This window comes from Lotus japonicus, chromosome 1, assembly GCF_012489685.1.
Source record: "Lotus japonicus ecotype B-129 chromosome 1, LjGifu_v1.2".
In the NCBI taxonomy this organism is placed as follows: domain Eukaryota; kingdom Viridiplantae; phylum Streptophyta; class Magnoliopsida; order Fabales; family Fabaceae; genus Lotus; species Lotus japonicus.
In genome coordinates, this window is record NC_080041.1 from 102,145,312 (window position 1) to 102,207,474 (window position 62,163).

The 62,163-nt window shown below is 35.9% G+C and overlaps 8 protein-coding genes across 9 annotated transcripts; 2 read left to right on the forward strand and 6 right to left on the reverse strand.

Moving 5' to 3' along the window:
• Positions 1-5,564: 5,564 nt before the first annotated feature.
• LOC130715494 (F-box/FBD/LRR-repeat protein At5g53840-like) lies at positions 5,565-9,128 on the reverse strand. The gene is made up of 4 exons (XM_057565605.1): positions 8,958-9,128; positions 6,482-7,444; positions 6,234-6,392; positions 5,565-6,028 (listed from the first exon to the last, which is right to left on the reverse strand). Exons 1-4 carry the CDS (start codon positions 9,126-9,128, stop codon positions 5,729-5,731), a joined length of 1,593 nt encoding a protein of 530 aa, XP_057421588.1. The 3' UTR covers positions 5,565-5,728.
• Positions 9,129-20,763: 11,635 nt separating this feature from the next.
• Positions 20,764-25,495, forward strand: LOC130728523 (protein NRT1/ PTR FAMILY 7.3-like). The gene is made up of 6 exons (XM_057580021.1): positions 20,764-20,918; positions 21,082-21,199; positions 21,456-21,673; positions 22,229-22,788; positions 23,590-24,009; positions 24,613-25,495. The coding sequence occupies exons 2-6, from the start codon at positions 21,088-21,090 to the stop codon at positions 25,049-25,051; spliced, it is 1,749 nt and encodes a 582-aa protein (XP_057436004.1). The 5' UTR covers positions 20,764-20,918; positions 21,082-21,087; the 3' UTR covers positions 25,052-25,495.
• Positions 25,496-26,350: 855 nt separating this feature from the next.
• On the reverse strand, positions 26,351-27,272 carry LOC130728525 (protein DMP9-like). The gene has a single exon (XM_057580024.1). It carries the CDS (start codon positions 27,123-27,125, stop codon positions 26,472-26,474), a length of 654 nt encoding a protein of 217 aa, XP_057436007.1. The 5' UTR covers positions 27,126-27,272; the 3' UTR covers positions 26,351-26,471.
• A 150-nt stretch (positions 27,273-27,422) lies between these two features.
• On the reverse strand, positions 27,423-36,265 carry LOC130728524 (defective in cullin neddylation protein AAR3). 2 transcript variants are annotated; one of them, XM_057580023.1, is made up of 10 exons: positions 36,090-36,265; positions 35,630-35,762; positions 33,586-33,637; positions 33,276-33,351; positions 33,073-33,155; positions 32,469-32,565; positions 31,984-32,029; positions 29,006-29,097; positions 28,042-28,383; positions 27,423-27,560 (listed from the first exon to the last, which is right to left on the reverse strand). In XM_057580023.1, the coding sequence occupies exons 1-9, from the start codon at positions 36,139-36,141 to the stop codon at positions 28,061-28,063; spliced, it is 954 nt and encodes a 317-aa protein (XP_057436006.1). In that variant the 5' UTR covers positions 36,142-36,265; the 3' UTR covers positions 27,423-27,560; positions 28,042-28,060. The 2 variants fall into 2 exon arrangements, with proteins under 2 accessions (XP_057436006.1, XP_057436005.1); XM_057580022.1 differs by lacking the exon at positions 27,423-27,560 and having other exon boundaries at positions 27,883-28,383; positions 36,090-36,264.
• Positions 36,266-39,451: 3,186 nt separating this feature from the next.
• On the reverse strand, positions 39,452-47,048 carry LOC130728526 (granule-bound starch synthase 2, chloroplastic/amyloplastic-like). The gene is made up of 9 exons (XM_057580025.1): positions 46,521-47,048; positions 43,784-44,456; positions 42,994-43,058; positions 42,746-42,823; positions 42,533-42,643; positions 42,175-42,219; positions 41,519-41,692; positions 40,292-40,907; positions 39,452-40,084 (listed from the first exon to the last, which is right to left on the reverse strand). The coding sequence occupies exons 1-9, from the start codon at positions 46,788-46,790 to the stop codon at positions 39,744-39,746; spliced, it is 2,373 nt and encodes a 790-aa protein (XP_057436008.1). The 5' UTR covers positions 46,791-47,048; the 3' UTR covers positions 39,452-39,743.
• A 96-nt stretch (positions 47,049-47,144) lies between these two features.
• On the forward strand, positions 47,145-48,321 carry LOC130728527 (protein DMP9-like). The gene has a single exon (XM_057580026.1). It carries the CDS (start codon positions 47,453-47,455, stop codon positions 48,176-48,178), a length of 726 nt encoding a protein of 241 aa, XP_057436009.1. The 5' UTR covers positions 47,145-47,452; the 3' UTR covers positions 48,179-48,321.
• A 2,966-nt stretch (positions 48,322-51,287) lies between these two features.
• Positions 51,288-53,825, reverse strand: LOC130728528 (pentatricopeptide repeat-containing protein At5g50390, chloroplastic-like). Its single transcript, XM_057580028.1, has one exon. It carries the CDS (start codon positions 53,617-53,619, stop codon positions 51,529-51,531), a length of 2,091 nt encoding a protein of 696 aa, XP_057436011.1. The 5' UTR covers positions 53,620-53,825; the 3' UTR covers positions 51,288-51,528.
• Positions 53,826-57,373: 3,548 nt separating this feature from the next.
• LOC130728529 (uncharacterized protein At5g19025-like) lies at positions 57,374-58,629 on the reverse strand. Its single transcript, XM_057580029.1, has one exon. It carries the CDS (start codon positions 58,254-58,256, stop codon positions 57,594-57,596), a length of 663 nt encoding a protein of 220 aa, XP_057436012.1. The 5' UTR covers positions 58,257-58,629; the 3' UTR covers positions 57,374-57,593.
• Between the last annotated feature and the right edge of the window lie 3,534 nt (positions 58,630-62,163).

Consider the following 62,163-nt stretch of genomic DNA (forward strand, 5'->3'; position numbering starts at 1 on the left):
AGTATGTTTGTCATTGATGGCTTCTTTCAAAGACTTGGTCTTTTGAAGAAGCAGGTCCGAAGCCGCCAAGTCATCAGTTAACTTAGCACACTTCTCCTCAGCAGATTTCAGCTTTTTGTGGGCAGTCTCAGCATCAGTCTTAGCTCGCTCATATGCAGTCTTGTAATCGGCTGCCTTCTTCTCAAGACGGTTCTTGGCTGAAATCAACTCCTTTACACACTGAGTCATCCCCGCCACAGTGCTGGCGGTAGAAAGGGCGTGATGGATCGCCACAGAAGCAATGTTGGGGGGGCCTTGACCGGAAACATCCTTATGGATCCGGATGTCAAAAGTACGAGTCATAAAGTCCAACCCGTTGAAGTGAGGATCTGATAAGCTCAACAAAGGGGGAGGAGCCTCGCCACCAGTGGCTGAACTAGGGCCAGCTTGGCCAAACGGAGTTGGCGGGCGGTTGATAATGCTTGAGTCTTGGTGGGGTGGCGGGACGTTGTCGTTCCCTTTCTTTTTTTCCGCCGGATTACTTTTAGAAGCTAAACCGGCTGGATCGAGTGTGGATTGATGAAGAGGTCTGCTGCCAGCAGCGCCTGAAGTCTTTTGGCGCTTTGGGTCCCTGACGTTGTCAAAGCCCGAAGCGCCGTCATTCTTCTTCTTTTGCTCAGCTTCGGCGGCCCTCTTCTTCGCCGCCGCAGTAGACTGGGCGAGGTACTCCTTCATCTTGAGGGGGTTCGCGTCAACCTTGCTTTTTCCCATCGTGGCTGCATGGAAAGCATCAATTAGGCGAGGTACATGAACAAAAAGAAAAACAAGTTATGTGCAAAAATTATAAACTTACTAAAAAATTGATTTAAAGTGCCGGATTTCGACGCCTCAATCAAGTCATGACCAGAGATTACTGGTAATGTGCGAAGGTAATCGGCGATGCCCTGCTCAGATTCATCCAAGGCGTCGTATGAAACGGATATTTTTCGGCGAGGGTTTTTTGTCCAGTAAAAGGGGAAGAGAGGGTTATTATCGGAATCTCGAAATAAGTTATTCATTTCAGGTGACTCCATAACTTTGAAGTATTTTTTCTGCCACACTTTGTAATGGCTTTTAAGGGCGGTGAATCGGCTCATGTTCTTGCGGGCCAAAAGGGGAACCCACTTGACAGATGTAGGTTTTGTGGTGACTGTCTTATAGAAAAGGAAAAACAAGGGATAGGTGGGAGTGCAACTCAAATGTTCACAGAGAATTTCAAAGCAGCGAATAAAACCCCAGGCGTTGGGTTGGAGTTGACAAGGCGCCACGTTCAAAAAGGTAAGAACGTGACATATAAAGGGCGAGAAAGGGAGTTTGATATTCAAATCCAAGAAGAAATAACCATAAACAAAAAAGAAATCGGGCGATTCATCAAAAGGTTCCTTGCGTAAAAGAACACAATCATCCTCGCCACATGGAAGAACATTCAACAGGTGATCTTCGTTATTAGAGGTGGCGGGATTTATCTTTGTAAACCCTTGGGAAGATATTCGAAGCAAGTTGATGCTCCCAATACTGCCCCAGATGGAGCGCCAGAGACATTTATCTTCAACCAAATGCGCGTTTGAACGCCATTCGGGTGAAGACAAGTCTCCATTGGAGGAGAGAATAGAATCTACGGAGCCGGCGAGACCGGAATCCTCGTGGGTGGAAGGCGAGGAATGAATTTCAATAACAGTGGGGGCAGAAACTTCCCCAATGGGGGTAGAAACTTCCCCCTCCGTAGAGGGTGAAGAGAGTTCTAAGGAAGAAAGGCTGAAATTTTGGGTGGACATACTGGGAAATTTCATAAAAAATAAAAAGAAGATGAACAGATGCAGAAAGAAAAAAGAAGAAGACGAACAGTGTCAGGAAAGAAGAAAGAGAAAGGACTCACCGGAGGACGAAGTGGAGGATTGAGTAAAGAGGATGTCGGCTATGGGAGAGCACCGCGCAATGACGACGGCCGGGGTGACGGAGGTTCGCCGGAGTTCAAAGAGGAGAAGATGAAAATCGCAGAGGAAGTCTGAGGGAAAGGGTTTTCAGAAAAGTGAAAAAGTGAAAAGTGAAAAGGGTTTTTATAGAAGAAAAGGGAAGAGAGAGAACGAGTGGGAAAGATCGTGAAGAGTCGTGGGATTTGAAATTTGAAAAGGTGCGAAGCGAAAAGACATAATTCTTCGAGACGCACAATTAGAAACTGCATTCATGGCCAATGATGACAAAATCCCGGAAAACAAGGATACGTGCGTCAGTTGAAAAGACGTGACTGACGGTTATGATGATGGCGATATATCAACATAATAAGGGACGCGAAAACGGCGCCATATTGGCGAACAGCAAAATGGCGATTAATTCATAAGCAAGAATGCGGCAACAGGTCCACGACTACAAAGAATGGCGATATACTATAAGGCAGCGCGTTAAAGACATCTCGACTCAAGGAACCTAAGCCTCATGTCTTGGGGGCATGTGGAATGGGCCGGACATAAAGGATACTTATGCCCGCCCAAATCGAGTAATCTGATGAACGAAAGACACCTTGGCGGGATTCACGGAACAACATCGAATCCCGCCCTTCCTTTAGTCAGGCCCACACGCCAGCTGGAAGATTCCTTTAGATTTGTCTTATATGCATAGAGACTTGGGCCCCGGTTGTCAGGCCCAAGTACAGTGAAAGTCCACATCATGATCACTTCCTCTATAAAAGGAGAGGTCAACACCTTGTAAAAAGTACCTTTTGAACATTTAATGAGAATATTCCGGGTGAATGGTCACTTTGGTCCCTAAAGTTGTAGGTGTCGGGCATATTAGTCCCTATTCTAAGGAAATGTCGCCCGTAGTCCCTGAAGTTGGCAAACGTCGATCACGTTGGTCCCTGCCTCTGCTCCCGTTAGTAAACGTTAACGGAGACGATGATTTGGCACGTTACGTGTGCATCTCTCCTAGCCACGTGGATTGGAACATTGGGGGGAAACATTGAAACTTCAATTTAGTCCTTTTTTTCCTTCTTCTTCGTTCCCTTTTCTTTTTCCTGCAGAACAAAACCAACATCACCCACATTCCCTTCTCCCTTTCAATGAGCAGCACCTCACAATCCTCACCATAATTCCTTCTTCATCCTTAACAACAAAAGACCATCATCCTCACCTCCTCAACGTTGCAGCAGCCACGCATACTCCCTCTCACCACCATCATTTTCTTCTACTTCCATCCACAACGTACCAGCCATCACCACCGTGACGCCTCTTCCTTGTCCAGTCCAGAGCCGCGAGCACCGCCACCTTCAGGAGCGGCGAGAAGCTACATAGAACAGAGGAGAAACAAAACCCTAGCCGCCACCGGTGTCTTCTCCGGCGAGCTTCGTTCTGAAAATCAAGGGCAATTTCTTGAAGCTTTCGACCTCCTCTTCTCAAATCCGAGGCCAAACCACTGCTAAGAGGTGTTTCCTCTTGTCAATTTTGGATCTAATAGTCTAGGGTTTTTATGTTTTCTGATTTGGGTAAAAAGAATTTAATGGAGTTAAATTGATACTGATTTTTCTTTCTTGAATATGGTTGGTTTTATTCCAATTTGTTTTCTGATTCTGGGTAGGTGTGGGATTTATTGATTGGGTTTTCTGGAGTAGGAAGTTTTGATCTTGATTTTGGAGGTGAATGTATTGGGTTTGCTAGGCTTCCCAAACAAAATTGCATATACACTAGCATCCAGTTCCCTTTGCATATACACTAGCATCCATCATAACAAAATTGATGTTTCAATGTTCTAGGGTTCTAGGGTTCTTGTTCTTATAAGGAAGAAAGGGACTAAATTGATGTTTCAATGTTTCCCCCAACGTTCAGATCCACGTGGCAACGCCATTAGGGCACTTAACGTGCCAAATCATTATCTCTGTTAATGTTCACTAACGGGAAAACGGCCAAGGACCAACGTGGTCGACGTTTGCAAACATTAGGGACTACGGGAGACATTTATGAAGAATATGGACTAATATGCCCGACACCTACAACTTTAGGGACCAAAGTGACCATTCACCCGAATATTCCTTTTATGATATTTTTAGTACTCTGCTAGGGTTTACTTTCTGTCAGTCTTCTACGTCAGATCTCCCTAGTACATAACAAATTATATTGCTGATATAATTAAACTCGACTTTATAATAATGTAACTTATTGTAATCTAACTATTCTAGGTTATATACATAGTGTATCAATAAAAACAATTGACCTTCACTCCAAATTTTGTCACATGGACCCATTAAAGAAATAAAATAAATGAGGCCAAAGCAGAAATTATGGAGTACAAATGGTTGTGTATTTCAAGGCTTGACGTATATGTCCCAAATGTTCCTATTGCTATAGCTACAATTTTTTTTTTTTTAAAGAATAGCTACAAATATTATCACCACTATCGCCATCATCTCACACCCAAGAGTCATATGTGCTTGAAATCTCTAAGTAGCACAAGCATAGAATTAGTGTAGATGAAGATAACATTCAACAATACCCAAGCTAGGTCCAAGAATATTCAAAGAATAAGAATGGGATAGTTAAGGCGACAACAACGTTGATTAGTAGTAGATTGCTTAGTTCTTGTATCTGCTTGAAAGCAACCTTTTAATGCATTGATGATAGTGTTATCAACAAATGTATCTGCTTGCCTATAGGATTTACCAAGGCAGAATAGATTGTGACTTTTGTATTTAATATATTTTGTGGGTAGTTTAATGTTTTTTTTTTTTTGAGAACAAAAGTTTTATTCAAGATTTGAATCAAAAGATGAGGACAATCCCCCTCATCTGGGAAAGTTTACACTGTAACGGTAGAATTGAAATAGAAAAAATCTTTTACAAAAGCAGCACCACGTTTAGCCAGTTTATAGTTTAATGTTACTTGTGATTCAACACCTGAACCGAACATTAGATAACCAATTATCGTCATGGGTGTGTAACCAGCCGTGGCTAATGAAAAGTCAGTAACTGCATTCACATAGACTCGAACTCGAGATCTCTGCTTAAGTTAGAACTGTCTCGTACCAGTTGATCTACGCATTTGATGGTTCTTTTAGTTCTTATTGACCTCATTTAATTTATCAAACTTTGTACAATTGGGTTAGGAAGTTAAAGACCTTATTTGCATTGTTCATTCTAATTCTGTTATCTTCTTCTCTTTTAATATGTTAAATTTTTCAACTACTAAAAAATTAAACACCTTCTTTGCATTGTTCATTCTCATTCTGTGATAAAATAGACTATTACTTCATACAGTCAGAGCAATACACAAATTTTGCAGACTTAGAAGTTCACCAATCTCTCAGACTCAGTGCACAAAATAAACACAATACAAAATTTGCAGCAAACTCGAACCAACTGTCATCAATCCAAAACTTAACTTCACAACCTAAACAAGTCTCCTGCAATATTTTAAGATGGTGGAGCATAATTTACTTTTTTTCAAGATTAATTGAACATCCGAAATAATAAAATGGACATATTTTTTAAATAAATAAGCTGTTATATTTTAAAAAAGAAAACAAAAATGAATCCGAATAATCTAGAAATCTGTTCACATCACACTTTAGAAGCTGTCACCTTACATATAATTGTACATATTAGTCAAATGAACATAATTGGGATAAATAACAAGAAATGAAATTATCAGCAATGTTAATCATACTAGTCTATCAAATAACAAAACAAATGATAAAACATAAAAGATGCAGAAGTTATAAACTCTTATATGCGTATAACTTCTGCCCATCCAACTTCTTGACTAAGCTTCTCACGAGTTCTTTCACGCCCATTCTGAAACCACTTTGGATGAGATTTCCAACCATGCATGTCTCCGTCTTTCCAATAAGGACTCAAAACTATTTGCTCAAGTTTGTTGGTATATTTTAAAATATTCTTAGCGAGCTCAATTTCATACCAGTTACCCACACAGCCCCTCATTTCAACTACTTTGATCTCATTGTGATAGGACATTCCATGATCTTGAATATCTCTGTGTTCTGTAAAAAACTTCGGACCTATAAACTGCAAAGTAGTATAATTTTACTATAAATAATTTGAATGATGGTGAAAATGCACAATCTGAGAAACTTGGATGAGGAGTTGCAACTTGCAACTGCTCTTTCGAATCATGTCCATGGATAGATTTGGAAAGAAGAAGGTACACTAGTCTCTAAGAATTTTGGAGTAAGAAACAAAATAAGACATGTGTACAACCTTATTGACTCACCATGACTGAAAGTTTCTGCAGAACAGGACAAGCTTGAAGGATGGTTAAAATCCACCCAATATGAATCTCGCTATCTTCATACAAATGTGCCATATAAAGGGACAGGTTCAATTGTCTGACATTTTCCAGGGCCGAAGTATCTTTTAGTGAAATGTTTGCCTGAACAAAGACATTTAAAATTTTCAATAAAATAAAAATGTAAAAAGACAACAAAATTTTCACTGTTTCTAACAGTTTATCAAGCTAACCTGAGGAGAGTAGCAGACATGCAAAGTCAGAATCTCAAGCTGAGGAAGAGATGGAAAGCGGGCAATTGAATTAGGTATTAGACGCAGGTAACTAGCGTAGTAAATGCTCTTAAGTAGAGGTGCATTAATTGATATGCGCTTCAGCAAACTAAACATGTCAAACTCAAAGGAAGTGAGTTTCAGGCAATCCAAAGAAAGAAAAGGCCAAGTCTCAGGTGCAAATCTGCACCCCTTAAGATTGAGATGGCATAACGATGAACTCACTATTTTCAAGGTCGATGATTTAAATGTGCATGAAAATAAGCTGAGCTCTTTGAGTAGCAGACAATTAGAAACCAGGCTTGTGATCAAGATTTGATCCACATGTGATTCTTCAAGTACTAAACTTCTCAAATTTGTCAACGGAAAAAGGTCAGAGTTTTCTGGATGACAAACGAGACAATGTAGCAGATGCAAATGCTTGAGTGCTGAATTATTAGACTCAGAAAATAAGCCAAAGGGAAACTTGTAACAATTGCTGGAACTATAACACCGCCTTGGTAGAAAGAGCACATCAATTCTTCCCGCCCCCTTTGAAATTGCAAACCGGATCCATTGATCAATGATGTTACTCTCTGCAAGGTTTAAATTGAACTGCACCACGATAGAATCAATTATGTCACCTTTAAAATTCTTCACAAACTGATCAACACGTCTCACAAATTCATCCCTAAGCACGTCCAAATGAAGATGTTCACATTGATTACCATTTTTCAGAACATCAACATAATATCCAGCTCGTCGCAATTCTTCATCACTTCCAAGCACATTGAGCTGATCAAATTTGAGATCTCTCCTGAGATGCCAGAGGTTGCACAACCTTTTAGATAGTAAGCAAGTGTTTAACATATCTTTCATGGATAACATTGATAGGATATCAGCCAGGATGCAATCAGGCAACTCACTAATATAATCCATTTTCTGCTGTGAAAAATTTCAGCAACAAGAAAAAAGGTAGAATTAAAATGACTTGAAATTGTAGAATTGATAACTGCGTACAGGGACGGAACAAAGCCGGTTCAAAAGGGTGACTGCCCCCATTGATCAAAAAAATTCTTTTACCCTACGTATAAATATGGCCCCTGCCCCCTCTATGCCAGCAAAGGTAATAAATACTATAAGTGAAAGTGTTTGTGCTCCACTTTGCGCCTTGTGTCCCTAGAACTTTTCAAATGAATGAAAAATGTTTGTGCCCTTTGTAATATCCACAAGTCAACCCTTGTACAAAATGTTTTATTCTTAGTATCTTTTAGAGCTTTTCAAAAAACAATATTATTCACTTTCAGAGTTTTATACTCTTCTTCATTTGTGTCTTCCAAGTTCCATGCCTAGGCTTTTCCCCTTCCAAACTCATCTCCTCCACCTTCCCCTTATGATTGTTGCTTGGACTTATGAGGTTGTGATTCGGCAAGGAAGCCAAGTCATTCTTCTTCATTGCGTAAGCAAAAATTTTTACTTTCATTTCAAAGCTATCTATTTCTATTTACGGCTTTTGATGCTAAGTTTTTTTAGAGAAAACAATAATATACAGATTGTGCCTTATGTGCTGTCTGCTGATGGGTTTCTTTGGGAGAGGAAAAGTTAGTTATTGAATGAGTTATTTTGTGTAAGGAATTTCAGGAGATATAAGGAATGGGTTTTTGTTCATTCAATCAATAAAACAGGGAAGAGGCTGGGGGCTTTGAACTAATGCTAAGAGAAGCCAAACTACTTTAAGTAGTTACAATCCAGTGTGAGTAACATAAGTATATACTGCAACAATGACACAATTCATGCTTGAACTTTCTCTTCGGTTTCATTATGATAATTTTTAATCTCCATTTGTTTACTTCCTCCCTTACGTATTATATTTCTTATTCCAAAAAAGGAACCATTTCGATGATTGTAATGAAGTGCACATTTTTTAGGTGATTCTTTATGTCAAAATTTGTCTTGTTTGGTTTTATGAAATACATGACACTTTGTATGAAAAAAATTTCATATTTAATAGTAAAAGCTAGACATTGAAAATTTTGTTTAGAATGTGTTTAATTTTCACTCCCCTACTGAATTTTCCTGGTTCCAACCAACCCTGACTGTGTACATGCAAATGCAAATGGTGAACCCTAAACACACAAATTTGGGGGAGACAGACACACAAAAATTTGGTACATCGGAAAGATAAATTATACCCTCCGGTAATTGATCTATGACCCTTCTCCTTCCGAACTCATATGTCCCTCAGCTCTTACTACTTAAGTTATTCTTTGGAGACCGCCGGACACAAATTGAATGTATAACATTATTATATTATTTAGTGGTGAAAGTAACAAGTGTAGTAAAGAAACATATATAAAGGGGATTGCAAGATAGATAAGTAAGAATAACATGTTAAATGATTTGAAAGCAAAGCAGCAAGATAAGAAGTATATATGTAGCAAAATAAAGATTAATTGACCTCGGCATTGGTGTCTGCAGGAGAAGGAGCGTGATGAAACTGAAACTTGATAGTGGCGGCTCCGCCTCCATGTTTGGCTAGAAATTCAGCTTCACGAAGAGGATGATGAAACTTGACCTTCCAATGTCTAGAAAACCGGTTCTTGATACTGCTAAGGAGGTGCATGTCCATGGTAATGGCAAATCAGAGCTTGTCTTGTTCGGAGAAGAAGAACAAGAAGAAGAAGGAGAAGAAGAGTGTGCAGCAACAAGGAAAGAAACGTGGTGTGCAGCAAGGAAAAAGAGGAATCAAGTGCTAATATGTGAAGGAAAACACTATTTGGCACTTTGTTTGTGCTTTAAAAAAGAAATCATGTTTTTGAAATGGCTTAATTGCACTTTTCATCCCTGATGTATTATGTATGTGCGATTTGGATCCCTGATTTTTAAAACGAGCAATTTGAATCCTTAAATCATTTTTTCGTGCCAATTAGGACCCTCCGTCAATTAACCGTCAAATTCAAAACGGAAATTGGTGAGTTGGCACATCTATTATTATTATTACCACTTAAGCACTAATTTTCCTTTTTTCTTTACCATATTCTTCCATTCCCATCCCTCTTCATCTTCAATCCCCATCAAAACATAACGAACCGACCCCAAACATAAAAACAATTTCCCAGAAGTTAAGAGAAAAAATGCTTAAACCATTTTCTTCTTCATCATTGGTGAAACTATTTGCTGTCTTCTTGATAGAATTGCCAACAAAATTTTGAGCTCTTTTTTCTTGAATCAAATTTCCTTGTAGTTTCATCTGATATCATAATCCAAATCCTCCAACATTAACTCCTTTCCCCCAAAAAATAAAAAATAAAAATCCCAGAAAATTGATTCTGTACAACACTTTCACAGTTCCTGCACCTACGCACCACATACTCAATCAAACACACAAGAATCAAAAAATAAATTTTCAAATTAATAACAAAAAGAACCCATATACAAATAAAACACAAGAATCAAAAACTGAATATATTCAGATGAAATCTCTAGATCTGCCATTTACAGATCTCCAAATCAAAAAATAAACAGATCCGGTGCACGGTGACTGCGAACACGATCTGCGACAGCCCTCGCCGGATCTCCTCAAACGACCACGTACAACACAGGACCCTAATGGATCGGAGAGGCGAGACTGGAATGAGAGAGGGAGAATCCATGGTGGTTGTAGTGAAGGTAGACCGAGGGAAGAGAGAGTAGTGGTCTGTGTTCTTTGGAGTTGTGCTTTGGGTTTTGTTGCTGGAGAAAGGTAGCTGATAGAGTGGCGGTTTGGGTGGATCATGTTAAAGAGAGGGGCTGGGGAAGAAGATGAAGAGAGAGGGGATGGGGATTCCAGATTTTTTTTTTTTTAGGTTTAGATTCCAGATCTTATTTTAGTATGAATTAGTTTAATTTATTTTTTTATTAAGTGAGTTGGCAGTCCCCGTGGCATTCCAGTGGCGAAAGTGTCAAAGCCACATCATTAAATGGCGCCACATATGCAAACTCCGTTATTAATTAAAATCTCTAATAAAAAAGTCTTTCGCTAAAAATCTCTTTGACAAGGTTCTTAAGCTTTGTTAAAACTTATTTTATTAGTTTAAAATCTCTTTTAAAATATTTAGTAAATAAACTGATTGCAGTAGTTTATAACTTGCTACACTACCAGAAATTTGCTGTTTAGCGACCGAAATATTTCAGTCACAAATAGCGATTGAGTTTGCAACGGAATCCATGATATTTTGGTCATACTCCAAGTTTGACTTATTAGCTACCGATTTAGCGACGGAAAATTTAGTGACTGACATTTCTGTCGCTAAAGTCGTAGAATAAAAATAATAAAGCGACGGATTGTGTTAGCGACCGAAAATTATGTCGCTATTAGCGATTGATTTAGCGACGGTTATATTAGCGACTGACATTTCCGTCGCTATGCCATGCCATGGATTCGAACCAAGGATCCATAGCAATAATAGCTATAACTTGCTAGTTGAGCTTTTTAACTTCCTTCGTTTTGTTTTAGTTTATTATATATATTAATTTATAAAACGTAACCCTAATTTTATCAAAATTAACTCTGTCAATCTACCAAATCAGAACCTCTGCTTCTCGACTCTCTCTCTCTCTCACTCTCTTCTCTACGCCGCGCTCACTGCTCTCACACCTCTACTTGAACCTCCGTCGTTAGGGCTGTTTCATCTTGGTATGATTTTTTTTTCTTGCTCTCCTTACTCTCGCATCCTGCTTCTTGACTCTAAGGACGGGTGTTTCTGATCTTATAGGTACACGAATAGAAAGAGGAAAAGGTGAAGGAGGATGAGGAATCCAATGATGTAAGTTTTGAGGTAGATTATAACTTAAAGCTTATTGAGTTTCTTATCAATTTTTATATCTATATCATTTTATTAAAATGTCATCACCATCATTTTTATAATTTAAAAATACCAAATCCTAACTATGATATTTTTCTATCAGATTTGTCTCGATGTGCCCACCTTAAATATTTTAACTATTTATACTATCCTATTTAATCTAATAAGAATATTGTAACCAAAAATCTAATAAGAATATGAAAAGCGAAAAAAATTAAAAAATAATCTGATGTTAACAATTTGAAATAAAATTAAAATATTCAAAGTTATAATTTTTTAGGCTTAAATATGTTTTTAGTCCCTATAAAATTAGAAATTTTTTTCTCTAGTCGCTTATTTCCATTTCATTGGTTTTAGTTCTTAAATGTAAAATGGCTTAAAGCAAAATAATAATATAGTCGATGATTTTGGTCTCTACCGTCAAGCTTAGTTAAGAAAAACTTGACTCGTTTTGATTCTTTTATTTTTTCGTTTGTTCATCGTTCTAGTAATACTGTTGATTCTTTTGGTTTATGATCTCTCTTTTCGTGTAGTTGTTTAAGATTGATTACTTCAGCTGTTTGAGGCCTCAAGACATCCTTCTCGGGGTATCTCAAGTTATTTGTCACTGTTGTAGTTTAGTGACTCTGATACTTTTATTTTTTTCGTTTGCTCATCTAGCTCGTAATACTGTTACTGATGGCTTAAATTTTCATTTTCTTTAAAATCTGTAGTTTGGATGGAGGAGTCCCCAGTTACAGTACTTCATTTAATCCATTACAATATAATGGCCTGGGTGCCTATTTCTCCTTCTTTCTAATGAGTGCATTTGGTTTTTAAAAAAAAAAGGATTCCATATCTTGAAATCAAGCCAATTAAATGGTCAACCTAGACTGAAGAAGATATTAAATCAGAATCAACAAGCATCATCATAAACATATGATGGCACCTGCGGCGGATTCAAATCTAGGGTCAGGAATTTAAATTTTTCAAATGAACACATCAGTAAAAGCTTATAAAAAAACATCGATAAAAATATAATTAAAAACAACTTTAATACGTTTATACATCAGAAATTATACAAGTCATAGTTGTCATTTACGTGATTTCATATTCTGAAATAATTTAACAATAAGCTCAGGGTCAATGTTATTAAATACATCATTCTCAACGTAACTAAATAATTGTGTGTGAGAGAGAAAGTGAGAGGAGTAAGTGAATGTGAATCTTTATTGGATATTGGGGCAAAACTTTGTCTACTACTCCCTCCGTTCCAGAAAGTTTGTTGTTTTGCACCATTTTTCAATATCCCAAAATGTTTGTTGTTTTAGAAAACCAATGCATTTTTTGCTAATTGTTTCCACATCTATCCTCATTTAATACATTTTCTCTCACTTATCACCTTCCATATTAACCAACCACAACTCTTCTCTATTAATTACATTCTTCTCTATCTAAATATAATTTAATAGTGGCACATCATACTAGTAAAAGTAAATAAGGGCAATCTAGTCAAATTGTGCTATTAATAATTGTTTTCTTAATCTTTGTGTCACAATCTTAAACTACAAATTTTCTGGAACGGTGGGAGTAATATAATTTAAAATTTTTAAGGTTAAAAGAAATTTTTTTTTAAATTAAGAGAAAATTATATAAGAGTAAGTGCAAATTTTTTTTTCAGGGGTGCAATTTGAGCTGTGTACGGCCACCACGTAAACAAAACTATTGCCTAACTTTTGGGCAACATATGAATATGACCGACAAATACTTTTGCATCAGCAAAATTTGACTTTTCTTATGCACGTCATTAAATTATGATGAATTTAAAAGGATTTTTTTTTTTTTTTGAAAGTAATGAATTTAAAAGGAATTAACACAAGCGTTTTTCGTATTTCATCTTATTGGCGTTTAATATTAGAAAATCGTATAAAATATAGCTTTTGTTATAATGAAATATACTTTTGTTATTTTATTTTATTTCATGATTTTTATTTAAATAATTTCATGATCAAGGTTAACTACTTATAGATACTAATTGCTGCACATAGGGGTGGAAATAGGCCATGCGGCACGTCAAGGGCCTACGGCCTAACCTACCAAAAGTCGGGCGGCTAGACTTATTTGCTAAAAAAAGTCAGGCCTAAACTTTTTAAAAAGCTTAATTAGCTAAAAAGGTCAGACCTAGGATTACAAAAAGCCTATTAGGCATGATAGATGACCTATTTATCTAAATTTTTTTATAATTTAATAAAGATATTATACCAATATATTAATAAATTTAATATCATGTATAAAAAGTAAAAAAAAAAACTAAAAGAGAAGAAATACTAAGATGAAAACCTAAATTAAAAACATTATATACTTAGAAGAAATCATTTTAATATTGTTGAAGATGCGTTTTTTAACTGGATTTTCCAATATTCAAAATAGAAATTCAATGATAGTTGTGAAGGTTTATAAGTCTGCTGACATATTACCTCGCGACCTATTAGACACAAGGTCTATTAGGCTCTTTAGGAGGTTATTTTTAGGTAAGTAAACTTTCGAACAGGCTCGTAGACCAGATCATGCCTCCTTAAAATTTGGTTTATGAAAGACACAGGCAAGACTTGGCCCGTGAATTCCAAATGTAGGCTAGACCTAGGCTTTGCAAAGCCTAGCCCAACCCAGCCAATTTCCACCCCTAGTTGCACATAAAACATTTCTTGAAAAGGATGTATCAACAATATTTTTATTTTCTTTACCTTTAAAAATTGATACGCTCATATTTTCCTTCATGTTTATTTTTAAAATATAATTATTTTGTAGAAGCAATTTCAATTGCAATCAGTTAATCACACACAATAGGTTGTTTATGGATTTCAAAAAAGAATTTAATTGTTGTGCACTAATAGTCTAAAATTATTTTACACTATTAGTCAATCAGAATCTATCATATTGTCATGTCATTATAAAGTTTGAGTTTAAAAATATTTAAAAATGAAAATTGAAGAGATGTGATTTAATGCATGTGGGAAAAAAAATTCAAAAAGATATATATATATATATATATATATATATAATATAAAAGAAATGTTGAGAAACAATCTCTTTTAATATGAGTACAGTAACCCGACCAACTAAAATGCTGAAAAAAACTTTAAGGCAAAAGCAAAGACCCTCCTAAAAACATCAAAGAAACCCCCCCACAAACACCCACCTAAAGAAGCATACGCCTACACCAATCAGAGAGGTCCTCGGGCGAGATCTAACCCATCTGTGCAAACCAAAAACCCACCATCACACCAAGTGCCGCCGAAAGCTGAGAAACAACCCCTGAAAAGAAAGCAAAAACAAAAAATAACAAAAAGAAAAGAAAAAAAAACTTAAGAGAACCATCCCAAACCAGGGTCTGAGAAGAAGAGGCGACACAATCGACCAAAACGGGAGCGGGGGGCAACAAAAATCCTAGACCAAAGATCCAAGAGTACGAAGAAGCAAGGAGGAGCATCAATGAACCAAGATCTGCCTAACCAGACAACAAAATCTACCTGATCTAGCCCAAAAACCACGATCCATGCCAAAAGAAAGCTTGATTCGACCACTCAAAGACGTTGCACCTAGCCAAGAGCCACGCGGCGAGGTAGGAAGGAGGACACCACACGACTATAACCATTAACAGGAAGGATCATCGTAACTCACTGAAAAAACAAACCCCACAATCGTCGTCAATCTGAAGAGCAACCCTCAAAACCTCTAACCCCCGACCCCAGGGAAAAGCTTTGCGTTGTCGGTGGGACACACGCCGCGCAGGGAGAAACCCTTCAAGAAGATTCGCGAACATGGTAAGGAACGATCAGGGGAGTGAATGAAGGAAGCAAAAGAAGAAAGGAAGAAAACGCAACAAAACCCTAGACGAGAATCTTTTGAGAAACCAGAAAGAAAAGGATGGAGAGAGAAGTTAGAGGATATTTTTAAAAAATTATGACTATAAAGTATAAGCCTCTTTGATGCGTGAACATGTGTAAAACTTTTTATACTGTCAGTGCATATAAATTAAATCCTTCAAAATATGATTATATTTAGTATATGTTTTAAATTAAGATTATATTTTTTAAATATAATAGTATCATTTTAAATATACATGTAAAATGTTTTTGAGAAATTTAAATATCTTTATATCATTTAATCTATAAATAATTTTGAATAAATAGTGTTTTTATTTTTATCTCCTTTCCATTAACTAAGATATAACCAAAAGAGATGCATGATCATAGATGAAATTATGAGGTGATGATCTACAAATGAGAAAATTAATTATAGTGAGGGTGAAATTTTCTGAAATAATTATAATGTGGTATATTTCAAATATAAAAAAATGAAGAAAAAAATTAAAGTGGTATTTAAAGAAAAAAAAACTAAATTTTAAAATTACACTCACTATATTTAAAAGTCACACTTCATTTAATTTTAGTATTCTACAGTTCAGCTTTTAATCCTTTAATTAGTTTCTTCAGAGCCACCTTGCTTGACTAATAATGTGTTGATTTAGTGATAAGCAAGCTAGATTCTCGTAAGGATGCGAGCAGATGCTTGAATCTTGGGGAAAAACATTTGTTGGAAGAAATATACAATCGTATTCTGAATGGGTGACGACACCTGTCAAGAAAAAAAAAACCGCCTTGCTTGAAACTTCTCAAAATGCTGATTTGAAAATGTGCAAAGTGATAAGCAGAAGATAAAGAAGATAACAGCTTCTGCTTATTCATATCTATAGTTACTTCCTCCAAGTTGCATCATCTTCATAAGCAATTTGATAACCAGCTGTTAAATGGATAAAGACATACAACACGTAAGCCAATTTTGAATAAAGAAGTGCTTTCATCATTTCATGTACAAGTTAAAAGCGAATTTGGATACTAAAAACTTACCTAACATGTTGAAAGTTTTAAGCGAAAAAGGGCATGCGCATAACTTGGTTGAAGCTTTGATTTCAGTTTTCAGGCTTACACTGACTTCTTTCTACTCTGTACGTCACATTAATGTCAAACCTAAAGCACACTTTCGGGACAAAGAGTATAAGCTAGAAATTAAAGAAATAGAAAAAATAACAGGTGGACAAGAAAAAGAAAAACATATTGTCATGTTGACAAGAATAACTCATACAATATTAGAGAATTAAGGGTATTTCTTAAAGGAAATTAAGAAGCTAAGGCACCGACCGGCCGGGACCATTACATCACGTTGATAAAAGAGTGAAGCCTTAATTTGGTTTAAGGATGTTAACGGGTACACAGGTGGGCATGAGTAGTATACATCTATCACCCGCTTCGCAGTTAAAAGTTCATACCCGTACCCGCTGAAGGTATGAAAAACGGTAGAAAGGGGGGGTTTGAATAACGTTTTCAGAACAAAACTTCCACCTTAAAGATTTTGACAAATCTTTCGAGAAGTGCTAAAGATAAGAGATAGAAAAGCACACAAGGATTTTATCCTGGTTCACTTGATAAATCACTCAAGCTACTCCAGTCCACCCGTTAAGGTGATTTCTTCCTTCTTAGAATGAAGGCAATCCACTAATCAGGTAAGAGTTACAACTGCACTTGAAACCTACAAGTGACTAACAATTACACTGACTTAGCTCACACTAAGATTCACTCTCTTAGTCTTCTCTAGGATCCGATCAACCTTGATCTCCTAAAGGAACTAAACAAACTGTTTATCAAAGAATTGTTTACAAGAGATTTGCTTCTAAAAAGCTAATAGTAAACACAATGAATTTCAGATGAAAGAAGGCTTAGAATATTTTGAATATGTCTTGCGCGTATATGTGTTTCTTTCTAGCCGCTTCTTTCAATCTTCAGCCTCTATATATACTCCAAGGATTAGGGTTGAGCGTTGCATGGGAAATGCTACCGTTGGAGGGCAGTTCTGGAAAATCCAGCTTCTGCTGTGGCTGAGAACGTTAGGTAGGTCGTCAGGAAGGTACACTTGCTTTTGTACTTGGATAGCGACTTGACCTTTTAACCTAGGAGACTTCTGATCAGGGGAATACTTCATATTGGAACTTGTGAAGCCGGTTGATCAGAGTCAGAGGGAAAGCACAGATCCTCTGACCATTGTATCTTCTGATTCTGAACTCAGAGGGAAGAACATGGCCTTCAGAGTTTCTTGCTTCTGGACTTCAGAGTTTCCACTATTCAGCTTCTGGATCTTCAGAGTCTTCTACACCATCAGAACATCTGAACCTTCAGTGTTTCTTGGTTATCAGAACTTCTGGATCTTCAGAGCTTCTAGCGACTGAGTCCACATCAGAGTTTGTATAGCTTCAGAACTTCTGAAGCTTTTCCACTGTTCATACTGAACATGGTGAATGCGAAAGCGTTGCTTGGGTTACCCTTTATACACAGTGCTTCTGATTTGTGTGAGATTGAGTTGAGGTCAGAGCCTGTAAATAGCACACTCAGAAAAACACGTTAGAGTACCACAATTGTTCATATCAAAAGGTTAACTTGTAATCATCAAAACATAGAGTTGTACTACTAGATCAAAACTTGATCTTACACCCGCTCCATACATACATGGACATCCATTAAGTGGGTTTTAAACAGATTTTATAATATCCGTGAATATTCATGACACCCATCAACATTTTTTTTTGAACTCAACCATTAACATATATAGACTCACATATATTTATCCAACTGAAAATAATATTAAAGACTAAATTCAAGATTAGACTTCACGGTCCATACATGAAAGCGAATATTTTTTCTTCACCCCTTTTTGAGTCTAAGACATTTTTTTTACCATTACCATTGTACAAGTTTATTTGAAAAGGAGAACTATACTCCAACACAAAGTCATCATTAAAGATTAGATTTAATATACATGTATCAGGTATATATATATGATATTTTAATATTTTACATATCGTGTATCCATGGGTATGAATACATCCATATTCGTACCCTCCCCATTAATAAATGGACAGTGGAAATATCCATTAAACAAATCCGTGGATACCTGTGGGTGCGGGTAATTTTACCTGTAGCAAATTTTTATCCGCAGGTATCCACGGTTGTGGGTAATTTTGACATTCCTAGGTGTAACTTTTTAATTATCTGGCTAGGAATTAAGGACCATTAATTTTGATAATATCTACTATTGCGCAATTGATATATCTATTACATGATTATATCATATATTTGGATGATTTTCTTCAGGTTTATAACAATCTCAAATATGCATACGAGAATGAAATATAGCTCTTAGGCACACACTCTTTCTACCTTAATTCTTTTTCGATTTCGCTATCTTGAGCATTAGAGTGCCTTGCGGGCACCCATCTATATTTCCCACTATTTTCGTATTGGATACAAGAAAGAAGGAGACTTCACGCAAAAAAATTCCCTTTGCAGTACAAGAAGCCTTGATCAGAGTTACCTTCATTACGGTCTAATACTTCTAGACTTGAATATTGGCGTCGGTTGAGGAAAATATTAAATTGTATTCTCATTCAACTCTACAATGGTAGCTACATGAGGGTAATAGGAAAAGCACACTCCTTCGCGAGAAAGAGTCTTTATTACGGTTCACGAAGGAAATAAACAAAACGACGATCACATGGACATAGAGGGTGAATCAGCCACCCCATCCCCACAACAACAACCCTTCTATAACGCGTCCACATGAATGTCAGTTGAACTATTCGATGATATTATTGGAAGGTTGGAGGAGCACCTACCCCGTGTTTAGGAGAAAAACTAGGTCGGGAACGTACAGACGCAACCTCCTCAACCCCATAAAATGCAACCATCCAACAAGACATCAAAGAATTGGAGCGCTCAGCTCCCCATTATAATGTTGAAGTGCCTACATCGTGTTCAAGGGAAAAACTAGATCGAGAACGTACAAGCGCAACCTCCTCCAATTCCCCTAGAAAATGCAACCGTCCAACAAGACATCTAAGAATTGGAGCGCTCAGTTCCTTAACAGAATGTCAGAGCGCATTGGCAGACCTAAAGCTAGCCTCACTAAGTATAGTGTATATACTATTAGAAATGGACTTTTCTTTTACATCGAAAAGATAAATTACCCCGAATAGGGATCGGTCCCTGGACCCCGCCACCCAACCCACATACATGTCCCATAGCTCTTACCACTTAAGCTATCATTCGATGACATAAATAAACTTATTAATTATGTTTTATTAATTTATGTCATTTTTATAAGTAAATAGCCCCTCTTATACTCAAAAGTCAAAAGTTAAGTAAATCAGACTTAATTAAACAAACCACAACTAGCCTAACTTATTTCAATCCATAACTATAGGTCCCCGTATGATAGCTCAAGTCGTAAGGGCTGGAGGACATATGGATTGAGTAGAGGAGGTTCAAGGATCGATTCCTGACGGGTGCAATTTATCTTTCTGATGTACCAAAACAAAATCCATAACTATAGGATCATCTTTGTTATCTTGGTTTTTTTATAAGCCTTTGTTATCTTGGTAATTACTCTCAGTTGATAGAGTTTTGTTGTTAAGATTTAAGTTATTTAACAATTTTCCTTTTTGTGCTTTCTTAAAGTAGTTTTTTTTTTGTTTAAATAATACAGATTTTTTTTTGTCAAAATTGGGTCACTTCATAAATATTTATTAAAGTGATGTTCTTTTTTAATAGGCAATGACAATATTAAGTGTTGTTTATGTCAAGTGAGATCCGACATGGTCTAGTTCTTGAAACAAGCCTCACTTGAAGTTTGTTCAAATACATCTTATTCTAGGAGTGTTATAATATGATGAAAAAGAATTACTGGTTCTCAGAAGAGAGAAAGATTGTTTGATGAAACGAGATATGATAAGAGACACGATCATATCTTGTGAGTTACATAACTCGGAATTGGAGGTGATTTGAAATCATACAAAACAAACTAAAAACACTTGGAAAGTGCGTGTCTTTTTGTTAACACTCTTAGGTTGCGGTGTGTTTGAACAAAGCCTAAATTGAAGAGCGTTTGAACAAAGTCTCACGTGAAGCTTGTTTTGACAATCCAGACCACGTTAAATCTCACTTATCAGAAATAACTCCACTTTTTGACAAATATTTATAAAGTAACCTCATTTTCACAAATATTTTATTTTTTATTATTTAAAAAACCCATAAAGTAATTATATATGAAAGTTATATATATATGTACACATATATACATTTGAAAGTTGGGCAATACTCGTTTCAAATGTGTAATTATCATGACAGCTTGCTATGTAGAATACACCTAAAGCACGACATTCTATCAAATCAGCGATGGTGTGATATGTGATGAGCATGTATGTATCCAACTGTCTCACGCTTCTTCCAAGTTCCAAATTTTCTTCCTTCCCAACATACTACCCTCACTTAATTTTTTCTGCTTTTGTTTGTCACTTTCTACGTGCATGAATCTCCTCCCTAACTTCTATATATACATGCCCTGCTCATCAATTTCTTCATATATACTACATCACTCAGTTCTCCCTTGCTACCATATTCAAGAAAAATATTCTTCTACTTACTTAGCCAATATTTCACATTTCCAACTTGCAAGGTTAATTGTGTTGTTTGTATTTTGTTAAGAAGGTTAGTTCCGTTTAAGTTCCAAATTTTTCAAATTATAGTGAGCTCTAAAAATGCTCCAATTAATTTTTTTCACTAGCCTAAGTAAGTTCTGCTTATGATTGCAATCAAATGGTAATAATGATTCTAATATTTGATTTTTTATGACTAAATATATATTCATCAGGATAAAATGGAGGAAAAGGTGTACAAGGAGTGCACACAGGATGGAGCAATTGATAGCCATGGTCTTCCTGCAGACAGAAGGAGAACTGGAACTTGGGTGGCAGGAATTTTGATTTTAGGTATCACCCACCTCTTCAACTAAAATTTAGTACAAGTTAAATTTATGATACATTCATGCTAAAATTAATTTGCTGAAAAACCATTTAAATTTGTGAATCGGAAATTTCTTATTCCATAGACAGGCCTACTATATATATTCTATCATATTTAAGGTTATTTTCATTTTTGTGAAACATATGTTATGAAACCTTGTATATATTAATTACAAATTTCACTGAGTAATGTGTTTTTGTCTCGTGGATGATACTATATTAGTGAACCAAGGACTTGCAACTTTGGCATTCTTTGGTGTGGGAGTGAATCTCGTGCTGTTTCTCACGAGAGTGATGGGTCAAGACAATGCTGATGCAGCCAACAATGTTAGCAAGTGGACAGGGACAGTTTACATCTTCTCTCTTCTTGGAGCCTTCGTTAGTGACTCTTACTTGGGGAGGTATATGACGTGTGCCATCTTCCAGGTCATTTTTGTTGTGGTAAGTTATTCATTGGATAATGAATGTTGAGTTATGATTATTCATATTTTCAGTTCATAAAATATGTAAGTTAATTATGGTCTGATAAACAAACACTATTCTAAAAATTAATAAAATTAATTGTATTTTCTTAATATGTGTATTTTTTTCTTTCTAGACAATTAATAAGGAGCAAATGAATTATTTTTTGGTTACAAGAGAAATGCTAAAAAGAACTAGAAACTACGCCGTTACGTCCAAACACAAGGAAGCTATGATGAACGATGGAGGATGCCGCCATATTCGGCGCAAGGAACAAATAAATTATTATATATTAAGAGTAAAAATGTTATTTCACATAAAAATAATATTCTCTCTTCTCACTTTTTATTCAATAATTCAATGAGCTACAATGTTTAAGTATGAAAAACACATCAAATGTTTCCAATGCCTTAAATTGAAAAAATGTTTTGAAAAACACATCATTTTTCTGTCGCAAATTCGAGATTTTATGTGGAAAACACAGTAGTTTACATCTTTATGTGTTCATGAGAATTAATGCTCTAAACCTGACAGGGCCTGGCGTCTTTATCACTGACAACTTACTTATTCCTATTGGAGCCCAATGGCTGTGGTGATAAAGAATTACCCTGCACATCACATTCATCATACCAAACTGCTTTATTCTATGTCTCCATTTATCTAATAGCCCTAGGAAATGGAGGATACCAACCAAACATAGCTACATTTGGGGCTGATCAGTTTGATGAAGAGGATCCAAAAGAACAACACTCAAAAATATCATTTTTCAGCTATTTTTATTTGGCTTTGAACCTTGGCTCACTCTTCTCAAACACCATATTGAATTACTTTGAGGATGATGGGTTATGGACTTTGGGGTTTTGGGCCTCAGCTGGCTCTGCCTTTTTGGCATTGGTTCTGTTTCTTTGTGGCACACCATGGTATAGATACTTTAAGCCTGGTGGGAACCCTGTTCCTAGATTTTGCCAAGTTTTTGTTGCTGCAATGAGAAAGTGGAAGGTGAAGGTGTCACCGGGTGAAGAAGATCAACTTCATGAAGTTGAAGAATGTTCAACCAATGGTGGGAGAAAAATGTTCCACACAGAAGGATTTAGGTATGTCTATATAATAATCACAGTTTATATTTGGTCAAAGGTATGCATATCATTACATGTATTCATATGTTTGATAAATAGTTGGTCTTCCATGTCATTATTTTTTGGGCAAATGGTCTTCCCAATGTAAATATATGAAGTTTGTTTCTTAAGGTTAATTCTTAAAGAACAAGCCTAGTAACATAAAAGTAACCAAACAAGCTCAGCTGAGACCCAAATAAACAAGCCCACCACACAAAAACTGTCTTTTTTTTATGTCTTTGAGAAAGAATTTTTGTTGTTGTTATGACATAAAAATTATAATAACAATTCTATAGTGAATCATGTTACAAAAAAGGTTGATCTATGAATTATGTTTTTACTAGTACATGTTATTTATAATATACTTCTTACGCGCTAAAATTAATTTGCAGATGAACCCTTTTAACATGTGAATTGGGTTTTTCTTTAGTCCACGGTGCACAAAGAAAAATGAGTATTCACACCACTTGCCTAAAAGATTGATTCACTACTAGACCTACAGTTCATAATAATTATATAATTTGAGTTTGATAAGTGGACCTTTAAAAAACAGAGTTTGACTAGTGAGTTTTATTATTGACAATTACAATTAGCCAAGAAGCAGGGTTTAGTCACCTGATCATAGACCTTTCAGATATCACAATTAAATTATTTGAATTTAAATCATAAGTTATCTTGATAATCCGTCCATTGCAGAGAGTCTCCTTTCACTTTTGATTGATTTTGTATAAATATACAATCAGAGAAGTCACTGATGGAAAATTTATACTGAATTGTTAGGTTCTTAGACAAAGCAGCACTTATCACATCACAGGAATCCAAACAAGAAAATGAATGCAGTCTTTGGCATCTCTCCACTGTGACACAAGTTGAGGAAGTGAAATGCATACTGAGACTACTCCCAATTTGGCTCTGCACCATACTGTTCTCAGTTGTTTTCAGCCAAATGGCATCACTATTTGTGGAGCAAGGTGCTGCAATGGACACAAAAATTTCATCTTTCAACATTCCTCCCGCAAGCATGTCATGCTTTGACATCCTCAGTGTAGCTTCATGCATCTTCATCTACAGGAGAGTCCTTGATCCCCTTGTAGCCAAAACAATGAAATCCAAAGGAATCACACAGCTTCAGAGGATGGGAATTGGTCTAGTCCTTGCAATCATGGCCATGGTAGCAGCAGGATTGGTAGAGCAATTCAGGTTGGAGTTTTGATGTTTTGTCGCATTTTCACTCACTTTTTATTTCTATCTCTCTTCTTTTCCGATCATATTGGATTTATTGAGTATATTCAGTTAGAAGAAGTTAGTTTAGTTAGAATCGGTTAGTTAGCAGAATCATTTTTATTGGAGGGAAAGTTAGTATTTAACTCTTTAGCTCATACATTGTATATTCAGGGCGGAACCAGGCAAAATGAGTAAGGAGGCGAAACACACTAACAAAATCAAGAATAACAAATTAAATAAGACAGTATAAAATTTGTAGGGAGGTGAAAATAACATTTGATTACTACTTTATTAAGAACGTATTTTCAGAGAGCGATTGTCACATTTTAAATTCACGCAGGTACATATACTTTATGTATCAATTTGTGGAATAGATTTTCACATTTCACTCATTCAATCACTCGCAATATGGTATTTGTTAGAAACTAAATATCAGATTCTAACTAAACTAACTTCTGAATATATTCAATAAATCTGATATGTCATATCATATATCATATTACTCATTTATCTCTCTTTTATTCATATCCCTACATTGGGTGTGCATGTATTTGGTTTGAACACATAATTTTCCTTCAGGTTGAAGCATGCAACAAGTGAAGAAGGGTCAAGTTCACTATCCATTTTCTGGCAAGTGCCACAATATGTGCTCATAGGAGCATCAGAGGTATTCATGTATGTGGGTCAATTGGAGTTCTTCAATGGGCAAGCACCTGATAGATTGAAGAGCTTTGGAAGTGCACTTTGCATGACATCAATTTCACTAGGAAACTATGTCAGCAGTTTGCTTGTTGCAATTGTGATGAAGATCTCTGCCAGGGATGATGACATGCCCGGGTGGATCCCAGGGAACCTGAACAAGGGACATTTGGACAGGTTTTACTTCCTATTAGCAGCACTAACAGCAGCTGATTTTGTCATTTATGTTGCTATGGCTAGGTGGTATAAATATGTCAAATTTCAAGGAAACAATGATGAAGAAGACATCAACAAAGAAAACATTGAGCTTAAGGTGTAGACCTGTCACCTGTATCTTCGGCCGTTTGGGTCTAATCTCTTCTTTATCCCACCAATAGAATTTTGTCATGTCATTTAAAAATCACATATGGAAAGTTATGAGTCATCCATATCATGTTTTAATTGACATACATAATTTTATTGATGAATCAATGAATGAAACATCAAACAGAGAGAAAAAAAAAGTCCAACATATGTACTCTTTGCTATGACACTAAACAAATTCATTCACCAATTTTGTTTAGCAGAGCAAATGTGGTACAAATTGTACCCTGTTATAGAATTTCATCTAGTATATATATTTGATTTTCGCATCATGGGTTTGGTCTCCCAAGATTTCGAACTCATCAATCTTTGTACTTGTATAACTTTATTTTTACAGAATGAGGCATTTAATTGTTCATTTGTTGGAATATTTATGAGGAGGAATTTGATGTGTTAAAGACGCTGATATGTACGCAGTCACACATATTTTTTAACTAACTAGCTTTTCAGTTAGCTTATCAACAGGCATAATAAACCCAATTATGATAAAATTATCAGCATTGTTAAGCATATTTTTATGAAAACGAAGGTAAACACTCTTATTTGAGTATTAAGCTCAACTCGTGGAATTTCTCCACCTCACACAAGTTTTTAAAATTATGTCTAGTCTAACTCAACCCCAAAAAGTTAATTTAGAGGTGTAATAAAAACTATTTTAGTATTTTTAATCAATGTGAGACTTCTAACCTGAATTCTTTCACGCACGATCTAAAACCGCATTGCATCGGTCTAGTAATCTTTCATGAGTTCATCAAACCAATAAGTACGCGTAGCTATTGGCTTTAGTTTGTAGAAAGCACTTGTTTATAGAACTGGACAAAAATATAATTTTGACATATTCACAGATAACTTTCTCTTCAATCTCGGTTCTACTCATATATCTTATTTGTCTCTTTTATTTCTATCCTTACATGCGAATGAGGAATAAGGTGTCAAACTATTGTTGTTCGTCAAAATAATTGTTCATCTGAAACAAAAACAAAATTTATCAATTTTATTTTAATAGAGTATCAATTCGTGTCCTGCAAAACAGTACACCATTTTAATTTTTTTCCCTCTATATATCTCTTTTCAGTTTGTCATTGTTTACCAAAATTTTTTTTCTCTCTTCTCTCTAGTATGTACTTTGGTGTTAGGCAAAATTGTACAAAAAAAGTGTTAGACAAAAATTTGGTACACTAATATTCACTGATTCCCATATATTATAGCAAATATATCCTACTATAATAAATAACCTAAATAATATATTGGGACAAATAACATACCTTGTCCTTCTTCAGTACATTATTACTTTCACACAAATATGAATGAAAAAGGCAAATTATGAAACAAAAGAAGCACCAACAGCGTAAACAAACAAAAATATATACAACATATTAAGAAGACATGCATCCAATCCCACGTCTAAAAGTAGGAAACACAAGAAACAAACCGCTACAAACAATTCCCACCATCAAAGGAAAACTCTCCATGACTTGAGCCATGTCCCTCTCATGCCCCGGGAACAAGCAATTCGTGACTCTATGATCCGAGAAAGCAATGGCCACGAACACCATCACTGACATGACAGCGTGAACAAAGTCCTGGAACCCAACCTTATACTTGTCGTCCTGCGGCACCGCCACGACGAGCCCCGGTTTGAAGACAGACAGCCCTCTTGGCGTGACGAAGCCGTAGTACACGTTGCCGTCGGGGCCGTGGAAACTGTCGGTGAAGTGGAAGAAGAAGCAGGAGAGGGCGCAAAGGGTTAGGAGGAGGTGGATCATCACGGTGTTGACGTGAGTGCACTCGCCATTCTTGTAGATGGAGGGGAGGACCATCTCGAATGTTAGGAGTGTTCCTGTTGGGAGGAAGTTTCCGAGGAGGGAGGTCTTGGAGAGGGTTTTCTGGACACCCTTTGCCATCATGGCGCGCCGCGGCTTCCGGCTAGGATCCGCCGGGTCGCCTGGCGGAGGAAGGTCGGAGGCCGCCTGGGGTGGTGGAGTTGCATTGTAGACTTTGATGCCAACTTGTTGATCAGTTGGGTCCATTTTTTGTTTTGAGTAGAATGATGATGAATGAAGATAGAAGATAAATTGGAATGAATGTTGGGTTTGAGGGTTTTATATATAGTTGCATGGAGAGGAGACAACAGTTTTAAATGTTCTTGGGCGGTTATAATTGACGGTTAATTTTCGTCTGTTATTCAATTCAACTGTTTTATGAACTTCCTGAAGCCAGAGTAATAGTACAAGAAGGAAATTAAAAAAAAAAATACCACAACATCTCAACAGTATATATAACTATTTCAACCCCTAATTTCAAAAAAAAAAAAAAAAAAAAAAAAAAAAAAAAAAAAAAACTATTTCAACCCCTTTCATATAGAGATAGCAATTATGTCCTCCAACCCAATGCTTATAGGCGAAAACATGGCAGGAACCTCCAACAAGTGAATAACATACAAAGAAACACTCTCACAGCACACCCTACAAGCACCACAAATTTCAAACCAAAAGCTCAGCAAGGATCGCACAAGAGCCATGAAAAGAAGTTGAAAAGCTTGCTACACAACTAGAAAAGGTATTCCGGATGAGAATAAATTTAATAAGTTTTATACTAGTTAAGTTTTCCACTAGCTTTTCACTTTTCAGCTAACTTATTAGTGAAGTCACACTATTATTTTAAATTCTCATAAAACCAGGTTATCTATAAAATAAAAGTATATAACTAAATATAAAATCAATAAAGGTATATGAGATATTGTTTTTTATTTATTTAAACAACAAAATTTTAAAAGAAAACAGAAGAGAAACAGTAAAATACATTTATTGATTTTATCAAAATAGCAATGGATAGTTAATTAGCACTCACCAACAAAATATTACAATGCCACAAAAAAATGAGAAACTAGAATTACATAGTTATAGCCCATTCACCAACAGACCAACTAACAAGAAATTTGTATACCTTTACTATGACAGATCCTTCATCTAAAGGAAGCCCTCCTCTCTCTACCAAACTGCACAAAGGACCGAGTTGAGAGCAGCCCTGCAAACCCCTTTGAAAGACAACCTTCAACTGCACATTGGGACTTGGATGAACACAAGGGGCTATTTTGCCTGCTAGTTTCCATGCAGTCCTCTGATGTGTTCCCTAGTGGATCATGGTCCTCCCAATCTACTGCCCCATGAGCTCTACTTCTCTTGCAATTTGAAGAAATCAACTCATCAGATGCACTAGAGTGCTCCATATCATTGTTTGATGTCTCCTCAGGTAACTTCCTCTTGAGAACAGAAACACTTCTCAGTCCTGTAAAAAAACATAAAAAAAAAACCCTAAGGTTCTATTTGTTTGCAGTTTTTTAATTGTTTCCTGTTTTCAAATTTTGAAAATTAAAAAAAAATTGTCCGTTGTAACATGTTTTCAAAAACTGTTTTAAAAACAGTTCTTATTTTCAGATTTTACTTTTAAGACTAAAATCTCAAAACATCGCAGAGATGCTTTATGTTTCTTTTTTAAGCTTTCAAAATCACCTTTTTAACATTGTAAAACATCTCATTCAAACAGTTTTTTCTTTTGAAAAGCAGATTTTAAAAATTGTTCTTAATACAGAAACCAAACAAGCCCTTAGGTTTTAGTTTTTTTTTTTAAACTTATTTGATATAAACTATTCTTCAAAATTGTTCTTATTTTTAGTTTTTAAAACTAAAATCTCAAAACATCTCTCATGTATGTTTTCTGTTTTCATTTTTAGTTTTCTGTTTTTAGTTTTGCAAAATATCGTGCCCTAACTGCTTTTTTCTTTTCTTCTTTTGAAAAACAGTTTTTAAATTCAGAAAATAGAGAAAGGAATCAAACAACCCCTTGTGCACCAGTGAGTACAACTCTATTTCCTTATATCAGGGAATGGTTGTAACTTCAATAAACTGACCAGGAAGTGGATCCTCAAGAACACATGACTGGGATTCTGTATCACCACAGTTGCAGCGAAAGTTGGAATAATCATAATATGATCCTTGTATCCTGCAGGATTATACAAGAAACCAAGTTCAGAGATGCCGATACCATAAAATCCAATGTGCAAAAAATTAATCCTACAAATGGTGCCTGAAATTGGCTTTGTTGCAAAGTTTTAAACAAGGAAGGCAAAACTATACCCAACTGGGAAGGAAACCATATACAAGTTTATCATTTAAGTAACACCAAGATTTCAAAGCAAGATTTGTTAAATTCATGTCATATTGAGACAGCACCTAAAGAATTTCACAAGATTATCCTTCAGATTATCTACACTCAGTGAGATAAGACTTTCGTTGTTGTCATTGTTGTATCATTTCAGATTATGGGTTTCTTTTGTTTGCGTACATTTTTGTGAAAAAACACAGCATAAAAATGACCAGCAATATTCAGAGCGAACTCGTTGATATTAGCAAATTCTTCCACCAAACCGAATATCATGTACCGAAAGTTAGAGCTACATTAACACTTTCACAATCATGTGCTACAAATCTGGTCCAGTAATTGGGAGATGAACTTTAAAGGATAACCATTGATTGGTAAATCAACAGTCAAGATTGTGATAAAAGGCATGTACATGTATAATAGTATGAAGTTGTTACAATATTAATAGTTAAATTTCCAATCACTATCTATAATTTCGCACTTTATCCTCTAAAGTCCAAATTTCACTTTAGAAGAGTCAAATCCTAGAATTATATCACTTGATTTCTCCTTCCATCTATTGATTTAGACTGAAACCAGAGGGAAAGAATTAGTAACCTCAACAAATGGCCGCAAAATCTAGATTTGAAAGGAAACTTCCACAACGGATGAACTGAGTTTGTCTCCTATAAAGCTTAAGTTGTTAGTGAAGGCTCGTGATTGGTTACAGGCCCCTTCACACAAGTTCATTTGAATTTAAAGCATGGACGTTGCATAAAATCACTTTACCTTAAGCTGAGATTCAACTATTTTTTTCTTAATTAAAAAATGGGAGTTGCAAAGATTGAACTCTTAACAACTAGGTCACAGTCAGTGGGTCTTATATCAACCTAAAGACCAACACTCGTAAATGGTTATGCCACTAGGAAAAGACTTGTAATTAGTCTAATATATATTGATCTCCAGATTGGAAGTATCAGAGCAAGTACTAACTTGAGTCACTTCTCTTCCTCAGCAAGTCTCTGATCACAAACCTATGTGAGTGATTTGCAAGCCCCACTGTCTGAATTAATACCACTTCTAAAATTTGTATTTGGTCTAGGAAATCTAAAATCACTCAATCTAGGCAGCAAATTTAGCACAAAGTGTAATAGTCATCTGGATAAAAGGTCAATTAATAGAAGAATCTTGTCGCCAGATTTAGTTTAGAAATTTGATGTGAAATTCTCCTTGGCCATACAATCAATGTACAACCTAAATGAACATTCTATGTTTTAATCTCAAGTTATCAGCATCAGGATCTTCAATAAAACCAAGATATGCGTAAATCTGTAGCAATTATAGAGAGCTGGTTCCGAATCTCATTAATACGTCCACTAGCATAAACAATTGAAGAGATCTTTCAAACAATTCTCAAACCCATGTGAGGAATTTTCATACCACGTTCTTCATTATTGAGCAAAATCATGTGTGTTCCACCAAATAGAGAGTGGGACCCATGTGATTTAGTGGAACCCACATAACTTTCACCCATTAAAAAAATGTATTAAAAAGAACGAGTTAGAGAATATGTTGCTTGCATCCCTCAAGGTTCCAAAAGGTCAACCAAGTACATGCCACCCTTACAATGACCCTGACCTACTTGTTAATCCAAAACAGGCTTGTCAATTACGTGCAATAGCGATGCCGCGGCAGAGCAGGGTGGAGCAGCCCCATAGCGGAGTGGTCTAATGCCGCAGCCATCGCGGCTGAAATCGCCGACTTCGCAGAGCCTTAGCAGTTCTAGAACGAAGGGAAAACTAAAAGTCGCCCTCACAGATTGAAGATTAGGGTAAGCTTTTAGGGGTAATATTGGGTTTTCTGTCGTAATTTTGGGTTTCAGTTAAAATTGATGGAATATGTTTTCCTCCTGGCACATCCGTCCTTCCCGATAACAACGTCTGGCTTCTTACCTGTAATGCACCAATCAAGCGACGGACAGCCAGCCACCGTAGAGACCGACACGCTCCAGCGATCCTCCTGCAACCATCTGCAGACCCCCAACAATCTATTTTCTTCTCGTTCAGCAGCGGTTTTTCCCCTGTTTTTCTTTCTTTTGTGTTTTACTTTGTCTCTTTTATGGTTCTTATTTTTTCGCTCTTCTCTGTTTCAATGGTTCTATTTTGACTTTATTCACTCCTTTTATATCTCTCACTGTTCAGACTTGTGTGATTTCTTTTTGTGTCAGATGACTTTTTAATATTAATTATGAATTTCACATGTTTAGTATTTTTTATCATTTATTTATGTATATTGTATAGATTATATAGATATATAAATATTTAGCATAGCGGCCATCCCGCTATGCGTTATACCGCTATAGCATTTTTGGGGTCGGCCGCTATCCGGGATTGACAATACTGATCCAAAATACACCATATTTTGGGTTACCATTATTCTGCATGACCTCCAAAATATACAATGTCATGAAAGATATCCTACTGAACCTTTGGCGTTGGCAACTTAATAATATGTCTGAAACATGCTAATAAACAATCTTTAAGCATAAAAACAACCGATGGGAGATCATCTGACTTTCATGGAATAATTATTAACTAATATTCAGCATATTAGGGGGGGTTATACGGATCAATCAATTCTATTGGGTTCTATCAAAAATTGAATTTTCAGTAAACCTAACAGTGATATCATCATCAAAATCCTTGCAAAAGTTTACGATGCTTCTGTGTGGCCATAAAGAAACCAAACCTGTACATATGCTCGACAAAATCATCTATTAAAACAGGCCAAGCACCTGCAAGAGCAGAAAAAGAAAAGATAATTGCACCGATTAGTCAATACTCAAAACATCTTTTCTACACACACAAGTCCCCCTCCCATCAGCCACCCAAAAGTCCCTTGCAATGCTGATTCCCCAAGTAACGATATTCAAGTAGTCAACAAGCTTATAATCTAACCTTCCACTATTTAAAAGAGGTCAAAAGCTTAATTTCCTTTTTCTGATGTCACCATTTAACAAGAGTACTTAATTTTCTTTTTCTTTTTTTTCATTTTCATATAGTAATTATACAAAAAAACATTCAGGTGCAGCATAAGAAGCAGAAATGAAATAACCATGCAAGTATTATTGCATTTAAAAAGAATAAATTGCATGCGGAGAGAGGTAAATAAGTATGGATATCTACATCTCTAGGCCTAGCTAATTGTAAAAAGTACACCTATGAGAATAGTACCTTCAGGATCATAGGCTTCCAGATTATCGCGTGTGCACCAGGTGAAAGCTAGAACCTGCTGCCAGGTATCCTCCGAGATGTTGTATCGTTGATTTTTCTGAATAAGAAGTAATAGATCAGATTCCAACAAAATGAAAGTAAGAGAATACAACCTACCAGGTTGTAACGATGGATAGAACCAGGTTAACATGGTTCAATCCATTTCAGTCACAGATTAAATAAACCGAGCCGTATAGACCAAGATTTTAAATTGGTTGAGTAAGACTAACCCTAATAATCTTAGAGCAGGGTCCAATTGTATCACTTTTTATCGTATTATTCCAAGCAATTTACCATTTTGTAGTTATTCAGGGTTAATAGGATTAGCAAGTAATTACTTTCATTAAGCCCAGAGAGAGATTGATCTGTGTATTTCAAGGGGGAATAGTCATCGGCCTCTAGTATTGTTTATGTGGGTGGAATAATTTATGTTTTCAATGTAGTTACTTTCATTAAGCCCAGAGAGTGGTTTCTTTATACATGGTTAAAACTGCAAGGCCTCCCTCTCAAACACTAACCCCGTGACTAGGAAAACCCACAAAAGTTCCACAGTCCTGTATTTTACCTCAACAAATTCACACCATTGATGAAGCAGTGGAAACCGCCCAGCAAGAACTAATTTCCATGCAGTTACTGCCCTGCTAACAGCTGTAAATTATCAAAGTTAAATAGCAAAGGAAATTACCATGAGTATTACATACAGCTTCACCACTAAATGGAATCAATAAAAGTAGAAGATTAGTACAAATTGCAAATATTAGTACTTACTGATGTTCTTCTGACCATTTTCGCGACACATAAAGAATACAAACTCATAGAACCGGGAGAACGCTGAAAAGTCCACCTAGACCGAGAAACAAAGCAAGCACATATTCAAATTAAAGATTTCGAAGAGGTATCATGGGGGGAGGGGGGCAGAAAATGAATGTGAGGATTCATTGCATCGTGCTATATCATTTTTTCTCCTCTCTCCTTATAGTATAAAGAATTCACAATCTATTCGGATTTCACTATTTATACCAAGAGGTCCCAATGACAGAGGCGAGTGATGTTTGTATTGAAAGAAATCAAAACTTACCATCAAGTCAAGCCGTGACATGAGCATTGAAAGTTCATCAAAAATTGTTACCCTGGAAAATTTGGCATGTCAAACACATTCAAGATACAAAAGATGCTCACATCACATGGTTCCATCATGTAATTTTATGAATATTCAAATTTATTGATCTATACATGATATAGCAGTAACTTTGAGATGTACATGACAATGACAATTAACTGGAGTGGAAAAACAAAGTTGATCCTTTAGAAGCATAACTTCAATGCAGATTGCAAATATAAAGCACACAAGATCCAAAAAAGACTCCAACACTGCCAGGATTAAGCTTAAACCTGAATCCTTCATTTTCCAATAAACCATAAACCACAAATTGTAGAAAATCCTAGAGACGTAGTAAAATAACACAGGTGAACATCACAGAAGGAAACATAAATTTGACATTTTGGAGCTGCATACATTTAGTGAATCAGGGTTGTAATCGTGGCACTACAACACCATATCAGTGTGTAGCGCCTGGCCTCTCCAGGCTTCAGCATAGCCTTACAGTTTAGTATAGTGGCTACGTCGCAGCTGCTAAAGCGGCGGAAATATGTTAGGGCCTTTTTGGAAGTTAGTGGTAAGAGCCTGGTTTAAAAGAGAATATGGAGGAAGAGATCTACAACTATGATATAGTAGCGAAAGTAATAAAGAGGAAGGATTGGACCTAAAAGAGGATAATTGATTATTCCTATTTATGAAACTTTAATTTGAATTTTCATGTTTTTAGGCAGTTTAGTTTAAACCTTAGAGGCTTAAACTTCTCAATTACCTTGACTTTTGTTGGTATTTAAGTTTTGTTTAAGACACCTATAAATTTTTATTGTGAATGTCATGATTTTGAGTATTTTTTATCATTTTTTAACATTTAGATATGTATACACTATATAGTATAAATTATATAGTCATCCCGCTATGCGCTATATCCAAGATTGACAACACCGGTAGTATGAATCTCAAATGTGTGATTACTCATTCAGAATTTTAGTTTGCTGGCAAATTAGAAATCCAAATGTTCAAATAGAAGCAATGCTGCAAGTGATAAGTTACTAAACAAAACTTCATTGTCATATTTGCCTTGATTGTTGACACAACAATATAACTTTAGTATTCATTATTTCTTTGAAGGAAAGTCTGTCTCAATTAAACTACAAATATTTTTGTTCCTATATATGGGTCCTCTCTAATTACTAATTAGTGTAAATGCTATAGTAATACAATTTATGTTGCTCTGTCGGTCTGTCCCCGATGCTTTGGGTCTAGAACTAAATTACTACTTAGTATTTGTCAGTATCTAGATCAATTGACTCGAATTCCACCTTTGTTATTGTTAGATCATGAATTCTTGATCGAATCTCTTTTAACTCAATGGATACAGGACCAATTTCACTTTGTGTTTGCGTTGTCATCACATCATCATAATTCTAGCACAGTTTGCTGATTTGTTTTATTAACCAATAAGTCCTAAGGAACTTAACTCCACATCTTGTTCTTCCGCAATTCCAAAATACTAGAACTAAATGAGCCTGTTATTTTAAAATGGGGTGCGTACATTGGTAGAAAAGGGAACTATAAAGAAACTACAGATTTAGTGGAAGGTAGCAACAAAATTTTCATTGTGTATTTAATTAACATGACGTCATTCACTCTGTAACTGTTTCAGCAAAAACTGATACTGAAGAAGTATCATTCTAAGTCCAATCTATTCCTGCCAATTGCGGAGCGAATTACGTGAGGTGGGGTGTTTATAAGAATTTCTTTGGAGTATATTTAGACCTATGTTATGACAAGGACTTAAGTAAATGTTTAGTTGAGTTCAAAAAAATAACGAATAACCTATCTATAAACTCTATCGAGCTTATTTCAATACTCTTACGAATAAGCTCATTTGAAATAAAATTTCATGCTATAAACACTTGATCAAACTGTTCACTCAAATTAAGCACAAACACAAACATCAAAGTAAACCATGTTAATGCAACATTCAGCTTCAAAATTATCTAAAGAAAATCTCAGAGACACAGACCCTGTACTAACTCTGGACTCCACCAATTTTGAGAGCTGAGTCAGTGCCTCCCTGGAGACCTTAGCCTTGTGAAAGTCACTGTGTTGCCTGTAACCTTCTTCCCCAACAACATATGCATGTCCTGATCTTATGTCTGTAGAAACACACTCAAATTAAAAAATAAACAAATAAACAAATCACCACAAGCATAACTAACCAATCAAAATCAAAATCAAATTAAAAATTAAAAATGTCTTCTTTCTTCTTCATGTTCCCTTCATTTGCTTGAAATGGAAAGAATCACACCATGGTGCTCAAATTAAACCATACCATCAAACCCAGCAAAAAAAAGATTAATTTCAGAGACCCAAATGAGTAAAATCTTCAAAAACATGATCAAAAATAAAACTTGTTGCATGATCAAAAATCGGATTCGTCATTGCTGCACATTGAAAAAAGGGGAAGTGGAAGAAGAGATTACCACAGTATCTTCGATAAATCTCAAAGATGTCGATCCGAGATGATGCATCCATGGATGGAGAAGCTTGCCCTCAGAAGCTCTTCGAGCAAGCACAACCGAGAGAGACAGAATCAGAGAGATACACAGAACATGAAAGAGAGAGATGATATAGTGCTTGATAATTTCAAATTTTTCAATTTTTTTTCTTCATTGTGTTCTTTGTATTTAACTATTTATAATAAAAATAAACAAATGAGTTTGGAAAAAAAACGAAAATCAATAATAGGGATAGATTTTTCTTAAGATCATGCAATCTTGCTACTCCATTTCAAAATAGTTGTTTTTTTAAATGAAAATAGTTGTTGTTCTCATATATAATTTGATTAAAACATATTTATTTCAAGTTGAGTTATATTAAGGTGAGAAAAATAGTTATTGATTAAGTAATTGCTGAGAATTGTGATAAGTGAAAATATGAGATTATAGTTAAGAGTTATAACATTAAATGAAAATATAGATAGAAGAAAATGTCAAAAATAGTTTTCAACTTACTATAAAAAAAAATAGTTTTCAACTTTATAAAACAATAATTATTTTAGAAAATATGTGAAAAGTTCAAATAACAATTATTTTGGAATGAAGGAGTATGATTTATTTTCACTCCATTACTCTTCTATCATAACTCCCGTGACTTTTTGTATTCTGATGTAGCAAAAACACTCCTGGAACTTTTTTTCTATTTCTTTTTTTTATATCGCGTCTTTATCACATTTCTCATTTATTCATATCTCTCAAGAAGAATAAATGAAATTGGTGTGAATTGACTATTATTCATCATTTTTTTGGTTACAATAGGGAAAGTAACAATTAAAATAGAAAACTAGCTAACATCATCTAGGTACAATAACGCCGAGACAAAAGAAGGGGTCCTTCCAGACACGCCGTTGAGCATTCTCCCTTCCCGCTTGACGAACTAAACAGTTTTTTTGGTCTTGACCAAGGTATCCTCACAGCCAACAGCCGTGAGACTAATTCATCGCCCCACAGTCAGCGCACTAAGCGGTAAGGGGCTGGCCAATGAGTTTTTTTTGGCGTTTTATTTTTTTATTTTTATTTTTGAAATAAGTTTGGTGTTTTATTTTGCTCAGGGGGGACGTAGATGAACTACACAATTGTAAATCTTTGAGCAAGCTGTCGTATCCTATTAATCGTACCCCTCTCCCAATAAATGGTGACATACCCATGTTATTGCAACACATTCACGGTAGCTAGGCAATCAGAAGCACAAATAACACGCAAAAACCCAAGGTTTAATGCATGATCCAGTCCCAACTCCATTGCCATGAGTTCTGTCAAATACATTCTTCTAGACAATTATATTTTTATTTTTTAAAAAACTAATACATTTATCTATTTTTTTCACAATAAATCAATCACGTGTATTAAAAAATATATGTGGTTAATATTTCTCTTCTCTTAAATGTTAAATTTTCAATAGGATAAATCATAATACATTTTGTTGGGGTGTTTTTATGGTTTATTATGTCTTTTTTTTTAACGTTGTTTATTATGTCTAAGTGAAGGATTGTTTCTCAATTGTTATTTTTCTATTGAATAAATTATTTTTTTATAAAAAAAAATCATAGTTAATTTAAAAAAAATAAACAATGTGCATGAATTTATTTTTCCCAAGATAACCGATAGCCATGAAATTTGGTAACTAAAAGCATCTTCTTGCGTGATGCTATGAGGGTTTGGTGAGAAGATTTTTACGTCTTCTTTGTTTTTAGTTTTTAAAAATTTTGTTTTATTTTTAAAAAAATTAAAAAATTAAAAATTAAAAGTTGTGTTTTTTTTACAAAAATTAAAATGTTTGAGATGCTTAAAAGCACTGCGGATGTGTCATATTTCTGGGACTGAGAGACAATTCAGCGGGTTAGTCATTTGCTTGCTCGATCTTGGAATGTTTTCTTGGTGCATATTATGCGTGAGAAAAACAACACAATTGATGTCTGGCTCGACGGGCTTCTCGTCTTGGCTCTCAGCTATGTGTCTGAAAATCCCTCCTCCCTTTGCTTTTGCGTCGTGGTATCTTAACGTTGTAGTGTAGTGTTTGCTTTTCGTCTAGTTTTCCTCTAGTACAAAAAAACAAGTAAGCACTTAAACATGATGACATGTATAGTATTTTTTGTTTGTGTTAAATTCTTCGTGCAATTTCGACCCTCGTGTTATGAATGTCAAATGTCTCTCTAAGAGTCCCGTTACTAGAATTCAAACTCTCAACCTAGGTATATTATATTATTTTTGCACATACATGTTACATTTTATGTATTATTTATCTTATTATAAAATTTTAAGAGAGTAACAATAGAAAGTTAGCGAGTAAATAACCATTTTAGTCCCTGAAGTTGCGAGCTTCGATCAGGTTAGTCCCTATACTTAATAAATACCTTCGAAAGTCCTTGAAGTTGTAAAATATGAGTCACGGAAGTCCTTTTGGATGTTTGGTTGTTCATTTCCGATAAGGACCATCTCGTGTGTCACGTGGATGTTAATTTGGCCCCTAAAATTGTGAATTTAGATTCAGATTAGTTTCCGCATTTAAAAATCAAATTTCTTTCTACTTTTACCATTATCTCTCTGTTCACCCGTTATATTAATAAGAGATTTTTCTAATAGGAGACTCATTAAGAGTCATTTAAACCGTAAAAAAGATTCATTCATATTAAAAATTAAAATATCGTAAATTATAAGAGTTGAATGGATATGCACTGCGGTAGGTTTGGGTCAAGACCATGTGGCCCAAGCAAGGGCTTTAGGCCCCCAATATTTAAAAACTTTACTAAGTAAAAAATGTCTCACATTCATGTGATAAGTCCAATAGTCATTTTGTAAAGGTCCCAAATAAAAATCAATGTCTCAATTCAAAAAACCTAACCCAATAGTCTCCCAGAAAAGAAAAGAAAAAATTAATAAAGAAATATTTTTTTTAGGTAAAAAGACCTTACTTAAGTTTGTTTTAAGCCCCGTTTAGTGTTGGTCGGCTTTACTGTTGGTGTAAAACAGTTTTACATTGTCATTCAATCATATTATGGCACATAGGATGAACAGTTACATTCATTTTTTATTTTAATTAAAATAAAGATATATTCATGATTCGGCGGAAATTAATTGGTTGTTTGTGTAAACAATTTTTACACCGGCAGTGCGTAATCCTTTAATTCAAATTATAATTAGTATGTATATCTCTTAAGAGAGGAAATTGTAAACTTTAAAACCTGATAGAGTTGGTTCAACCCATTACAATATACTTTTTTTAGCTTACAATAGTTGCCAGCAAAATATTGATTTAGAGATTAAATAGGGGCAATACAAGTGGGGACTAATGTGAAAGTATGTTAAAACCTTATCTGGAAAGTCAATTCAACTATGCATCAATTGAGCTGTTACAGGGTATAAAGAGTAAACTGAATTACTGTTACATAACTTTTATAGCACAACATTTCTGCCTTCCCACTTCCCACTGAAGGCTCTCACTGGAAACTATGAATAACTTTTATATCCTTAGCAGTTCCTCTCCTAATACAACAATTAGGATGCTCTAACTATTCAACATGAAGGTGTTCTTTATTGTACAGTTTGCACAGATGGAATCATGGAACAGATACAAAAAATTCACCATTGGTATTTGGCAGCAACAAGCACCTCCTCATATAGCTGAGCAGCATTGTCCCAGCTAAGATCTTGCATCATTCCTCTCCTTTGAATCCCTTCCCAGCTCTTCTTATGCTCCCTATAGGTCAATAAACAATTCCCTAATGCATGTATTAACTTACCAGAATCTGCACTATCAAAAGTCCACCCAAGTCCTGACTCATTGAAAGGATCAAAAGGCTGCACAGTATCTCTCAATCCACCAACAGCATGTACAACAGGAACTGTTCCATAACTCATGGCATAGAGTTGGTTCAACCCACATGGCTCAAATCTTGATGGCATGAGCAATATGTCTACACCTGCAGCAGGGACACAACCAGAAAAATGGGTAAGGGGAGCGAAAATTTAACACATTAGGCAAAATCAATAATGACTAATTGAGTTAGGTTATATAAAATATTTTAGGAGGTGGCGAATATAACATCCAAATACTATTATGTTAAGAAAAAAAATTATCTTGGAAGGCGACCGCCCCATTTTCATATAAAACTCGGTTCGTCCCTGACCTGCAGTGATCCTGTGAGCCATCTTCACAGAAAATCCAACCCATCCTCTGATCTTGTCATTGTGTTGGTTTTCAAATTGCCTGAGCATGTGTTCAAGATCAGGCCTTCCAGTTCCCAACATGACTAGTTGCACATCCTGACCCATCATCCAAGGAATTGCTTCACCTATGATATCAACACCTTTCTGATTATCCAACCTTCCAATGAAACCAATCACTGGGACATCCTCATTTACAGGCAAACCAAGCTCCTTTTGCAATGCTGCTTTACATTGAGCCTTGCCAACAGGCAATGTCTCAAGTGAGTAGTTAGTGTAGCCATCTGATTTCAAGTGAACATCATGCATTGGATTCCATTCTTTGTTATCAATTCCATTCACAATCCCCCTCAGTTTCCATCCATTGTCATTTATGATCCCATTCAAACCCCAACCACCTTCTGAAGTTTTAAGCTCCCAGGCATATCCATGACTAACCGTGACAACGCGATCTGCCGCCTTCAAACCAGCTGCAAAGATGTTGAAGTGTTCACCTCCAACAGGGTCATATAATTTGAAAATGTCCATATAGTATTCAGGTAAATCCACAAAGAAGAAATCATCAACTGGCCCCCGACCCTGTAAGGAAAGTATGTGTCAGTGTTCTTTCTCAATATGTAGGAAAAAAAATGCAATTTAGACTCCAACTATGAAGAAAATGGAAATCAGATTCAATGATCTGACTCCACTTAAAGTATTATCTCATTCAAGGTAAAAGATTTGCTTTCAGATACAACCCACAAGTAATTTAATTACTAAGATCCATCTGTTGTGCAAACATGTTCTTGATCTCTTAGTTTCGTTTGCTTTTCAAAATGAAATCTGAGCATTACAGAAAAATAGGTTGAGCTGGATCAAGAACTTCTGTCCCCAAAAAATGACCAATTTATTATCCTATCTCACCATGTCAATGAACAAATTCATAAATGGGGCAGTTACAAACGTACAAGGTGATTTTTTATTAACATGTCAAAATTTTATTGGTGGGACAGAGAGAATGAGACACAATTTGGGGATGGAAGATTTGAATCCTTTTTATGATCTAAACAAGGGAATCATATTTGTTGGCTAAGAAAAAAATCCACCAGTTTCTTTATTAACTGTGTGAAACAATACCTTATCAAAAAAAAAAAAAACTGTGAAACAATAAATTAACTATAGATAAATTGTTATCTAGATAGAGATTGAACCTGGTGAGCTATGTTATGGATCACAAGAACTGATCTTGTATACTTCATCAAACCCTGGTCACGATAGTATGCCTTCAGATACACTGGCAGCAATGCAGTATGCCAATCATTTGCTATGAAGACCAAATTTCCATCTCCATAGCAAACACCGCCACAGGGAACATGCCAAGGAACCTGCAAATTGTTAAATTCGTTTAGCCGTGTTGTGAGCATACAGAACCAAGAATTTGAAATATAAAATGTGTTCCAGAATGAATTTTGACACTGTAGATAAAAATGATTTGTATAACTATAAACCATGTCACCAATCTTTTATTTGAGAATAATCCCTTATGTGAGAACATTTGAGCTTCTATTAGTGAATACGAGTTGTACAAATGCTTCATGGTTCGGGTGATCAGTAAAATAGACACTGGGAGAATTTTCATGGCTCGGATAGTTAGGACCAAAGTAGCTTCCAAATATTGTATAGGAGTCTTCTCATGATAGGATTCTTAAGAAGGGTGCACTATTTACATTCCACAAATCTAGTATTCAGATGCACTTGTTTTCAGCATAAAATGAAAAGCATACGTAATCTGCTAAAAGACTTGGCACAGATTATAGCTAGAGGATCACATGATTGATTAAGTCACAAAGCCATTGAGTTTATGTACCTCAACAGCTGCCTTGCAGAACAGCACCATGCGCTTTAGAATATCCTGTTCCATTAGAGGCAAGACAACATGAGTCAAATGGCGAAGAAATAATGCAAACAGAAAACTAGTTATAGGTAACAGAGAAGTCTTTGATACCAAGATGAACTTCTCAGATACCTTTTAAAACATAACAGCATTGTATTTTGACTATACCTTGCATAATCATTTAGCTAACAGAGCAAACCAATACCTAACAAAATAAGGTTTTTTCTTTTCTTTTCCTTTTTCCAATTCATTTTAGGGCCTTGAGAAGTTGTGGATGGGTTTTATGAAAAACAATAAAGTGGTCCTGAACTTAAGAAAAATAGATTATTACCAATCGGCTTCCTCCATATATGTTATTATCCAGATGATGAAAAATTGGACTTTCAATAAAAACAAAGTCTACACCATCAATGTAGGCCTGAAAATATTGTACTTCCATATCCTGTAAATTGAAAATTGTGAAGGTTATAACACCACCAAAGTAGAAGAAATTTAATAGATTCAAATATTATAATTGATTGATAATTAAGTAGTTGCTGCGTACATGACCATCTACTCTGTATGTTTTTCGAACTCCCGTATCTTGTGGTTCAGCATAATTACCATACCGAGGTGCCACAACCTATGAGGGAAACAGGAGATGAGAAAAAAAAAATCAATACATAATTCAAAAGGAACCTGGGAAAGGATTTTGAAGTTCATGCGGTTTTTCATTGAGCAAGTAGTGAATTTTAAAAGTGAGATGTCTTCACACAGATTGTGAGTCAGTTCATTTAGGAAACAACATTTTACCATGACTCTATGTCCACGCCTAGCCAAAGCCTTTGGTAATGAACCAGCAACATCTCCAAGCCCACCTATTAACACAGGTATAAGTCTATAATTTACATTAAAACAACAATAGCATGCACAGAAGGATAACAAAAGATACACCACATGTTTAGCATGGAAGTAGTTGAAGCCTATGAATGCTTATAAATGGCTGTATTTATCATATGACGGTGTTAGCTTGTTTGTGAGCAAGGTTTGGAATGACAAATGTGTAAATCAAAAGAAAATCTTGCAGTGCTTTATTATTTTTTTTTTCTCTTGTCCATTTATTCAAGTTTTCAAACAACCTGGAAAAAGGTTAAGGCTACACCAGATTACATATGAGACTTTATTTTTTTCTGAGGCATAGAACTTACAACTTATAAAATTGGTATGTACATTTATTATGTTTTTCTTAATTAAGAATCTGGCTAATGCAAATTTATCTCAAAGAGTGAACCATGAGGCTATTTAACTGGTTGCAAGCAAAGTTAGTCAATTGCCAAGATCCAACTGTACTTATGAGCTCACTTTATGTTGAAACAATATAATTTGAGTGTCTCTTCTGAAAAATACATATCTGAGCTTGTCATAGGACAACTCAAGCTATGTTTGGATACCTCGTTAGCCCCAACAGACATTAGCACAAACTTCAATGTAAAAAGTGAATAAAATTATTCTTATGGATTGAGATTAAAGTCTGTTCAGGTTGCATTCACCTGATAACCAAACACGTACTCTAACATGAACCTAACAAGGAATATAACATTACCTGTTTTTGACCAGGGAGCACATTCTGCTGCAACCAATATAACATTCATGACATTGGTCCCAGCCAAAGGTGCGGATATTTCACCTTCTCCATCAACAGTACTAGATTCTTCGGTTATCAGCTTTGATCTTGTCTCGCTCATACCCTCCTGATTTTCAACCTTTATACTAGAAGTTTCAGTGCCATTTGCAAGGAAAGCTTGCAGAGTATCACTATCAGGCTTAATTGCCTGATATTTCTTGCCTTTAAATTGTTCAGTAAAATATAGTTCAGAGGAAGACATTTTGGGGGTGGGAATTTTAACATTTTCCTCCTTAACTTCATCAAATCCTCCATTAATGCCTACAGATGTTACTTCCAGAGACCCTTTATTAGAATGGACATAATTTCTTACAAAAGTGCCACTTTTTTGGGTTTCAACAGCATTAACTCTGCTGATGGAACCATTCTGTTGATTTGATTCATTGCTTCCTTCATGAGAAATACTGTTCCCTTCTGATTCAATGATGGTGTCACTATATGTGGAAGAATTGACATACTTCCTCCAAACAATGCCACCATTTTGGTTTTCAACTGCATTGTGTCCACTGGTAGAAGCATTATGTGGGCTTGAATTATTTGGGGGAAATTTGTCACTGAGTTCATAAGAAATAGGTTTCTTTCTCTCAGCAATCTGACATGGGCAACAAGAAGCAAATAAGTGCATGTGTTAACTTTCTGGATCAAGAAAGCATCAAAGAAGAGACCAAATGAAGTAATAAGCTGAAACAGAAACATAAGTGTAACTTTCAATTATCAAATAGTCTCTAACTAGACCTTATAATTAATTTGAAAGCAGTTATTTCTAATTTGGATTTAATCTGTATGAAAAAATTTCAAATGTACTGTAAAGAGTTTTACACATGCATATGATCACATCTCTACATTTTTCATTTTAAATATTTTAAATTCAAATGATATGGAAAGTTGATGGATTCTAATTATATAACGGTGTAAACCATTTTGACATTGTCACTGCATTATAATTTATAACTAAACTCAGTTAAATTTGGCCTATTAGTCCTATGTATAGATTTTAATCTATTTTAATAAAATATAGTATATATCATAATAATAGAATAATACAAATATTGTTTATATTTATCAGAGTAATATCATGTTATACATTACAAACACGTTTTAAATAGCATGAAAGAAAATATTTTTAACTAAATAATAATTTTGAGAAAAATATAAAGTTAGTTTATTTAGTAAATAAATTTGACATGCACTAAGTCTCACAACGCACATATTTCAATCGCTTTATTAGATGACAGAAAGTAGGTATCATAAAAGTAAGTTTTGTATAATTAAGTTTGAAAAAATGATTTTGTGATTGAGAATGGAGTATAAAAATAACTTCAAAAATAGAGTTTGTTCGGATAGAATAAAGTGAAATTACTTTATAAATACAAATATAATATAAAGATGATGTACTATATCGACAATCTTGTAAAATAACAAGTGACTCACTTTTTTCTAACCTTTTCTTTTTGTAACCTAGAAAGTATATATGAACATATTTTTTTTCTAAACTCAAAATTTTCTGATTAAAAACTCACTTTCACTTAACTGAAAAATACACAAACATGACCAAAACAAAACAAAAAGTCTGCTACCAACCAAAAATGCACCTAAAGTTAAAAAAAAAATGCACTTAAAAATCTTCAAATTGAAGTTGGAAAATTAAAAGGAAAATATTGGGTACACACTTAATAGGTGTAGACATGTAAAGTGAGAAAAGAAGGGAATAAAATGAAATAATGAATGTAATATATGATGTGGTGTGATAAAAAGTGAGAAATAAAGAGAAAGATGAGTTGATGAGGTTTATGCTAGATGTTTGTATTGTTGAATTGGGTGTCTAAATATGTAAGGGAAATTAAAAGCATATATGTGCCACTAAAAGGCAAAACTTGTACACAGTGCGTTGAAAAAGACAATTATAAAAGGTTAAATAAGATTTTGGTCCTTGTATAATACACTAACTTGTATAATACACTAAGTTTGAAAATTGTTCCGAAGTAAAGTTTGAACTCAGTCTCTACTGTTTGAGAAATTACCTGGTTTTAGACCATGTGGAGGTTGTGGTCTGTTGACCTTTGCCACTAACTCAGTAACTAACATAAGTCCCGAAAGATCGGTGAAGCCATGTAGCAAAGGTCACCGGACTTCCACCTCCCGCAAGGACTAAATCCAGGTATTTTCTCAAACAGTAGGGACCGAGTTCAAACTTTACTCTAATGAGAGACCATTTTCAAACTTAGCGTATTATATAGAAACCAAAACTTTATTTAACCCATTATAAAAAAAAATATAAAACTTATATACATATTGTTTGGATTGTTATCCAATTATAAAAAGACAACTAGGAAAGTCAGAAAAATGATAACATTAGTAAAAATACTAAAAATTGTACCAAAAAATTAAGAATTAAGAATTGAGTGATTAATTAAGTTTTTCATTGTACTATAGCTTACAAATATTATTTTCACACCCCGTATTCACATACATGGCTACATCTAATGAGATACAGAAAAAGAAGACGGAGAAATGAAAAATATGATGAGTGATGTGATACGAAAAAATGAGAGAAATAGAATGAAAAAGAAAGTGGAAATGCGATTATAGAGAAAGTAGAGTGTGAGTGAATCAAAAGTCTATATCTTATTAGTTTTGAGATAGAAGAAATCTGTACCTGTTGAAGTAAATTGCTTTGCCAAGCAAGAACCTTCTTGCTCTTTTCAGTAGTGGCCTGAAGCACGCCCTCTGACCCATCTTCATCCCCATTTGTCCCATTACTCCCATTAGCTTCTGCTCTTATATTCTTACTTAACAAACCCCTTTTGTGCCAATCCCACCCCAATCTTAGACAACGGTTTCTTCTACTCTCAGGCACCACAAAAACTTGAGCACTACTAGTTGTAGTTTCCAAGACAAATGGTGAAGATCCAATAGATGACGCCATCAGAAGCCAGAAAATAATATGGCACAACAACCAAATGCTTAAACTAAGTGATGAATAAACCCAAATGATGAGGACTTAGGGGCAGAAGAACTAACCAATATATAGACAAATAACAAGCAAGAAAAATCATTAGGTGGGTAGTGGGAAAGGGACCCACAGAAAGAGCAGCCATGAAGGAGTTTTGAGGTTCAAAATTACAGAGAATTTGGAACAGAAGATTTGGAAACGCGTAGTCTCTTAATTTGGGTGAGAAATTAGCTTGGCCACAAAACTGTTCAAAGATATAAGAAAAAAAATTGCATAAATTTAAAACGTGAAGTTTTACAAGCAAGTCAGGACCAGCATGTGTCACTATCACCATTGATGGAATCTCTGTTTGTATCTTATTGACACTTGTTCTTGTTTTTATTAGTATTAAAGGCATGTTTCATGTTATGTGAAAATAATAAGCATGAACTCACATTTAAATTGCCTTAAATTTAAATAGTTATATGTACGGCTGAAATTGTTATGGTTTTTTTACCACATAATACTCTCGCTTCAACAAGTTCATAAAAGCACTCTATTCAGTAACAAAGGTCAATTAACCGTCAATAACCGCCCGAGAAATTTAAACTGATGAAACTGTTGTTACTGCATGCAACTATATATAAAACCCTCAAATGCAACATTCCAAATTTATCTTCATTCATCATCATTGTCCTCTCCCCACCACATCTCTTTCAAACCCAACAATGGACCCAACTGAACAACAAGTAGGCATCAAAGTCTACAATGCAACTCCACCACCCCAGGTGGCCTCCGACCTTCCACCGCCGGGCGACACGGCGGATCCTGGCCGGAAGCCGCGGCGTGCCATGATGGCGAAGGGCGTCCAGAAGACCCTCTCCAAGACCTCATTGCTGGGAAACTTCCTCCCCACAGGGACACTCCTAACGTTCGAAATGGTCCTTCCCTCCATCTACAAGAATGGCGAGTGCACTCACGTCAACACCGTGATGATCCACCTCCTCCTTTCCCTCTGCGCCCTCTCCTGCTTCTTCTTCCACTTCACCGACAGTTTCCACGGCCCTGATGGCAACGTGTACTATGGTTTCGTCACGCCGAAAGGGCTGTCCGTCTTCAAACCGGGGCTCCTTGTGGCGGTGCCGCAGGACGACAAGTATAAGGTTGGGTTCCAGGACTTTGTTCATGCTGTCATGTCAGTGATGGTGTTCGTGGCCATTGCTTTCTCCGATCATAGAGTCACGAATTGCTTGTTCCCAGGGCATGAGAGGGACATGGCTCAAGTCATGGAGAGTTTCCCTTTGATGGTGGGAATTGTTTGCAGCGGTTTGTTTCTTGTGTTTCCTACTTTCAGACGTGGGATTGGCTGCATGTCTTCTTAATATGTGTATGTTTCTGTTGTTTATGCTGTTGGTGGTGTTTCTTTTGTTTGATAGTTTACCTTGTTCATTCATGTTTGTATGAAATTAATAATGTAATGGAGAAGGACAAGGACAAATAACTATGTTGTCCCAATACGTTATTACATTAACTGCAATAACATATTAGAATTGATGAATAATTTAGTTTCAGTGTCAGATGAATAACATAAAGAATGCATATATCTGAGCATGTCATAGGATAATTCAGTAACATGATACTAGAAAGGAAAATTTTCCAAATAGAATAGGTTAATTACCTGTTTTTGACCAGGGAGCACATTCTGCTGCAGCCAAAGGTGGGAATAAGTTCACCTTCACCATCAACAGTGCTAGATTCTCCAGTGATCTCCTTTGAACTTGATTCTCTCACACCCTCCTGATTGTCTTCACTGGTAGAAGCGTTTTGTGGACTTGAATTATTTGGGCGAGATTTGCCACTGAGTTCATAAGAAATAAGTTTCTTTCTTTCAGCAATCTGCAATGGGCAGCAAAGAAGGAAAACTGCATGCATGTTAACTTTCTCGATTAAGAAAGCATCAAAGAAGAGACCAAATGCAGTATGCTGAAACAGAAATATAATTGTAACATTCAATCATCAAAGCTACTATTATGAATTTAGAACTTCATATACCTTTTATGCACCCACCCTTAAGTCTCTAAAACCTTATAATTAATTTGAAGGCATTTTGTTTTCAATTTTGTATGACTTGTTTAACTAATGTCAGTATATGATAGGATGTTTCCTCAAGTCTCTGGGTCACATGCCAACAATTTGACAATTTCAACCTTTGTGCCAAAATTTCCCTTCATACAAAATACAACCACAAAGTGAATGCAAATTTTAATTTTGGGTTGCATACATGAATTTTGTTTTTTACTTCAGGAAAATAACATTTGAGATCCCCCATTCGTCTTTATACATTAACTTCTATTTTACCATCCTAATAATTCCTTAGTACAGTACTAGAATAATAATGATAGATTTACATTGAGGCCAGGTTCATAGATTCAATCTAAACTTTGACACAGCAAAAGTAAGGCCTATTGTTTTGAGATGATCTGGTTTGCTAACTTAAACAAGAGGATGTTGGAAGGAATTTTCATGGAATAACTTAAACATTCAGGTAAGACATTTCAACCGAGAGACAGGCTAAAAGTTATATTTGTCACCAGAGACAAATGAAGAGCATTCAAATGGTCATTGAACGATCAAAGATTTTCAGATTATCATATAAATAAATAAATGATTTCATTTACAATAAAGGACAACTTACTAACCAATTTTTAGTTAAGTGAATTGTAAATTAACACCAAGAAATAACTGCATGCATACGATCCCTCAACTTATCCATCAACTGAAGAGATTCACTAGTGTAATAACCTGAATTGATGGCTATTTCACATGAAAGAAGACAATGTAATGCTATTGACATGTCAAACAATCAGCATATAGAACCCAAATGGGTTTGGTCCGTAAATGTCACATTTGATTTGCAGCTAGCTTGTGTATATTTTAAATAAAGCCGCTATCAAGAATCCTGAAAATATTGGAAGTCAAGTCAAGTAGCATCAATCACTACAAACACCATGGCCGCAAATTTAGATATGAATTACATTTCACAGGAAGAAACAGATGAAAGAAAACAGAGCAAAAGGATAAAGGTCATGTTTCAGAGTCCAGAATTGCTTTGCTGTATTTATAGTAACAACTTAAGAGATAAGAGATAAAAAGCTGTACAAAAAGAAATTAAGAACTTGACATAGACAAAACAGGATAAATAAAAGTCCAATGGACACGTAAAAGGTATCAGATACAACAAAATAATTAGCCTCGAAATTACAATTTGAAGTTTCCTTCTATATTGTATATTCAATTTTCTGAAAACAGAATTCAAATAGAAAATAAGAGTTTATGGATAATTGGAAACCTGTACAAAAAGATATCTTGTACTTGAGTAATCCACTCCATGGTTCACATAACAGGCAACCTCTCCTAGAAGAATCACCTTACAATGGTAATCAATGCAACAAAAAAATCTACTCGGTTAATGGAGAAAGCGTACATTACTGTCTAACAGCTAACTGTAGAATGAAGCTCAAGTTTGAGAGAATATATTAAACTTCAGAGAATGAGTTATGCTTTTAAACAGCATTTACAAGATTGGAACTCAAGAGGTTCACCTGTTTGTTCATAAGACCAGAACAACAACCTACTCCATCTGTAACCTGCAACTACAAAAATATTGGCAACTTCAATCCTGGGAACATGTCACAAAATCTGAAAGAACTATAATCACGGGAAATAATAGAAAACAATAAACACCAAATTTAAAATAACAGTAAGTAAATTTTGCACATTAGAGAAGTGAATAAAAATAAACGATTCTTAAATTCCCATGTATAAATAACCAAACTGTGTATGATTCATGGTTCGTTACAACTTACTGCCCAGGGGAGAGGGGATATTTAAAATACAGCCTAACTCCTAATAGAATGACCAATATAAACTATAACGAACTCCTCTTCCCATTAAAGACTACATTTTGTATTCAATTACCCTCTGCTGCCTGAGTTATGAGTCTCTTATTCTTTTACCGTATCCTACTTCTTCATCTTTCGGCTCTTCTTGGGACCTGGAACTTCTAACCTACCAACAGAATAGCCACACTTTTCTCTGAGAACAAGAATAGCCCTTCCATCCGGGGGGGCGCCATCTTCTTGAGCTCGGCTTCGAGTTCACGATGATGCTCACAGCGGGTGATAGAGATGGAGAGAAGATGACAAGAGGTGCTAGAGAGAAGATGATAGGAAGAATAAAAATAAAGAAAAGCAAAAGGGGAAAATGAAAATCCTACTTTTGAGGATAGAGAATTCTCACAAAAATGAATAGAGCAAAAACTTCTAAAAAGGGTAAAAAGACCCCTAACGAGAAGAAAATCCATCATATTAACAATAATACTCATTTCACCCCTCCACCCCTAACCCAAAAATAAAAGCATAAATGAAACAAAAGGATTTAGAATAAACATAAGCAAAGAAGAAATGAATTAAGACAAAGAAACCAGAGGAGAGAGCTGGAAACTTCTGTTTTCTTTCCATAATTATTAAATCTTTTCGTTCATACACTTTATTACACCTTCAGGAATATTCCTTGAAGAAAAAATAATCAACTAACAAAACAGTACAGTGCACTATAGAATTGTATCCTACTCAAAAGTGAGCCTAAGTTTGGGGAAAATAAGGGGAGAAGGTAAGTTATCAAAAGCTACTGAGTTTACAGGTAATTATGACTTGAATGACACAATTTGTCATCACCAATAGTCGCCACAAGAACATGTCCCATTTCTAAAATGGTGAAATCTACTAGCATCTCTTACCACAATCTCCCGTCCTGTAACCATGGCTATAAGTTTGATTGCATTATGGCAATTCCCACATACACGATGGCCCTGAGTTATTTGTAAAGGTGTCCAATCAGGAGTGTTGATAAGACCATAAGCTATTGCCAGCATTTCACTATGGTATTTTAGAATGCGTTGTTCCTCTTCATCCACATCAGGAAGCAACATTTCATGCTCCTCAATGTAACCATGCCTTGATATCTCATCCATCAGGTTGTCCACCTTTTGGTATATTTCTTTTGTTTGGGTGTGGGATTTATCTCCACAGAGGAAGGCATATGGCTGTTTCTTGACTTCAATCCAGGAGCAAGTTGGAAGCATTGTTAAACCCTTCCTCTTTAAGGTTTTTAAGACACCAGCAGCTTCCATCAATTTTCCAGAACTGCTATACATATTCAGAAGCATCACATAGCTAGACAGCTTTCCAGGCTCCATTCCGTACAGCTTTTCGGCTGCAAACTTCCCAAGCACTAGATTCCCATGCATTCTGCATGCTGTCAACAATGCTACCCACATGTTTTTGGTTGGTTCGACAGGAGCACTCCTTATTAGTGCAAAAGCTTCATCTAATAAGCCCTCTCGGCCTAATAGTTCAATCATACATGCATAATGCATAGCTCTAGGCTTGACCTTGTGATCTCTACTCATAGAGTAAAAAATCTCCCACCCTCGTTCTGATAATCCTGAATAGCTACAAGCAGATAAAACAGCAAGGAAAGTAACATGGTTGGGAATCACTCTTTCTCGAAGCATCTGCTCAAACATTTCTATTGCCTGTTCTCCCTGACCATGATTACCATATCCGGCAATCAACGCATTCCAAGATATAACATTCTTGCGATGCATCCTGTCAAAAACATGTCGAGCGTCTTCCATCCTACCCCATTTGCTATAGAAGTCAACAAGTCCTGTGTTTGCCACGATATCTGAACCAAAACCATGGCGAACTAACGCAGCATGAGCTTGTTTCGCATGTTCTAATGACGCCAATCTTGCACAAATTCTAATCACTATTGAAATAGTAAACTGGTCTATTTTAGCACCACTATCACGCATCTCAAGGTATATACTAAGAGCCTCCTCACTATAACCACGAAGCGCATAGCCAGAAATAATAGAATTCCATCCTACAGTTGACTTCTCCGGCATTTGATCAAACACACATTGAGCATCTTCAATGCTACCGCACTTGCTATACATGTCAATAAGTGCACAAGCCACAAAACTATCCTCACCCACTCCCCTCTTCAAAGCACACGAATGAATTTGTCTTCCCACCTCAATAAGACCCAATCCAGCCGATGCCCGAACCATGGTGGCAAAAGTGCGAGACCTACCGTCATTAAACTCCTCCCACATGCACAAAAACTGCTCAAAAGCTTCAGCGTAATTCCCAGAGTCCACAAGTCCGCCGATCAAGGTCATCCAGGAAACCGCGTCTCTCTCAGGCATATCAGCAAACAGCTTGCGTGCATCAAGCATGAGACCACATCTGACATGCATATGCAAAACCCTGTTCATCATATACAAATCAGGCTCAAACCCATTACTAATCATATAACCAAACACCCTCTTAACCCCTCTAATTGATCTCAAACCAACACAAACATTCACCAACGCATCATAAGTACTCCCACCCACATCAGCACCATCACCTTCAAGCTCCAAAATTTCAAACAGGTCCATTGCCTCCTTGTACCTATTACACAATGCCAACTTCTCAATCTGACTACAGAGCCCAGAAGTGGATGGTTTCATGACATGGGCATCCTCCAAAACTGGAACTTTCCTCTCCACATGCCCAATTTTCTTAGGCTTGGGCCTCAACCCTTGTTCCATGGAAGAGGAACAACGAATCTGGGAAAATGGGTAGCTCCAATATCTCACCTTAGAGGCAAAACAGTACCTAAAGGAGGAAAATTTTGAGGAAGAACCCAGGAAGGAAAAATCTTGGAATTGGTCCCGTGATATGGTTTGGAAACGTGAGAGTGGAATCTCCATTGGAACCAAGAACAATGTGATGGTGGGTGAGCAAGGTGGTTTCAAATGGTGGTGGCGATGGTGGTTTCTTCTTCATAATGGTGTTGAAGAAGAGGATTTGAAGGTGAATGTGAAGAGAGGAAGAAGGTGAGAGTTGGAATGAGTCAGCGTCAGCAGCATTGTGTTTTCCGCCCAGATTTGGTACAAACGGTAGGTTTGGTAGGGGAATTGAGTTTGGTGCCCCACCCCTTAGGCTTTGCACCCCACTTTATTAAATACGGAATTTAAAGTTCCGTATCAATACGGAAAATAAAATTCCGTATCTGTTTTAGTATATAATGAGTGGTTGAAAATGTGACACGCATGCTTAAATACAGTACGGAATTTTAAGTTCCGTATTCAATAGGGAGAATACGGAATTTTAAATTCGTATTTGATAAAGTGGGGTGCCAAGCCCCATAGGTGGGGTGCCAAACCCAACTCCCGTTTGGTAGTTGTTGCCGCCACCTAGGAACATGTACTCACCGACTTCACTTTATTGTTTTTTACCTTACCTTATATAACATTTTTCTATTATTTATTTAAAGGAATATCATAAGGGATTAAGGGTAGTACTCCTTATTTATAAATAATTGAATAATTTTTATATTTTAAATATAATATATGGTTTCTGAAAAGATTATAGGGATACAAGAAGAAGAAGAAGGAGGGTTGAATTCTGTCTTAAAATATTTTGCAGATCTTTGAAGTTTGGCAAAAAAAATTATGAGTGAAATTCTTTTTGAAAGTTTTTTTTATAAAATTCTTTGTTAGATGCCGTGGATAAATAACAAGTAAACAAGATTTTGATTCGTTATCATAAATTTGGATAGAGTATGAAAAATGCACAGATAAATTGTAGTATTAGTTCACTTAAACCATAAGCTATGTGTAATCTTTGGCCACCGTCAAGATTATTCACTAACTCAACAAGTATTTTAGTATATAACTTCTCTTCTTACAAGTATTACTTTTCCCAAGCATTTTCAGACTCGACAAAGAAAAATAAGAGAACTGAAAAATGTATGCACATTAACACTTTTGTGTTTGGATTAAGTATACAAAGAGATTTTACATAGAATCAATGAAATCTTAAAAAGAACTTCTTGCGCGTAAAAATGAATAAGCACGTTAGTTTTCAATCTTCTTCTTTATATAGGTCCTTGAATGAAATTTTAGTGTTATGACTTCTCCACCTCAAGCGGTCTTTTAATTTTGAATAAATGCATATAGACTTGTGCACTCCGTGAAACTTCTCAACCGTTTTAATGCACTTTTTATGAATAAAAATTGCATCGAGGTATGCTATTTTTTTATTTCGATATTGATGACGGGTATCCTAACAGGTTCTTCAAGCCCAAAAAAAATGTGAACAAAACACTTTATGTATGTTTGTCACTTCCATGTGTTTTTTTAGTTTAACCAACTGATATCCAAACATGCTCTTATAGATTGAGCTAAAAGTGTTCACGTTGCATTCAATTGATATCTAAACACATATGATAGTGTCGATTTCTTTATCAAATGAAAAAATTGTTAAGGGTAGGGGAAAGCCCATAAGACATAAAAAAATATAAGTTATAAAATACCTAATCAGATTGTGATTATGACAAACTCAAAAGGATTACTACCTTTGACAACTACAAATGTCAGTTTCAGCAAATAATACATGAAGCAGTATTTCTTTCCAAATATATAGGAATTATATGAATAAATCACACTTGCTTAAGCATCAATTATATCAGAATTATACTATAATTCAGACTATAGATAATCCCTCTCAGCTTTCAGGAATCCACCATTATCTGTGCAGGGTTCTCATCAGCCAAGTAACCTCCCTCCCTCCCTCAGAAATGACACTAGTATTTTTTAAGGAAAATTAGAGAATCCAAATCCTACAAATTAAACAGATTGCCTAAAAGGTTTGTTTTCTATCTTATTGAAAGAAAACGTGGGACACCCCCCCTCCCCCCCTCCCCCCGAACCACCTATGGAGGATACACACACACAGCATTTCAGAGGCAAGAGATATTGGAAAGAATTTTCATAGAATAACTTTAACATGGAAGGTAAGACATTTCAACAAACAGACTAGCAGTTATATTTGACACCAGAGACAGATGATGAGTATTCAAATGGTCATTGAATGATCAAATATGTTCAGATTATCATAAAAATAAATAGGTAAACTCAATCAAAATAAAGAACAGCTTAGTAACCAATTTTTAGTTAAGTGAATTACAATAAACATCAAGTAACGGCATGCATACTATCTCTCAAGTTATCCATCAACTGAAGAGAATCACTTGTGTAATAACCTAAATTGAAGGTTATTGCACATGAAAGAAGTCAATGTAATCCTACTAACATGCCAAACAATCTGCATATAGAAACCAAATGGGTTTGGTCAGTAAACGTAACATTTGATTTGCAGCTGGCTTGTGAATATTTTAAATAAAGCCGCTAACAAGAATCAAGATATGGAAACGTTGGAAGTCAATCAATCTAAGCAAGTACCTGAAAGGAATCAACCAGAAATCTGGTATTATTCACACAAATCCCTAATCCCCAATTAGGGAATCAGAGAGAAATACAATAGTCCAAACCCTCTTCCTAACCCAATTTCCCCAATATAGTGATGCCGACAGTTTTCAAACACATCCGCATACACAACCAAATGGTTTTGGTTGGAAAACATAACATTTGCTCTGCAGCTAGCTAGTGTATATTTAAACGAAAACGCTATCAATAATCAAATTATGAAAATATTGGAAGTCAATCTAAGCAAGTGCCATAAATAACTACATCGGCCAGCCATGGCAGCAAATGAGCAAATTGAGATATATGTTATATTTCAAAGGAAGAAACAGATGAAAGGGAACAAAGGAAAAGGCTAAAGGTCACTTTTCAGTGCACATAATTGCTTATATGTATTTACTATAAAAGATAACAAACAAGTAGTACAATAAGAAGTTAAGAACATGACATAGAAACAACTGGATAAATAAGAGCCCAGTAGACATGTAAGGTATCAGATACAACAAAATAATAAGCCTCAAAGTTACAAATTTCCAGTTTCCTTCTATATTGTGTGCATGTTAGGGTACACCGTTGAAAACCACAGTGAGGCCAAAATCATGGTGGACAGTCGCAAAAACTAAGAGAAGTTGCTTCTTTTCACGGTAATTTTGGCTTTGCTCTGGTTTTCGGCTGTGTGTCCAAACTTGCACTGTGTATTCAATTTTCTGAAAACAGAATTCAAATAGAAAATCAGAGTATATGGATTATTGGATACCTGTGTACAAAGATGTCTTGTACTTGAGTAATCCACTCCATGGTTCACATCACAGACAACCTCTCCTAGAAGAGTCAGCATACAATGGTAGCCAATGCAAGTATGCAACAAAACAATTTACTTTGCTAATAGAGGAAGTGTACATTATTGTCTAAATGCAAAATCAAGATCAAGTATGAGATAAAATATTAAACTACAGTGAATTTAGTTATGCTTTTAAACAACATTTTCAAGATTGGAACTCAATAAGGTTCAGCTGCATGTTCATAAGACCAGAACAACAACTTGCTCCATTTCTAACCTGCACCTACAAATATATTGGCAACTTCAATCCTGGGAACTTATCACAAAAACAGAAAAAACTGAAACCATGACAAATAGTAGAATTTCAGAAACACCAAATTCAAAAGATCAGCAAGTGAAGTGAATCCAAATAAACGATTCTTAAAGTATCCCATGTATAAATAACCAAACTGTGTATGATCCATGGTTGCTTACAACTTATTGCCTGGGGGAGGGGGTTATTTAAAATACAGCCTAATTGCTAATAAAATGACCAATATAACTATAAGAAACTCCTCTTCCCATTAAGAACTAGATTCTGTATTCAATTATCCTCTTCTGCCTATGAGTCAAGAGTCTTTTATTCTTTAACTGTATCCTACTTCTTCATCTTTCGATTCTTCCGGGGACCCGGAACTTCTAACCTGCCAACAGAACAGCCACACTTTGCCCTAAGAACAAGAACAGCCCTTCCATTGGGGGGTGCCATCTTCTTAAGCTCGGCTTCGAGTTCGCGATGATGCTCACAAGGAAGCTTGAACAGACCCTTCTTAACTGTACCATCCTTGCTCAATGAAGGAGAATTCTTCACACAGTCCTCAGTCTCCAGCTGAATATCAAACTCTGCAGCCTTCTTGAGACCTTTGCAATAACGGTTCCCACATTTCCTTGTTGTGGAAGCCACCAACAACCATGTGGTGAATACAGCACAAGCAACAAAAACCCCTATGAACACATAGATCCAAGGAGTACCAGAAACCTCTTCTCTCACCAAATTCATGATCACACCACCAATCTTAAAACTCTCAGTCATCACAGCCTTAACATAAGGAAACAGCAAAAACCCGAAAGCCGCGACAACCGCCACGAAAATCACAACATCCACCACCGCCGATTGAGATCGCTGGCAGGGCGGAACCTGAAGGGAATTGACAGCTTTCCGATTCCTCGGCTTCGAACCGAGATCAAGTGAATTCGCCATGGAAGGTGGTTGGTCAACGGAGGACTTGGAGAGGGAGATTGAGCTATCGAAATAGACCATTTCAATTCAATCACAGCCCCAGCAAAAAAAAAAAACCCAAATTGGATCAAACCCAGATGAATTTGGAACCAAATTGGATCGACCCACCTCACCAAAATCGAAAAAGATGAGAACTTTGGAGTGATCAACAAGATTGGAGATTTTCAGGGTGCACCAAATGATCCAAATTAGCTAAAATTTTGGGGAATTTTCTTCGAATTGTGATGGGTGAAATTGATTAACACAACAGAGGAATCGAATGGAGAAAGAGAGGAATCGAATTGGGAGTGAGAATTGGGATTAGGTTAAGGCCGGCTTGCAGAGAAAGAGAGAGGTAGATGAAGCAGATGAAGAAGCATCACTGCTACATTGTTTTTGTTATCATCGCATCCATCCTCTTATATAAATATTAATATCAACACATAATAATCAAAGGGATAAAATCAAGCATCACTTCTTGCTAGGACTTGGAGGGGCAAATGGTCATTTGGTCAATGATGTACAATAAGCCAATATGGTTTACATCAATGAAATATTACTTATTTATAAATTTAATTAATAAGTTTATTGAAATAAGGATTTGGTATATACGGGATATGCGTTGCACGAATTTATTTATAATATTTTGCAGTGATATTTTCTTAATCCGAATAATATTGATGTCTTAATTAATAAAATAAATTAATTAATATTTTCATTAATATAAAATTTAAAATGATTTTTAACTAATTTTACGTAATACATGTGCGTTGAACGAGTTTATTTATACTTTATATATAGTATAATATATTTTATAAAAGTAATATTTTCATAATTTTTGGAAAAATATTATAGTCTAAATGATAAGAAATTTAAGTGATTAAAGATAATTATTCTATGAAATTTATTAAGTAAATCATTGTAAATAATATATAGATATTTTATTTTTAAAACATTTTTATACATTTCCTTGTCATAGGTATAGGTAAAATAAAATAAGGATCATGTAGCTGGTGCAACAAAACCTGTCCAAGCATCCTCCCAAAAAGAGTGAAGAATGTCACGCCAAACCAACTCCCTACGAGAGTGCATGTAGTTAAGGTATGCCTCCACAGGGCTTTCCTCCAGGACCACCTCGGGTAACTCATCCAGGTCCTCCTATGGTATTTCCTCCTCCTCGAGGTCCTCCTCCTCATAACTCTCCTCCAGGTCCACCTCCTCAGTATCCTCCTCAAAGTCATCACCTACAAGGGCGATCTGCGAGAATTTCGCTATAGGGAGAGGAAGGAGTATAGAAGGGGGAAGACGGGAAAGGCTTTAGCTGAAGGTGCGGTGCATCTGGTGCTTATGGATTGTTGCTTGGGTCAACTATAACGGATATGGGCTTGTGGTGTGCAAATTGAGGTCGTCCCTGGAAGATCTGGGTTTTGGGTTTGGGTGGCTGAGGCTTCGCTTTGCTCGTTGTCTGGTATGCTGGTCCGGCCGAGTCAGAGCGCGCGAGACGACCTCGCGCATCCAATTTTTGGGTAGGTTTTTCAATTTTCGCTTTATGGTTGATATCCGATGTTGACTAGCATCCCCTAATGTTAAGTTGGGCTCTGTTTTTTGTTGGGTTTGTGGTTGTTTCTTCGCCGCGTTTTTCGGTCCTTGGCAGATGCCCCTTCTTGTTGTTCTTTTATTGCTTGATCCGGGTTTGAGTCCTTGTTGATTCAACCTAGGGTTTGTCCTGCAATCTGTGCAGGGGAGGCAGTTCTTAGGTGCTGTAGTTTTATAGTTTTATCTTTGGGTACACCTAAACAATTTAATTTGCTTCCAAGGCTTTTGTCCAATGGACCATCTGGTAGCAGTTTAGCTTGTCTTAAATTGCTTATTTTAGGTTTTCCTAGTTTTATTGGGGGGATTTTTCTCACTCTGATAGGTACTGCTTGTATTATCGACCGCTATTTTAATAAAGATTTCTGCTTTCTAAAAACAACATGCCTTGTATGGAGTCTTGTTTGCTTGAGTTGGCCCTTTCTTGTTTGATTATGTGTTGTGTGGGAGCTTAACGCCATTAGATAGAAATGAGACATTGGTAGGGTGTGTCATATCCTAAGCACGACAAGATACACCTACTTGAGGAGGAGAAATCGTTCGTCAGATTTCACGCATGACTATCTATAGCGGCTGGGTACGAGAAGTTCCACGAGATTGGTATGGGCTAACCATAGACGTGTATTACTATTGGGGCACCATCTGCATCATTGTTCCGCTGAGGTCATTGTTGAACACCATAAGCTAATTAAACGATGCGGTTGGAAGAGACGTGGCTAGGACCATGGAGCTTAGCTCGATTCCTTTGGACGAAACTGGTGAGACCATTGAGGGCTGGCTTTGCATAGAGCATCATTAGAGGACATATAGGTCTAGAAGGTGCATGGAGAGAGAGAGCTTGTGGAGGATCACCTCGCGACGCAACGTAGGTTCTCTAGAGGTTCTCAATTGTAATGGGTTTTGGGGTTAGTCTTCTTGTCGAGTATGTACATTAAACTCTTTATCGTTTGTTTATTAGGGTCATCTTCATCCGTGAAGCTTCATCCTACGTGGTGACTCGGGAAGGGATGACATAGTTACCTTTATTTCCATTTAAGCTTTGGATAATAGCTTTTTGGCTCCGCGTTATTTAAATTTTTAATTGACTCCATTTTGATTTTTGCTGCTTTAAACTGTCTTAATTCTTTGCGATATTATGATTTTATCCCTCGAGAAATCGGTGTGTTACAACCTGAAAAGAAACCAAAAACCTAACCGAGGAAAGGAAACTATGCCTCATGCAACACCCCAACCTCTCCATCACAGTCACCACCCCCAGTGTCGCCGAAGCAACACCAAGCTATACCGCTGCAAATACAACTTGACCAAAACCCGAGCCTCTGCAGAACTAGCAACCCACAACCAAACAACCCCAACACTAACCCTGACCCGAACAAAACCACCACATCCAAGATAAGCCTAAATCGCGCACAAACTAGATCTGTACGCCGTATCATAACAGACAAAAATGGAATCTCGCATCTCCACTTTGAATGGTGAAAGAGGAAGCTAAGCGAAAAGGAGAAAAAGGAAAACAAACAGAAAGGGAAACGTTTTAGTAAAAAAATTAATATGTTATTTTACATAAAATAATAATTAGAATTAATTAATTTTCCCATATTAAATCCATAAAAAAGTTTGACAGGCCATGTTCTAAAAATTATTTTAAATATAAATTCAGTTAATTTTTCGTAAAACAATTTACTTTGTGCTACCTAATTTTCATTTTTATATAAGAAAGCATTTAAATAACAATTCCTTAAAAAAATACCTAAGTCACTCAAATTAAAAAAAATACTAAAAAAATATTTCATTTAAAAAGTATATCTAATTAAATACTTTAAAAAGTAAAAAATATATATATACGTATGCGTGCGTGCCGCGTGCTTTTTCACGCGCTCTTCCCTCCGCGTGCTTTTCACGTGTTCTTCCCTTTATAAAACCTAGATCACAACTTCGTCATGAATTTCATGTCTATTCCTTTGATCTCACAAGCAGATCACGATTTCATGGTCTTGTCCTTTTATTCTCACAAACACAATCCGATCATGATTTCAATAGATCCCCTTATTCTCTAAATAGACCCTAGCTATTGCGTAGTTCATGATCTCTTGATTTAATCCTCATTTTGATAAACCTTGAACCCATACTCCCTCACTCAACGATTTCACTCCCTAGGCCAGCAATCCTCATCCTAAGAAATTCCAAACCCTACATTCGAGATACATTCACCAAAGTTTTGTCAAAAGTTCTCTAAGGCCCAGCCACATCGTGAAATCTCCGAGGAAAGCTTCTCGCTATTGCGAACAATTTGCTTCCATAATTTGTGGTCATTGTCGCTTGTTGCTTGCAATTTCTCAGGTTTACTCTTTCATAA

Bases quoted from the DNA above. Each gene is read 5' to 3' on its own strand.
- LOC130728527 (XM_057580026.1), top strand. From the start codon at position 47,453: ATGCAACATTCCAAATTTATCTTCATTCATCATCATTGTCCTCTCCCC.
- LOC130728528 (XM_057580028.1), bottom strand. From the start codon at position 53,619: ATGGAGATTCCACTCTCACGTTTCCAAACCATATCACGGGACCAATTC.
- LOC130728524 (XM_057580023.1), bottom strand. From the start codon at position 36,141: ATGGATGCATCATCTCGGATCGACATCTTTGAGATTTATCGAAGATAC. The intron at 35,763-36,089 runs GTAATCTCTTCT...GTGTTTCTACAG, and splicing joins GATTTATCGAAGATACTGTG to ACATAAGATCAGGACATGCA. The intron at 28,384-29,005 runs GTCAGTTTATTG...GTTTTTTTACAG, and splicing joins TCTTGAGGATCCACTTCCTG to GACTGAGAAGTGTTTCTGTT.
- LOC130728529 (XM_057580029.1), bottom strand. From the start codon at position 58,256: ATGGTCTATTTCGATAGCTCAATCTCCCTCTCCAAGTCCTCCGTTGAC.
- LOC130728525 (XM_057580024.1), bottom strand. From the start codon at position 27,125: ATGGACCCAACTGATCAACAAGTTGGCATCAAAGTCTACAATGCAACT.
- LOC130728526 (XM_057580025.1), bottom strand. From the start codon at position 46,790: ATGGCGTCATCTATTGGATCTTCACCATTTGTCTTGGAAACTACAACT. The intron at 43,059-43,783 runs GTAATGTTATAT...CTGTGTTAATAG, and splicing joins TGCTCCCTGGTCAAAAACAG to GTGGGCTTGGAGATGTTGCT. The intron at 41,693-42,174 runs GTACATAAACTC...AACAATTTGCAG, and splicing joins TCTGCAAGGCAGCTGTTGAG to GTTCCTTGGCATGTTCCCTG.
- LOC130715494 (XM_057565605.1), bottom strand. From the start codon at position 9,128: ATGGACATGCACCTCCTTAGCAGTATCAAGAACCGGTTTTCTAGACAT. The intron at 6,393-6,481 runs GTTAGCTTGATA...GTCTTTGTTCAG, and splicing joins ATGTCTGCTACTCTCCTCAG to GCAAACATTTCACTAAAAGA. The intron at 6,029-6,233 runs GTGAGTCAATAA...ACTACTTTGCAG, and splicing joins TGCAGAAACTTTCAGTCATG to TTTATAGGTCCGAAGTTTTT.
- LOC130728523 (XM_057580021.1), top strand. From the start codon at position 21,088: ATGGAGGAAAAGGTGTACAAGGAGTGCACACAGGATGGAGCAATTGAT. The intron at 21,674-22,228 runs GTAAGTTATTCA...TAAACCTGACAG, and splicing joins TCCAGGTCATTTTTGTTGTG to GGCCTGGCGTCTTTATCACT. The intron at 24,010-24,612 runs GTTGGAGTTTTG...ATTTTCCTTCAG, and splicing joins GGATTGGTAGAGCAATTCAG to GTTGAAGCATGCAACAAGTG.